Here is a 72,089-nt window from a genome sequence, read left to right on the forward strand (position 1 = left end):
AAATTTTAGATATTTGATATGATGTCTAAATTTTTTATTTTTAATTATTAAAAAATATTAAATAATTCATATTATATTTCAAATAAAAGTAAATTTAATAAAAATTTGACATTAATAAAAAAATGGGCCCAACTTTTAATGGAGCCCTTGGAAAAGAAAAATCTTAATATATTATATGTATAATAATAAATTTGAAATGAGTACACGTCATGTTGAAAGGATTGAGCTTAATTGTACATGTATAAAAGGGGAGTATTCATACTAGAATGGTCCATATCACAGGCACTCAATTTATCTATGATTCTATGTAGCTTCGCGCCTTCACCCTCTTTTACTTCTCCATAATATCCACTATACTCTCTCTTTCTCTCTCTTCTCATTCGTTTTCCGTTTTTCCCTTATCCGATCTCTTCTCCTTTTCAAAACCGTCACTTCTTTCAAACCATAATAAACCCAAGAAAGTCAAGAACCCTTACTCAACGACGTCGTTTCCACCTTCCTCCCCTAACCTAACTCCGTGATCTCCATCTCCATCTCGTGACCCTCTTTCCATTTCCCTTTTCATGCATCAAACGAATTAATCCAATTTCCGACCTCTCATCTTCCGTGGCAGTTCCATCTACATTCCACATTACAAAAATCGTAACCGATCGTTAATAACAACAACAATTTGTTATTATTATTCACCGAGAAAATGAACGATGTTGGAAAGAACAATAAGAAAGTGAAGGTGACCGTGGAAGAAGACGACGAGAAACGGAGGGGGAACAAGATGACGACGACGGATTCTTCTTCGTCGACGTCATCAACGGAGTCGTCTTCTTCCGACGAGAGGGAATACGAAGTACAGGACCTCCGTGACCGGCTGAAATCGTCGCGAGGAAGCAGGTTTGACCTCATAGAGAACGAGTTCGGACTCAACTCGGCTCGGAGGAAGTTCAGTCGTCAAGCTCTACTCGATGGAATCCGAGGCATCTCCAAGGGCGCTGTCATCCACCCAGAAAACAGGTTCACTTCTCTCCTTTTCTTTCTTTTCTTTTTTATTTTTTTAATTAATTTTTAAATAACAACTAATAATGGCATCACCTATCACTTACACCTCTAATATTTTATATAAAATATAGAATATCATTACAGAGATACTAACTAATAAAGAGTTCAGAAAGAAACTATATATTACAGTGGCATGTTCTTGGTAGATCTCTCTGTTATCACTTAATGCTATACATAACATTAAAAATGTAATCTGATGAGTAAGAACGTAAAGTAACGTATTCTATCATTCACAGTTAATAATAATATGGGTTTAGCTAAGTTTACAGACTAAGAAATTTTTATTGAAAATATAAAAATTTTAAATTATTTATTTATTTATTTTGTATTTATTAAATAAAAATATTTAAAATTTTTTTCTAATAATAAACTTATTATGTGTCTTAAATAATAATAATAATAATAATAATAATAATAATAATAATAATAATAATAATAATAATAATAATGTTGAGTTAAATTAAAAAAATTAAAGAATGGTTAGAATTTTCTGAAATTTCAAGTGTGTGTTTCAATTAAAGTTTATAAATAAGAGTTTGTATTAAATTGATTTTATAAATTTAATTTTGGTTAAAAATAAATTGATATTAAAATGATTTATGTTTAATAATTTTATATTAAAGTAAATTATAGAAACATGAATATTGTTTGGAGTCAAGTTTAGATAAAAATTATTTTAAAAAAGGACATAAATTTATATTACTCAAAACTATATTTTTTTTCAATACTCTTTTGGTTTTAATTTAAAAAAAAAACTTCAATTTATATGTTAAAATTTAGTAATTTTTAGTTATAATTTTTTAATATATATTTTTTAAATTATATAAAGACAAATAAAAATAATAATAATGAAAAGTTTCATAAAAAACTAAACCAATAACACCCTAGGTCATTTGTGCCCATTGGTTGGTTTGGTGGTGCATGAAATAAGGGCCGGAAGTTTGGAATGAAGCGAAGGGAAGTGAAGAAAGGAGTTTCACGTCACTCTCTCCCCCTTCTCTTTCTAACTTTGTACACGTGGCATGTAATTGTGGGTTCTAGTTGTCTTGTCTGGCCCAACCATTTCCATGTGATGTTGTCAATTATCAACCTCTCATGACTCCTCACTATCCTTGTTGCTAATCTATCTCTCAAATTCTAATCGTAATCATAACATGTTTAAATAATTATGTTGATACAAAAATCGGAATAATTTGACCTGGAAGATTTTGTCTCGGCGTTCAAGATCGTAAGGGCTGAAACATTTTTGATTTTACACTTGGACAACCTGTGCTATTTTTTTTATCAAGTAACTGTGTAACACTAGCTCTATCAAAAAATAAAATAAAATAAAAGAAAAAAGAAAACAGTAAGAGTGGCTGGGATCTGGATTGTGGTGACGGAGCAAGATTTCATCATCATCATCATCAAAGTATAATGCGTGTATCGTTATACATTAAACTATAATATAATTTTAAGAAAATGATGAATTGATGATATCATATAAGGCCAACTTGGTGATGATATTGATTGATAGATTTTTTTTCGTTCATACAAACACAGTCACACACATTAACCTAGCAACTACACTAGGACTCGAATCTGGTGTGGTTTTGCTAGAGACAAACAGCGCTGCCACTGCATCACATGTCTAAGCCACGATATTGATCGATAGAGATATGTTTGCGAAAAAATTCAATGGTTTTTGCCCAAGTTGCAAGGCCCAATCCCTTCAGTGGTGTTAGTCATGCAAATTGTAAAGTTCCATCACTACTAGCTCGCAGAATCACAGATATTATTACTGCATACAGCACATATATAAATTAAATAAATCCCATGACCAAAAAAGTATATACATATATATTATATTATACAAATTAATTGAAACAAGCACATAATATTATATGGGTTTTAATATGGGTTTTACATTAGCACATGCTCACCCCAAGAAATTAAATATAGAATATATTTGATTAAACATGTATAATATGTTATTTATCATACCATCTTAAAAGAGGGGAAATATATAAACTAATTGTTTTTTTTTAAGGATCTGAAAATTGGCGCAAACTCAGTTACTAGGTTTTAGTTTACTTGTGAGGATTGATTGGTTGGGATTTTGCTCAAAAGCATGAAATATGAAATATAGAAGTAATGCTGTTTTCGTGATAAATTATTACATAATAAATTAGTAATCCATATTCATTAATCATTATTCATTCAGCTAACAGCCTAGTATACTATATGCTAATAAGCTAGAAATCGAAATACAAATAACCGGTGAAGAAATTATGTGATTTGGGTGGCATAATAATAGTTCCCTAAATTATAATTTGAAAACCTCAATCATTAGCTCATTACTACGAGGAAGAATGTGACCAAAATTATTAATGCAGCAAAGTTAATAAGGGTTAAGCTAACATATTAAAGTTATCCTTAGAACACACGTTAGTTAATTCATGATTAGATGGTTAATAATTTCATTAACTATAGTGCAGGTGGTATCGATTATGGACAAAATTCATATTGGTATGGGCAGTGTACTCATCCTTTTTCACTCCAATGGAGTTTGGATTCTTTCGTGGCTTGCCTGAGAATCTGTTTATATTGGATATCATAGGGCAGCTAGCTTTTCTTGTGGACATAGTTTTGCAGTTCTTTCTTGCTTATAGAGATAGTCAGACCTATCGCATGGTCTACAAGCGTACCCCTATTGCTTTGCGGTAAATTTCTATTTTTGCTATGCTTAATTGTCTTATTATTATTATTGTGTATTTTAATTGTTTCTGTTGTTGCAGGTACCTAAAAACTGACTTCATCTTTGATTTTCTTGGATGTATGCCTTGGGATATCATATTCAAGGTTCTATTTCTTCCTTTTAAATATCAGTTTACTAAAATGCAACTCAATTATATTGAAGAAATGCTTTATTTTGTGAACAGGTTTGTGGAAACAGAGAAGAAGTTAGGTACCTCTTGTGGATCAGATTATATCGGGTGCGGAAAGTCACCGAATTTTTCCATAATTTGGAGAAGGATATACGTGTTAATTACATCATTACTCGGATTGTGAAACTTTTAGTAGTTGAACTCTACTGCACCCACACTGCAGCCTGCATTTTCTACTATTTGGCTACTACACTTCCTGAATCCCAAGAAGAGTACACATGGATTGGAAGTTTACAGCTTGGTGGTTATAGTTATCAACATTTCAGAGAAATTGATCTTTGGAAGCGCTACACAACATCCTTGTATTTTGCTATCGTTACTATGGCTACTGTTGGTAAGTTAGTTATTGTAGAGTTACGGTTGAGTTGTTTTCATATGACATTATTTGTGACTTTCTTTTCTTCCGCAGGCTATGGAGATATACATGCAGTAAACTTGAGGGAGATGATATTCATAATGATATATGTCTCATTTGACATGGTTCTTGGTGCTTATTTGATCGGTAACATGACAGCTTTGATAGTCAAGGGATCAAAAACTGAGAAATTTAGGGACAAGATGACAGATCTTATGAAATATATGAATAGAAATAGACTTGGACGGGATATCCGTGAGCAAATAAAAGGCCATCTGCGCTTACAGTTTGAGAGTAGCTATACCGAGGCTGCTGTCCTTCAGGAAATTCCCATTTCTATTCGCTCTAAGGTAATAACATAAAGAGGGTGCCTTTGAACTGATTCTGTCTTCAGAGAATATTTGTTAGTTTCCATCATTTTGGATTTTAATCTGATCATCTTTTGCAGATATCTCAAACATTATACTTGCCATGCATTCAAATGGTTCCTCTTTTTAAGGGCTGTTCTTCAGAATTCATCAATCAGATAGTAAGTAATCTATTTCTCATTGTCTTGATAGTTAAATAATTATGTTTCTAAATTTGCTAGCATGTGTAATTTTTGTTGCTTTAATCTTTCAGGTTACCAGGCTCCACGAGGAATTTTTTCTTCCAGGAGAGGTTATCATGGAACAAGGAAATGTCGTGGATCAACTATATTTTGTCTGTCATGGTGTGCTGGTATGCTTTTATATCTTCACAAGCACGTGTGTAATAATTCTACTTTTTTTCTTAGGTTCTATTGATGCTTTCAGTCACAATCCTGACTTTATGACTTGACTTTTATAGTTCGTTGCACCATATGACCATAATCAAATATCTGCATGAACACCATATCTTTATTGAGTGCTAACTGCTAAAGCTGTGAATATGCAGGAGTTAGTAGGCACTGCTGAGGATGGGACTGAAGAAACTGTTTCACTTCTGGAACCTAACAGTTCATTTGGAGAGATATCCATTCTTTGCAACATTCCTCAACCATATACTGTTCGTGTCTGCGAACTCTGTAGGCTCCTGCGGCTTGATAAACAATCGTTTACAAATATCCTTGATATATACTTTTATGATGGAAGGAAGATATTAAACAACCTTCTTGAGGTAATTATGTTATCCCTCTTATTTCTCACATATCATGCTCCCTTTGATCCTTACTCTAGCCTGAATTGAAATGCATCATGCTATTATGTTGTGGAAGATGTAGTTTATCATCATAAAGAGAGCTAAATATTTTCATTGTTTTATAGGGAAAAGAGACTTCTCGTGGTAAGCAATTAGAGTCAGACATCACATTTCATATTGGAAAGCAAGAAGCTGAACTTGCTTTGAAGGTCAACAGTGCAGCTTTCAATGGGGATCTGTATCAGCTAAAAGGTTTAGTTAGAGCTGGAGCTGATCCCAACAAGACAGATTACGATGGAAGATCACCTTTGGTGAGGACCTTGCAACATTTTAAATGTCTTGTAATTTATTAGTACAATGTTTTGGCAATGCTTGTCTGACACGTTTTTTCTTCCAACAGCATCTTGCTGCATCCAGAGGCTACGAAGACATCACACTTTTCCTTATTCAAGAAGGCGTAGACGTCAATGTTAGCGGTAACTTTAACCTACTAAATCTTCACTGCTATGTAACATACTTAAACTTTTAGCTGCCACTAACGTAGCTAATGTGTTAACTTTATAGATAATTTCGGGAACACACCCTTACTTGAAGCAGTTAAGAGTGGACATGATCGTGTTGCATCTTTACTTGTTAGAGAAGGAGCCGCCATGAAGATAGAAGATGGCGGTAGTTTTCTATGCACAGCAGTTGCAAGGGGAGATTCAGATTATCTTAAAAGGCTACTGTCTAATGGCATGGATCCCAACTTGAAAGATTATGATTACCGAAGCCCTTTGCACGTTGCTGCAGCTGAAGGTTTATACTTCATGGCAAAGTTGCTATTAGAAGCTGGAGCCAGTGTTTTTACCAAGGACAGGTACAAATTAATTGCATTACCATTTTTGCTTTTGGTTGTGATTAACATGAGTAATTTATGACAGAGGAAAGTATGTTTTTTTTTTTATCAAATATACTTTTAACGGCTAAATTTTTAAAAAACTTTGGACCAAATCAACAACAGTTTTACAAGAATAACCTTTAACATAAGCAAATCAGATATAATTGTGATATATTATAGCTGGACTAGTCCTAAATTTTTTAAACAAATTTTAAGGATAAAAAATATACATGATTCTTTACGACAATATGCAGTGTGCTAATGCTACTTGTTCCTTTTCATTTTATTAACAGATGGGGAAAAACCCCACTTGATGAAGCTCGAATGAGTGGAAATAAGAACCTAATCAAACTACTAGAAGATGCAAAATCTGCTCAGTTGTCAGACTTGCTATGTCCCACACAAGAACTTACAGGTAATCTCATCCTGTATTGCCTTTATATATTTCAATTGAGAAAGTTACTATCTTTTTAATCAAATAGTATGTTGTTTTCAGATGTTATAATACATATAAATTAAATATATATTAAAATGGAAAACAAATTTTACTTCTGTCTACAAAAAAAAAATATAAAAATATTTGAATTAATCCTCTTGAATAAAATATAATCACTATTGGTACTTGATAGAAGAATTACTTAAGGTTTGCTCATTGCCAACCTTTATTAAAACTTTTTTCTTTTTTTATTTTTTGTTTGTTTAAACATCTAGTAAATTGAAAAAAAAAAAAGCCTTCCTTTCAACTTGATGTGTACTTTTACTTTTGGTTATCTCAAGTTTGAAGTTTGTCTATACCATAGATAATCTATATCTGCAAAATAAGAGCTAAAATTTCACTTGTCATTTTCAGATAAAATGCATCCACAAAAATGTACTGTGTTCCCTTTCCACCCATGGGATCCAAAAGATCATACAAAACATGGCATTGTATTATGGATTCCACATACCATTGAAGAGCTAATCAAAATGGCAGCGGATCAATTTGAGTTTCCTAGTGATTCTTGTGTTTTTATTTTATCAGAAGATGCTGGTAAAATTACTGATGTAGACATGATTAAAGATGGTCAGAAGCTCTATTTAGTTCATCAAACACATTAGACTTTGATCCAATTCATACCACGACCACAATTCTTATATTAAAGTAACAGCGTGCCCTTTTTTGTAACGTGTTGTAGTTGTTCTCTACCAATAAGCACGTTCTATGATCTTATATTGGTTTATAACAACTAGCAGCACGCTTTCTATTATTTTCAAAATGTTTGCTCAAGTAACTAAAAAAAGGGGAAAAAATAAAACAAATATCTGTTCACATATCTAAAAATTTAATGTCGACAACTCTTTTTATTCCACTTGAAATTCATTTTTTTACTTAAAATGATCGAATCAATTAATTTAAAATAATTAAAGTAATACAATATAATAGTAATTAATTTAATGATTAATGTTTAGTATATACATTACATTTTTGAATTTCTAAAAATAAAAAAATATAAAAGAATAAATTTAAATTTATTAGATAGTCATTCAATTAAAGAATTCAATTCAAATCTATTAATATACTAAAGTTATTACAAACTATAATATTGAATTTAAAATAAAATAAATTATTTTTCAAGAGAATAAACGGATTACATACCTTTTGTCCATGCCACTCTCCCCAAAGTCGTTCCCTCAAGAATAGGTGGAAATTCCAGTTCATATATCTTGAACACGCTCTTTATGTGATACGCTGGATGAACAAACTTGATCTAATCGAGTCTTGCAAAAGCATAGACTGCTAGGATATGACGGCATGAATAATGAAAAGTTTGAAATAGGTCGCAGTAACAACTATGAGTGTCCAAATAAATCCTACATGTGCGTGGGTAAAATCATCAACCGACTCCATTTCCTCGACCACAAAAATGGAAGCAAAACGATTGCTCTCGTACACAACCATCTTGGGGATAGAATCCATGTTTTTTTGAACATTTTTTGTCAGGTATGTGAAAACATATTACCCCGACTAAGTTGAGCAAATGCTTCTCAGCCTTTCCTAACAAACAACTTCTACAGACGCATATAAGTGGACCGAACAATGGCTGCGATGGGAAGGTTATGCGTCCCCTTAGCACAACATTGATGCACTCAGATAAGTTTGTAGTCATGTAGCCAAACCTTTGGCCAGAATCACAGTGTTGCAGCCAGACCTTTTTACAAATCGTATTTGCAAACATCGCAATTCGCAAATTCTGGTTTGAGATCTTTTAGCACTCTCATGTACGCCAAGTATTGCTCCTCATTTGGAGAATATTCTACATTGATTAAGGCTTGTTTTCCTTCTTTACACTTGAACTAACTCATGAAATTAGTAACCATATGACGGATACAATAAGCATGGTACGCTCTTGGAGGATGCCATCCACTACCCTCCTCTTCCATTGCAACAAGTATGGCTCCGGCTCTATCAGATATGGCAAGAATACGTTGCTAAGGAGTCACATGCTGTTGCGGATTCCTTATAAAAAACGACCAAAACTCTATTGACTCATACTTAACCAATGCAAAAGCAATGGGAAGAATGTTTGAGTTGCTGTCTTGTGAAATGGCCATTACAAAATCCTTCCGTATCGCTCATACAAATATGTACCATCAATAGATACCCGAAGTTTGCAATTCTTGAAGACTTCAAATGCAGGGAGAAAATATCCAAAATATCTTATCAAATTGCATGGGACCAAAGTCTAGAAGTATACCTTCATAATGTGGCACTAGCTTGATATAATGAATCATACCAGAAAAAACATTGCTCAATAGCATTTAGTAACCTCAAAAGCTGATTGAACGACTCTTTCCAATCCTCATAAATTTGAGCAATTGCTTTTTGCTTTACCATCCAAACCTTCATGTACAACGGTTTAAATTTGTACCATTGCTCCTTGTGGTACTCTAATTGGATTGGATGTATTACCTAAATTGATCAATATGTCCACTGTTTTTAGGAATTTTACAATACTATCATAATAAACATGTAACCATTTTTCCAAAAACAGATGCAAGAATTTAAAAAAATTGCCTTCTATCATGGAAAAGATAACTCTGCAGATCAGGTTTGCTATCAATATTTGAATGATCTTAAGACATTGTTGGTACCAAGCACATGTGCATAGCCTCATATTCACGAATCTCCCAATAACTAAGATTATGTTGATATGCAACCCAAAATATCTACCAACAACCTATATCATAATGTTTGCATCGACAATGGTGCTTCAGATAATCAGATTCAACCACCTAATACTCTACACTCCGACAAATGCTTTAGTTCTTGATGGAAAGGTGAATGGAATCTTTGTTGTAGAAGCTATGACTAACCCTTAGCTCCACGCTCCCTTTTGTGTTATAGTCATCAACGCCCCCTGACCAAAAGGCGTCGATTCCACTTGCATATCATCTAGGTCCAATGTCGAATAATGGTTTAGAACTTGGACTCGATAGGACATTTCCCATTTTAATAGGAACTTCTATACCAGAAACGATGGTATCTCCAAATATAGCCCCTCTGGAGTGTAAAATATATCTTTTCTCACCGTCCCCATAGTGTATGAGACAGATGTATGCATTTCGATTAGGATCATATCATATGTTTACGATTCTACGATATATATCTTTTTCATTCTGGTGAAAATCGATTTTACAGTATAGACGCTTATGACCTGCCCCCTCTAAGTCATGTGGTAATGATTCCTCTGGCATTACAACCTTTACCACAACGATGTTGTCCATATATCAAATTATCTTGTGGATTGGATTTGACTTGACTATCTACGACTCCATTGCGTGTGCTTGGTAGAAGTTTTGTATACATATATCGCCATGCTAGGAAGTGGTAGCAGGGATGGCAATATATGCCGTGAGGAAGTAAAAGACGATAGTTGAGTTATTGAGACAAACTCTATATCGTCATCGCTATCACTATCAGAACCATCTTGGACCCACTCCTCGTCTGACTCGAACTCTTCAGAAACCAAATTAGCACCGGGTTCGGCCATTCGGAGAAGACCAAATTCTTGTGGGGGATTTGGTTCTCCCCACCTGACTAGGTCCTATTGAACAACCTTTCGGGACTGTACATGAGGAAGAAGAACTACCGCCAACGTCCACTAACTCAATGCAAAGCTCCATCACTTGCTCAGTCACAATCTTTCCATAGCAATCAAGCATAGCTCGCACATGATCATCATCTTTTAGCCAGAATACCTTATACTAAATATTCCGCATGGCATCCAATGAAATGTATCGATACCCAATTTTTGAACACAATTAATTCCAAGCATTCTCATATTGACCAAAATCAAACTTTTAAGCTCTATCAATGAATGCAATTCCCAAATATGCATAACAACAGAATCACTGCATATAAAATATGCACCATAATTTTTACGAGATATTGTTGTATTTGGATAAACAACAACAACTATACGCTCACTAGTCATTTGGTGATTTTGTGTTTGTGAGAAAGAAGAAATAATAGATGAAAGATGATAGTTATAGCTTTTGTGTTTGTGAGGATTTGATATACATATATATAGCAATTGTTTGCGACAATTTCACATACAATTTCACATGCAGTAAATGCATTATAGCTTTCTTTCACGATTTTATTGGCATCAACTACGCAATTGTGAACATCCACTGTTATTGTGTAGGCAACATGTGTGCAATAGCATTTTTAGTCTATTTCACAATCTTTGCCTATGCTATAGGTTGCCTGTGAAATTGTCAATAAATGTTTAAAGTGGTAAAAAATGTATATAACGTTAAAAAAAATAAATATCAATTTTTTATTTATTTAAAAAGCCCTCATTTTGTTCATAACCATTTTATATTTCAGTCATGTGATTATTCATAAAGTATTTAGGGTTAATTACCTTGTACACTGGGAACCCAAAGAACAATCCTTTCGGATTTTCATTTGTGATTTCACACTTGCCTAACCCTAGGTTATTAGCACTCTCGTGGGAGAATCTCCTTCGATGACAAATTGATGTAGTTAAGCTTTTCTAATAATGGTCATTGAAAGATGGGCAATTTTAGAGGATGAACAAGGTAAGGTTCTTGGCATAACACGAAAAAGAAATACTGAAATAAAGAGAGCTTTATAAAACGTAACATTTTGTGATATCACCCCAAACATTGTCATTTTTGAAATTGCCACATAAACTTATCTGTTTAGATTGCCAAACGTGTGTGAGTTAATAACTTAATATTCTAATCCAACATTTGACGTTATTCATTAATGGATCGGAGAGTACTTATTGAAAAAATATATTGACTAACGAAGATAAATGTTAAGGATAAAATTGTCTGAGACTAAATTACTAAAGTACCTGGTGTAAAAATAGTTGGAGACTCATATTAGTCATTATATGTATAGTTAGTTAGTCACTCAAGGGTAACTTAACTTGCTACATTAGTTAGTCATTATATGTATAGATAACTGCATCTACAACTTGTATATATAATGTACAATCAATGTAATCAAATACATTAGTCAATTCCTATCCATCATTTTGGGTTTGTCTAACATGGTATCAGAAGGTATTTTTCTCTCTTGAACCTTCCACAAGCTTCCGTCACTTCTCATTCGATTCTTCTTTTTCTTCTTCACTCTTGTTCTTCTCTAATCTCACACCATAGAGTTTGATGAGAACGTATTTGTTTCAATTTTTCTCGAATTGAAACATGTGATTCCAATTAACGAGATCTGAGAAGATAATTATGTATCTTTTCTTGTTCAAGATCCATAGACAATTCTGTTCCCTCGACTGGTTCATTTGCGTCTTCTGATCCCTTCCTTCTTCCTTCTACAGATCAACTTGGATTAATCCTTGTCACGCAGCAGCTAGTTGACGACAATTACCATTCATGGAGCTGAGCGATGCACAAAGCTCTTAATGCCAAGTGCAAGCATGGATTCATCATTGGTTCAATCCCGCAACCTGATCTAACTACTAAGACAAAACAATTTGAGAATTTGTAATGTGTTAATGATGTGGTAAGCACATGGATTTTGAACTCTGTTTCCAAAGAGATTGCTATATCTCTTGTGTGCACAGATTCTGCTCAAGAACTGTGGAATAACCTAAAAGAATGCTTTCAACATGGTAATGGACCGCGAGTGTTCGAGTTGAAGCATGATTTGGTCAAACTTCGCCAAGGAGCCATGACAATTTTTCAATACTTCACCAAGATCAAGGTCCTTTGGGAAGAATTGAACTCCTATAGACCGATTCAATGCAATTGTGGCGATGCTCGTGCAATGCAAAAATATCTCCAAGCTGAATACGTGCATTGTTTCTTAATGGGATTGGATGATTCATATGCTCAAATTCGTGGCCAGATTCTTCTTATCCATCCTCTACTAGCAACTAACAAAGTTCTATTCCTTGTGACACAGGAAGAGAAGCACAGGGCAATTGGAAACACATAAGCTCAGACTCAAGTTGCATTCTTTGCAAGGAATCAGCAAGTTCCACAAGCACAGGAAAGAGGCAGAGGATCAATGAGAAAAGATAAACTTCTTTGTTCTCATCGTGGACTTCTCGGTTATTCAATTGACAAGTGCTATAAAGATCTATGATTTTTCGCCAAATTATGGAAAAGGAAAAGGCATTAAGCCCTTTGGTCACCACGTTGCTACTTCACAGGTGAATCAAGAACAAAATTCAAGCCCAACCATGCAACTGTCGCCTACTGATGCATGACCATCTTTTCTATCTTTTCCTAGTGAATTTGCATTCAAATTGTTAAGTTTAATCAAGATTTAAATATCTTTTAGCCACTATGAATGCTACTTTGAGTTGTGTGCAATTCTGTTTATTTCAGGTAGCATTTGGATGGATTTGATGGAGTTTCTGTAGAAGAAGAAGAAGAAAGTAGATGATGTTGTCAACCCTGACCTCCTCGCACTCAAATAGAAATAACTTGAGCTACAAATATCCAATTGACGTGATTTTAGTGGCATTGGAAAGCCAACTTTTAGAGCTTTCCAACGATATATAATAGTCTACACCTTTCATATGGAATTACTGCCCTGGTGGCGCCAAACTTGGGAAATCCCAAGCTTGGCGCCATAATCATCACAACGCCTTCCTTGCTTGCTGCCTTGGTGGCGTCAAACTTGAGAAACTCCAAGTTTGGTGCCATGATCATCACAACACCTTCCTTGCTTGCTGCCTTGGTGGCGCCAAACTTGAGACAGTTCAATGAATCAAAGTGGTCCCAACGCGTGATCAAGGCCTACACGAAGATCCTCATTGATTTTGATTAAACTTTTATTTTATTTATAAATAGGAAAATATATTATTTAGTTTTAGGAAATATAATTTACATTAATTAGGATTAGATATAAAAGGAAAAAGAATTAGCCCTTCGAGCTCATCATCTCTTCTCTTCTACTTCATTCTGCACTTTACAGTTTTTCTGAATCCTAGTTTTCTCTCTGGACCATGAGTAACTAAACCTCCACTGTTAAGGTTAGAAGCTCTGTCTATTGTATAGATTGATAATATTATTCTTCTATTTAATTCATGTACTGATTTCTATTTCAAGAATTATTTTCGTTCTTTATCTTATGAATTTGGGTGGAATGGAAGTATGACCCTTGTTCTAATTGAGTTCTTGTATAACTTGGAAAAGCTCTTTACTTGAACAACAGCTTGAAAACAATTTCTCCTAAACTTCTAATTATCTGGACTTAACGGGATATGTAACATATAATCCTCTTATATTTGGATAATTAGGATTTCTGTGGCTTATAAACTAGAATTGAACTTCACACTCTAATTGGAATCAAGTGACCAAGGAATTGGCAGTTGATGAAAGTTAGAGGAGACTAAAAAGGTCTAAAGAATTAGGGTTTAGTCAGATATAGTTTGCCATGAATTGAATCTTGCATGATTAAAATAGTTAATAAGAAAAGTCAATCCGGAAGATAGATATCTCTGAAACCTTAACTGTTTTCTCCATATATATTTCATCTCAATTTACTGCTCGCTTTCTGATCTTCTGAATTTACTGTTTAATGCAATTGAATTCTCAACACCCTTTTCTGCTTGTCTGACTAAGCCAATCACTCAATCATTGTTGTTTAATCCATCAATCCTCGTGGGATCGACCCTCACTCACCTGAGGTATTACTTGGTACGACCCGGTGCGCTTACCAGTTAGTTTATGGGTTATAAATTCCGAACCAAATTTTTGGCGCCACTGCCAGAGATTAACTGTGATTGACAACTATTAGTTGTTTGATTGCTTAGATTAGATAATTTTTGTTTTAATTAATTTTTTTTATTATTAATTTTTATTTATTTTTTTATGTCCTTTTTTTTCTCCTTTATTTTTCTTTCCGTTAGCACGTTCCCTACCCTGTCCCCTTTTTCTTTGTTTCTCTAACGTCAATTATATATATATATATATTACTTTCTTTTGTTCCGTCCTTTTTTATATATATTTTATTCATTTCATTTTATTTTATTTTCATTTTTCTTATTTATTTTTTTCTTTATTTTTATTTTTCTGGTTCACTAACATTATATATAAAAAAATTAGCTTTAATTCTTGAATTGTTGCTCAATTACTTTTTTTTTTAATTTCTAAAATTAAGTTTGGTGTCCTAGTTATTTTTATTTTATTTTTTTGTTCATTTTTTTATATAAATTTTGAAGTTTTTACTTATTTATTTAGTTGTGTTATTTTATTTCTTTTATACAGGTCACCTCATTGGAAATTCTCTGCACTCTGATGTAGAGATTGTAAGACCCGGTTAATTAACGGCTAATTAACCCATATATGAGAATTTATTCTAGAAAGCCAAAAATGATATTTTTATGGCTTAATATGATAGAGGAAATTGAGACGAGAATTTCGGTACCAATTTTATAGAATTCGGACCAAGATTGGACCGAACGGGCCAAACCGGGCCAACCGGACCCAAAGTGGGCCCTTGACCCAACATAACTAAACCAAAACCCTAGTTTTCAGCACTCTCTCTCCTCACAACACACTCAAACACGCTGAAATTGAAGAGAGGGGAGGAAGAACACTCTCTCAAGTTCTTTCTCTCACTTGATCTTCAAACCACCATAACTTTTGATCTAGAGCTCCGATTGCCGCTCCGTTTGCGGCCACGCGTTCACCGCGGAGAGCTCTACAAAACCCATACAACTAATCTTGAGGTAAGCCACGTGTTTCTGTTCGAAATTCCAGCCCTTGATTTCGAGTTTCATGAGTAAAAATGTTGAGATTTTGGGTTCTTTGATGTTATAGGACCCAACTCTCTTGAAGGAGAAGGTTAATGTTGTCTCCTTGGACCTTGGGTGTGGTAAGATTCTCAACCCTAGTGTGATTTTGTTGTTCTATGATGTTTGGGTTTTGAGATGTTGTGTATGGGTATGATGATTGTGGCTTAGGTTGTGTATATGTGAATATTGGAGCTTGATTGGTGATTTTGGAAAGCTTGGAAGAGGGTTTTGTGTGATAAAATCTGTTCTTGGAGGTGTTGATACCTTGAGAGCTTGTGGACAAGTGGTTTGGAAGTGCTCCGGTTGAGCTTGGGGAATCGGCTAAGGTATGGTTTTAGTTTCCCGTATCTAATATGTAATGTGGTAGGAAATACTTAGGCTAGAGGCCCTAAGATAGGCATTGAATTGTTGGTGTTGTTGAATGGTTGAAATATATGATGTGTTCATATATGTGATTATGAATATTGATGCCTTGATTGTGTGAAATATGAGAAATGCATGTTGTGATATATGCTTGATGGATGATTGAGGTTGAATTGATGGGTGGTACCATGTTGATGGTGAGTATGATGTTGATTATGTATAATGATGGTTAATTGGAAATGGTATTATTGGAAATTGGGATGGGGAAGGATGTATGACATGATATTGTGTTTGTCCTTTAGCCATTTGATTGAGAAGTGTTAAAATGGTTGGATGTGGTTTTGGAAACCTTGGTAAAGTGTCAATGTGTGAGTTGAGGATGGCTTGTTGTTGATTTTGGTACATTTTGAATGATTTCAAAGAGAAAGATTGAAATTGGCATGTTTGATTGATTTTGAAAAGAGTTGAAAGTGGCTTGTTTTGAAAATGGCACCTTGTGGTTTTGTATGAAAACATGGTTTTTGGGCATACTTTGACGAGACGTAACTTGGACTACGGATCTCTGATTTGTGCCAAATCTGTTTAGAAATGAAATTGGATCCGGGATGTCCATGCCGTTCGAAGAACGGGTGAAAAACGATTTAAAATGAGGAAGTTATGTCCGTCGGAAGATTGGGGTTTGAATCTGTAAATTCTGCAGCTTTTAACTTAGAAAATTTTTAGCAGAATGACCCCTCGCGCATAGGCGCACTTGGTGCGTACGCGCCGTTCTTCGAGAAAGCGCCATCCACGCGTGCGCGTGGAGTGCGCGTACGCGTGGACCTGTTTTCATCCCAAAGTTGATTTTTGAGTTTTAAAAGCCAAATTTCATACTTCTAAGCCTCCGATCTCACCACTTATGTCTTAAATCATTATGATATGCCTAGCATGAGAAAAAGGGCTAGTGACTGTGGTAACTTGCGAGTGAAGCAAGGGGAAAAATGAATGATCATTGAGGGTCAAAGATGATTATGTGAGATGCGGAGAATGGCGGTGGAAGTGCTTGTTATGCCATGGGCCGAAGGGCCATAATTGTTAATGAATTGGCTGGTTATGGATTTAACCGTGAGCCGGATGGCTAGATTATTGCCGTGTTACGGCGGAGCCATGTTTATGGCCAAGTATAAATGCATATATGCTGTTGATTGAATTGTGTATGTTTGCACTTCCACCATTGGAGATGAGGGTTTCCCTGGGTAGTAGCAATGGCTAGCCACCATGTGCTCCAGGTTGAGACTCGAAGCTCTTTTGACCCTATGTCGTAAGTGTGGCCGGGCACTGTGAAAGGCCCGGATGAGCTCGCCCCCATAAATATTCACCAGTGATGGTGATGGATAAATATTCACCAGTGAGGGTGATGGATATGGATCATGATTATGATCAAGTTTATGATGAGTATAACTCGAGTTGGGGATGCACGACAGAGGGACAGTCCAATGGTTAGCTACCAGGACTTGTCGGGTTGGCTCTATAACCGACAGATGATATCATCAGCCACTAGGGACAGGCATTCATCATATGCATACTATGTGAATTGTTTGAGATTGCCTATTTGACTGCATATTACTTGCTAATTGTCTAAATGTCTTAACTGCTCCTATTTGTATATTCTTTGTCTGATATAACTGTGTTTGCTATAATATACTCCTGCTGGTGGTTGGGAGGTTTGAAGGAATTGGAAAGGGAAGTATTAGTTAGACTGAAGAATCTTTAGTCAGATACCCTTATATGGTTTAGCTTGTTTATAAGCTTTGATATTATCTGGAGGAAGTTCTAGGATTTGCCTTTGGCTTTCCTCTATTATTATGTATTATATATGTGGAAGCTGTTACCGTGCTGGGGACCTCTGGTTCTCACCCATGCGGATTTTGTGGTTTTCAGATGCAGGACGCGAGGCTTCTCGTTGAGACATGTTGGGGACTTCTGGATTAGCGAAGATCCTTTGTTCTTGGGACTCTGTTTGGTTTATATATCTTGTTTAGATACTTTTATCTCCATTAAATAATACAAACTGTGATGACTCCTTCTAGAGGGGATTTTTGGAGAATAGGTTTTCTGTATTTGTGTCCCTTTGGGTTTCCTTTGGGGTTTCCTTATTTTATCATATGTATATATTGCTATGCTCGGACCGGTTCTCTTCGCAGCCGGGTTTTGAGTCTTGATATTCTTGTTTTTGACACTCTTTATATATATGATCTTGCGTTAGCTTATCCTTTGCTCGTTACGTTATCGATCGGAGTGTTGCGCGTTCGAGTTACGGTTTTTTGTTTACCCCTTTTTCTACAAAGGCTCCTAGTTATAATCAATTATTCATACTACTATACGTACTAAATTTTTGTTTTAGAGGTCGTAATACCTTGCCATCTCTGAATTATGACTTAAGCATAAGACTCTGTATGGTAGGGTGTTACATTATGGTATCAGAGCAGTTCGTTCCTATAGAGCCTGAGGGATGGACTGACTATGCTTCTGTGCATTCTCTGTGTGTGTGTTATGTGCTGTTAGTATATCTACTTGATATAATTGGCATAAACGTTCATGAGCATACATTTGGGACTTTGAAACACTAGACTTCCGATATTGAGACTGATCAACTTAATATCGATTGTTTGGTGTGTAGAGGAACCAGATGGCGTCTCGTGGACGCGGTAGAGGCCGTGGGAGAGGTCGTACTAATGCTCGTGAGCCGGAGACTAACCCTAATGACCCGTTGAACTTTATGACTGCGTTGGAGAATATGGCTGCTGCTATGCAAGCCACTGCTGAGGCTCTTGGTCAACAGATGAACAACCATGGTAATGACGGAGGTGGAGTTCAGGGCCCGATGACACTGGCGAACTTTTTGAAGGTTAATCCACCTAAGTTCAAGGGAACTACTAGCCCGACTGAGGCTGATACATGGTTTCAGGCTATAGAGCGAGCACTGCAAGCACAAGTGGTACCTGAAGGACAGCGTGTCGAGTTCGCTACCTATATGCTCACAGGTGAAGCGTCGCATTGGTGGCAAGGTATCCGTCGTCTTCTGCAGCAGGGTGATGATTATATCACCTGGGATGTCTTCCAAGAGGAGTTCTATAAGAAGTACTTTCCGACTTCTGCTAGGACGGCCAAGGAGCTTGAATTGTTGCAGCTGAAGCAGGGTACTATGTCCGTATCTGAGTATACTGATAAGTTTGAGGAGCTGTTCAGATTCTCTCGTATGTGTCAAGGGACTCCGGTGGAATATGAGGAATGGAAGTGTGTTAAGTACGAGGGAGGACTCCGGAGTGATATTTTCGGTTCGGTGGGGCCAATGGAGATTAGGACTTTTTCCGAATTGGTGAACAAGTGTAGGGTTGCTGAAGAGTGTGTGAAGAGGGCAGCCGCTGAGAAAGGAAGTCACAAAGGATCATTTCCACAGAACCGAGGGAAGAGCTTTGCACCTAGAGGTCCGTTTTTCAAAAGGGGAGGTTCTTTTAGGAGGCCCAACAACAACTACTCCCAAGGAAAAAGGTTTGGGAAGCAGCCTCAGAATGATCAAGCTTGTACTAGGTGTGGGAGTCACCATCTGGGAGTACCATGCAAGGCCGGATGGGGTTTGTGCTACAATTGTGGAAAGGCGGGGCATAAAGCCGCAAGTTGTCCAGAGAAGCAAAAGCAAGGTGCTGGGAAAGCACAACAGACTGGTCGGGTGTTCACCACCTCAGCTGTGGGTGCAGAGGGATCCGAGACACTCATTCGAGGTAACTGTGAAATGGCTGGTCAAACTTTAAATGCTTTATTTGATTCGGGAGCATCGCATTCATTTATTGCATTTGAGAAAGCCCATGAGTTAGGATTGAAGATCGTAACCTTAGGTTATGACCTAAAGGTACATAATGCTACCCATGAAGCCATGGTAACTAGGCTAGGATGCCCGAAAGTTTCGTTCAGGTTCAAGCAGCGTGATTTTGTCCATAATTTAATCTGCTTACCGATGATCGGTCTTGATCTTATCTTGGGATTGGACTGGTTATCTGAGAACCATGTCCTGCTTGATTGTTCTACAAAGTCGGTGTACTTTATGCCGGAAGATACAGAAGGGCCGGTCGTGGTGAATAATTATTACTTGAATTCAATGATGGTGAACTGTTCTGGAACCGAATGTCAGGGTATCCTGTTGTTAACCGCGGGTGTTTCGGGTGATGATCAAAAGTTGGATCAGATTCCGGTAGTGTGTGAGTTTCCGGAAGTGTTTCCCGATGATATTGAGGAATTTCCACCTAACCGAGAGGTCGAGTTTGCTATTGAGTTGGTGCCTGGGGCGGGACCAATCTCAAGTGCTCCTTATAGGATGTCACCGTTAGAGATGGCCGAGCTAAAGTCTCAGTTAGAGGAATTGTTGGGTAAGAACTTTATCCGACCAAGTGTTTCCCCGTGGGGTGCTCCAGTATTACTGGTAAAGAAGAAAGATGGAAGTATGTGGCTCTGTGTGGATTACAGGCAGCTGAACAAGGTTACCATAAAGAATAAATACCCATTGCCGAGGATTGATGATCTCATGGATCAATTACAAGGAGCTGGGGTTTTCTCCAAGATCGATTTGCGATCCGGTTATCACCAGATAAGGGTGAGGGGTGAGGATATCCCTAAGACTGCTTTCAGGACTCGTTATGGTCATTACGAGTATACTGTAATGTCTTTTGGGTTGACGAACGCTCCTGCAGTGTTTATGGATTACATGAATAGAGTGTTCCGTCCGTTTCTGGATAAATTTGTTGTTGTCTTCATTGACGACATACTGATTTACTCCAAGACTGAAGAAGAGCATGCGGAACACCTGAGGACCGTGTTGCAGATTCTAAAGGAGAAGAAACTCTATGCGAAACTGTCTAAGTGTGAGTTTTGGAAGGATAAGGTGAAGTTTTTGGGTCACGTGGTGAGTAAGAAGGGAATAGCCGTAGATCCAACCAAGGTAGAAGCTGTGATGGATTGGAAGCAACCAACCACAGTAACTGAGATAAGGAGTTTTCTGGGTTTAGCTGGCTATTACCGAAGGTTCATCAAAGGCTTTTCGCAATTAGCTTTGCCGTTGACAAAGTTAACTCGCAAAGACACTCTGTTTGTTTGGACTCCTGAGTGCGAGGAGAGCTTTCAGGCATTGAAGAAAAAGTTGACCACTGCACCTGTGTTAGTGTTACCTGAGCCGAACGAGCCTTTTGAGGTGTACTGTGATGCATCGTTAAAGGGTCTAGGGTGCGTGCTGATGCAGCATCATAATGTGGTGGCGTATGCCTCACGACAGTTAAGACCTCATGAAGTTAGTTACCCTACGCACGATCTGGAACTCGCTGCGGTCGTGTTTGCCTTGAAGGTGTGGAGGCATTATCTCTATGGAGTTAAGTTCCAAGTCTTCTCTGATCACAAGAGCTTGAAATATCTCTTTGATCAGAAAGAGCTTAATATGAGGCAAAGGAGGTGGATGGAATTGTTGAAGGACTACGACTTTGAGTTAAATTACCATCCTGGAAAGGCGAATATAGTGGCGGATGCGTTAAGTCGGAAGTCGTTATATGCGGCTTGGATGATGCTTCAAGAGGAGAAGTTGCTCAAGGGATTCGAGAGTCTAAAAATTGGTGCTCGAGAAGTATCTGGAACCTTGTGTTTGAGCCGATTAGAAATCTCGAGTGACTTTAAGTCCGAACTCCTAAAGGCTCATGAAAATGATGAAGCGTTATGGAAGGTGTTACCGGCTATCGAGCAAGGAAAACAGTGGAGAGTGTCGGAAGAAAAAGATGGGTTATGGAGATTCAAGGGTAGGATCATTGTGCCGGATATTGGCACTTTGAGGCAAGATATCTTAAAGGAGGCACACAAAAGCGGATTCTCCATTCACCCGGGAAGTACTAAGATGTACCATGATTTAAGGGCGATGTTTTGGTGGCCGGGTATGAAGAATGATGTGGCGGAATATGTTTCAAAGTGCTTAACTTGTCAAAAGGTAAAGATTGAACATCAAAGACCTTCCGGGATGTTGCAACCTTTAGAGATTCCGCAATGGAAGTGGGAAAGTATTGCAATGGACTTTGTGTCGGGATTGCCAAGGACTAGGACTGGTTTTGATGCTATCTGGGTGATTGTGGACCGACTGACGAAGTCAGCTCACTTTTTGCCCATTCGGATGACTTACACCCTTGAGGAGCTAGCACGGTTATACATAAAGGAGATTGTGAGACTCCATGGTGTACCTGCTACTATAATCTCTGATAGAGATCCTCGTTTCACTTCGAGGTTCTGGGGTGCATTTCAGAAAGCTTTTGGAACCCGATTAAGCTTGAGTACAGCTTACCATCCTCAAACAGATGGTCAATCCAAGAGGACGATCCAAACACTAGAGGATATGTTGAGAGCTTGTGTTTTGGACCAACCAGCGAGTTGGGATCGGTATATGCCGTTAGTAGAGTTTGCATACAATAATAGTTACCATGCGAGCATCGGAATGGCTCCGTATGAGGCTTTGTATGGGAGAAAATGTCAATCTCCACTATGTTGGTATGAAGCTGGAGAGAAAGGCTTGTTGGGGCCAGAAATGATAGCTGAAACCACTGAACAAGTCAAGAAAATCTGAGACAGGATGCTTACGGCGCAAAGTCGCCAAAAGAGTTACGCCGATCAGAGGCGGAAGCCCTTGGAATTTGAGGAAGGAGATCATGTTTTCCTGAAAGTTACTCCAACCACAGGAGTAGGTAGAGCGATTAAAGAAAAGAAGTTGAATCCTCGATACATTGGTCCATTTCAGACCTTGGAGAGGATTGGGCCAGTGGCGTATCGGGTGGCTTTACCACCCCATCTTTCAAACCTGCACGACGTATTTCACGTGTCGCAGCTTCGAAAGTACACTCCTGATGCTAGCCATGTGTTAGAACCCGAATCGGTTCAGTTAAGAGAAGATTTGACGCTTCCAGTGGCTCCAGTCAGAATTGATGATACTAGTATCAAACGGTTGCGTGGAAAAGAGGTTTCATTAGTCAAAGTGGCTTGGAGTCGAGGCGGTGTTGAGGAACACACTTGGGAACTTGAGTCGGAGATGCGAACGGATTATCCGCACTTATTCTCAGGTAATTGAATTTGAATTTGAATTTTGTGGGCAAAATTCCCAATTAGGTGGGTAGAATGTAAGACCCGGTTAATTAACGGCTAATTAACCCATATATGAGAATTTATTCTAGAAAGCCAAAAATGATATTTTTATGGCTTAATATGATAGAGGAAATTGAGACGAGAATTTCGGTACCAATTTTATAGAATTCGGACCAAGATTGGACCGAACGGGCCAAACCGGGCCAACCGGACCCAAAGTGGGCCCTTGGCCCAACATAACTAAACCAAAACCCTAGTTTTCAGCACTCTCTCTCCTCACAACACACTCAAACACGCTGAAATTGAAGAGAGGGGAGGAAGAACACTCTCTCAAGTTCTTTCTCTCACTTGATCTTCAAACCACCATAACTTTTGATCTAGAGCTCCGATTGCCGCTCCGTTTGCGGCCACGCGTTCACCGCGGAGAGCTCTACAAAACCCATACAACTAATCTTGAGGTAAGCCACGTGTTTCTGTTCGAAATTCCAGCCCTTGATTTCGAGTTTCATGAGCAAAAATGTTGAGATTTTGGGTTCTTTGATGTTATAGGACCCAACTCTCTTGAAGGAGAAGGTTAATGTTGTCTCCTTGGACCTTGGGTGTGGTAAGATTCTCAACCCTAGTGTGATTTTGTTGTTCTATGATGTTTGGGTTTTGAGATGTTGTGTATGGGTATGATGATTGTGGCTTAGGTTGTGTATATGTGAATATTGGAGCTTGATTGGTGATTTTGGAAAGCTTGGAAGAGGGTTTTGTGTGATAAAATCTGTTCTTGGAGGTGTTGATACCTTGAGAGCTTGTGGACAAGTGGTTTGGAAGTGCTCCGGTTGAGCTTGGGGAATCGGCTAAGGTATGGTTTTAGTTTCCCGTATCTAATATGTAATGTGGTAGGAAATACTTAGGCTAGAGGCCCTAAGATAGGCATTGAATTGTTGGTGTTGTTGAATGGTTGAAATATATGATGTGTTCATATATGTGATTATGAATATTGATGCCTTGATTGTGTGAAATATGAGAAATGCATGTTGTGATATATGCTTGATGGATGATTGAGGTTGAATTGATGGGTGGTACCATGTTGATGGTGAGTATGATGTTGATTATGTATAATGATGGTTAATTGGAAATGGTATTATTGGAAATTGGGATGGGGAAGGATGTATGACATGATATTGTGTTTGTCCTTTAGCCATTTGATTGAGAAGTGTTAAAATGGTTGGATGTGGTTTTGGAAACCTTGGTAAAGTGTCAATGTGTGAGTTGAGGATGGCTTGTTGTTGATTTTGGTACATTTTGAATGATTTCAAAGAGAAGGATTGAAATTGGCATGTTTGATTGATTTTGAAAAGAGTTGAAAGTGGCTTGTTTTGAAAATGGCACCTTGTGGTTTTGTATGAAAACATGGTTTTTGGGCATACTTTGACGAGACGTAACTTGGACTACGGATCTCTGATTTGTGCCAAATCTGTTTAGAAATGAAATTGGATCCGGGATGTCCATGCCGTTCGAAGAACGGGTGAAAAACGATTTAAAATGAGGAAGTTATGTCCGTCGGAAGATTGGGGTTTGAATCTGTAAATTCTGCAGCTTTTAACTTAGAAAATTTTTAGCAGAATGACCCCTCGCGCATAGGCGCACTTGGTGCGTACGCGCCGTTCTTCGAGAAAGCGCCATCCACGCGTGCGCGTGGAGTGCGCGTACGCGTGGACCTGTTTTCATCCCAAAGTTGATTTTTGAGTTTTAAAAGCCAAATTTCATACTTCTAAGCCTCCGATCTCACCACTTATGTCTTAAATCATTATGATATGCCTAGCATGAGAAAAAGGGCTAGTGACTGTGGTAACTTGCGAGTGAAGCAAGGGGAAAAATGAATGATCATTGAGGGTCAAAGATGATTATGTGAGATGCGGAGAATGGCGGTGGAAGTGCTTGTTATGCCATGGGCCGAAGGGCCATAATTGTTAATGAATTGGCTGGTTATGGATTTAACCGTGAGCCGGATGGCTAGATTATTGCCGTGTTACGGCGGAGCCATGTTTATGGCCAAGTATAAATGCATATATGCTGTTGATTGAATTGTGTATGTTTGCACTTCCACCATTGGAGATGAGGGTTTCCCTGGGTAGTAGCAATGGCTAGCCACCATGTGCTCCAGGTTGAGACTCGAAGCTCTTTTGACCCTATGTCGTAAGTGTGGCCGGGCACTGTGAAAGGCCCGGATGAGCTCGCCCCCATAAATATTCACCAGTGATGGTGATGGATAAATATTCACCAGTGAGGGTGATGGATATGGATCATGATTATGATCAAGTTTATGATGAGTATAACTCGAGTTGGGGATGCACGACAGAGGGACAGTCCAATGGTTAGCTACCAGGACTTGTCGGGTTGGCTCTATAACCGACAGATGATATCATCAGCCACTAGGGACAGGCATTCATCATATGCATACTATGTGAATTGTTTGAGATTGCCTATTTGACTGCATATTACTTGCTAATTGTCTAAATGTCTTAACTGCTCCTATTTGTATATTCTTTGTCTGATATAACTGTGTTTGCTATAATATACTCCTGCTGGTGGTTGGGAGGTTTGAAGGAATTGGAAAGGGAAGTATTAGTTAGACTGAAGAATCTTTAGTCAGATACCCTTATATGGTTTAGCTTGTTTATAAGCTTTGATATTATCTGGAGGAAGTTCTAGGATTTGCCTTTGGCTTTCCTCTATTATTATGTATTATATATGTGGAAGCTGTTACCGTGCTGGGGACCTCTGGTTCTCACCCATGCGGATTTTGTGGTTTTCAGATGCAGGACGCGAGGCTTCTCGTTGAGACATGTTGGGGACTTCTGGATTAGCGAAGATCCTTTGTTCTTGGGACTCTGTTTGGTTTATATATCTTGTTTAGATACTTTTATCTCCATTAAATAATACAAACTGTGATGACTCCTTCTAGAGGAGATTTTTGGAGAATAGGTTTTCTGTATTTGTGTCCCTTTGGGTTTCCTTTGGGGTTTCCTTATTTTATCATATGTATATATTGCTATGCTCGGACCGGTTCTCTTCGCAGCCGGGTTTTGAGTCTTGATATTCTTGTTTTTGACACTCTTTATATATATGATCTTGCGTTAGCTTATCCTTTGCTCGTTACGTTATCGATCGGAGTGTTGCGCGTTCGAGTTACGGTTTTTTGTTTACCCCTTTTTCTACAAAGGCTCCTAGTTATAATCAATTATTCATACTACTATACGTACTAAATTTTTGTTTTAGAGGTCGTAATACCTTGCCATCTCTGAATTATGACTTAAGCATAAGACTCTGTATGGTAGGGTGTTACAGAGATTCTCACTTTCTTTTGTTTCCTTTTTGTTTATGAGCAGGAACAGGGATAAAGAGCCCCTTCTTGATTTTGATCCTGAACCTGAAAGGACTTTGAGGCGGCGTTTGCAACAAGCTAGACTTTACAAGGCTAGTGAAAATCTGACCGAGACTTTTGAAAAGGAAGCTGTAGGGTCCACTATGGATCATAATCGTGCTGTTAATGCCAATGTGGCAATTCCGAATGAGAATGAACAACCTAGAAGAGTGCTTGTCTCATACACTACCCCCAATGCAGATCTTTATGGGAAAAGTATTGTGGTGCCTCCCACAGCTTCAAACAACTTTGAACTGAAGCCACAGCTAGTCACTCTTGTGCAACAAAATTGCCAGTATCATGGACTTTCTCATGAAGACCCAAATTAATTTATTTCTAATTTTCTGCAGATTTGTGATACTGTGAAGACTAACAGAGTGAATCCTGAGGTATACAAACTCATGCTCTTCCCATTTGCTGTGAGGGATAGAGCAAAGCTGTGGTTAGATTCTCAACCCAAGGAGAGTCTGGATACTTGGGATAAGGTGGTCACTGGATTTCTGACTAAATTTTTTCCATCACAAAAGCTGACTAAGCTAAGGGTGGAGGTCCAGACCTTCAGACAGTAAGATGGTGAGACCCTCTATGAAGCCTGGGAGAGATTCAAACTACTGACTAGGCAATGCCCTTCGGACATGTTTTCTAAATGGACTCAGCTGGATATCTTTTATGAGGGCTTATGTGAAATGTCCAAGATGTGTTTAGATAATTCTGCAGGTGGTTCATTGCACATGAAGAAGACACCAGAGGAGACTACTGAGCTTATTGAGTTGGTTGCTAACAACCAATACTTATACTCATCTAACAGGAATCCTGTGAACTCTGAGACTCCTCAGAAGAAAAGCGTTATGGAAGCAGAAGCTTTTGATGCTCTTCTTGCTCAGAACAAAATTTTGTCTCAGCAGATAAATTTGCTTACTCACCAATTAAGTGGGATGCAGGTTTCAACTGTCAACACTCAGAATGCTCCTCAAGAGACCCCTTATGACATGACTGGTAGCTTTATACAAGGTGAGAATTATGATTATACTCAATTTCCTTCTGAACAGGTCAACTACATAGGGAATGCTCCTAGAAATCCCAATAATGATCCATATGCCACGACCTATAATCAAGGGTAGAGAAATCACCCAAATTTGAGGTGGAGAGAGCAACCTCAGAGGCCACAGAATTTTAACAATAAGTCTCAGGGCAGTTTTCAGCAGAATAATCATAATAACCGCCAGTTTCAGTCTCATCAACAACAACAACCTCAGCAGGCAAATTCTCAACCCCAGAAGAACACTGATTGGGAAGCACTACTGAATAGTTTTATGCAGGAAACTAGAGCTTCCATCAGAAACTTGGAGGTGCAAGTAGGCCAGTTGAGCAAGCAAATACCTGAGAGGCCTCCAAGTGCATTTTCTGGTGATACAATGGTGAACCCAAAAGTGGAATGCAAGGCTATCACCTTGATAAGTGGACAAGGGGCAAGTACGAAAGCACATGTTATTGAGGAACCAGTTGAAAAAGAAGCTCCAGAGCAGACTGAAGATATAGTAGTACATGCCCCTCCTAGGCGTGCAGACAATCCCTTCCCAGTCTCTCTTGACACTCATCCAACATTGCTTAAAGCTCCTGAGTACAAGCCCAAGATGCTATATCCTCAGAGACTTCAAAAGGAGACCAAGGATAAGCAGTTTTTAAAGTTCTTGGAAGTTTTCAGAAAGTTACAAATCAATATTCCTTTTGCTGAGGTTTTAGAGAAAATGCCTCTCTATGTTAAATTCATGAAGGAGTTGTTGTCAAAGAAGAAGCCTTTGAAGGGAGATGAGACAGTGGTCCTGACTAAGGAATGTAGTGCCATCATTCAGAATAACTTGCCAAGGAAGATGCCAGATCCAGGGAGCTTTCAAATTTCATGCACCATTGGGAGCACAACCTTTGAGAAAGCGTTATGTGATCTGGGAGTAAGCATCAATTTAATGCCCTTGTCTGTGATGAAGAAGTTGCAAATCCAAGAGGCACAACCCAGAAGGATAGCATTACAGATGGCAGAAAAATCTATAAAGCCTGCATATAGATTAGTGGAGAATATCTTGGTCAAAGTGGGTAAGTTCTTCTTCCCAACAGATTTTGTGATTCTTGACACAGGGGAGGATGAGAATGCCTCTATAATTCTAGGAAGGTCATTCCTAGCTACTGGGAGAGCTCTGATTGATGTAGAAGTGGGTGAATTAGTGCTTAGAGTACATAATGAGCAAATGGTCTTTCATATCTTCAAAGATATGCATTCAGCAGGTGAAGAGGAGAGGTGCATGCAGACTGAGCCTATTAATCCAACCTTTCAAGAACCCCCTGATGATGCACAACAGAATCTGCAACTCAAACCTCCTTTGGTAACAATCAATAAAATTTTTCCTGACATCAAACCTAAGTTTGGTGTCAGGAATACATCATCCACCAAGGAGGTGATTCCCAAAAAGAAGAAAGTACCCAGGAGATGGAGAAACAAAAAGATTTTCACTGAAGACTTCTCCCCAAGAATGAAGGTGGTATTCACTGCATGTCCAATCCTGCCTCATACAGTGAATAGAATCTTGTCCCTTGAACATATAGAGTTGATCAATGGGAGCACAGGAAAGAAGTTCACAGTGAGGGGTGAAGAGCTGAGCCCCTATGATCCTCCTCCTTAGAGGAGCTGACCGTCAAGCTAGTGACGGTAAAGAAGCGCTTGTTGGGAGGCAACCCAGCTAGTAGTATCCTTGGTTTTGCAGTTACTTTGGTTTTAATTTTATAGTTATTTTGATTTTAGCATTATAGTTATTTTAGTTCTGGTTTTAAATTACTTTATCTCAATTTTTTTTAGAATTTTTCATGTTTTACATGTGTTTTGGTCATACAGAGTGATTAGAACAGGAACAGGAGAAATTAAAAGAAATTTTTGATACCCTAGAATTTTTCTTTGCTTGGGACAAGAAAACTTTTAAGTTTGGTGTTGTAGCGTGCTCTCTGTTTACCTTATCATTAGTGGCACCATAGGGAGATGAATGTTCTTCATGGAGGAGCACAGCCGGAGGAATGAGATGGCCACCATCATAACTGAGGTGGTTGAGTTCCTTTCATTTTATTTCCCCTTCCGTTCTTATTTTGTTGTCTTCTGTTTTTTGTTGCTTTGATTACCTGCATGATCTTTAGTACTTTCAGTGCTTAGATTTAGTTTCACTCTATCATTTGCTTTTAGTTAAAAAAGTCTCATGTACCGCTCACTGAGCTTGAATCTAAAAAGAAAAGAACAGAAGTGATGTATTGCATGAGAAATTGAGTTTATATTTAAGAGTAGTCTTATTTACTTAAATGTGGTGGTGTTATCTGTGATTTTGAATGCATGATATGAACAGTGCATATTTGAATTTGAATCAAAAGATGTTGATGTATGAGGAACAAGAATGTAGAGAACTATTATGAATTCTTTGAAGTAAATAAAAGCTTAATCCTTGAAGCAAAAGAAACAGGAAAAGAAAAATAAAAGCAAGGTCTAATGCTCTGAGCATCAATGACCAGGGAGGTCAGACATGATTAAAAGCTCAAAGAGTTGTTTCCCTAGTCATATGCTTGTGGTGTAATTGTGTCAAGTAATTCTTGAGACAGAGCACTAAGAGTCGAGATCAAATGCATTTAACAGAGTATACCAAAGGCTTTGAGTACCGCTGTCTGGGAGCAACTGAAGGAAAAATCAGAACTAAAAGAGAGTTCCCCAGTCAAGTGCTTGTGGTGTTTTTGTGTCAAGTGCAACTTGAGACAAAGCATTTAAAGTCACGGCTAGGCTCAAGGTGCAAAGCACCAAAGAAAAGAGAATGAAACAAATTTTGATGTGTTCAAGGATTAAACCAAAGTATAAAGGCAATAGAATTCATAATATTATCCGGATTCCAATTCCAAATGATAGTGACACTCCTTGGATTCAAAGGATAGTGAAGTGCCAAAACTACTCAGAATTGTAGTATATAAACTCCACTCTAAGAAGAGACAGGAGCTTAATTGAACACTCACTTCTCATGCAAATTCACATCCAAGGCCTATATTAGTTTTGGTTGCTTGAGGACAAGCAACAATTCAAGTTTGGTGTTGTGATGCATGAGCATCTTTTCTATCTTTTCCTAGTGAATTTGCATTCAAATTGTTAAGTTTAATCAAGATTTAAATATCTTTTAGCCACTATGAATGCTACTTTGAGTTGTGTACAATTCTGTTTATTTCAGGTAGCATTCGGATGGATTTGACGGAGTTTTTGTAGAAGAAGAGGAAGAAAGTAAATGATGCTGTCAACCCTGACCTCCTTGCACTCAAACAGAAATAACTTGAGTTACAGAGGTCCAATTGATGTAATTCCAGTGGTATTGGAAAGCCAACTTTCAGAACTTTCCAATGATATATAATAGTCTACACCTTTCATATGGAATTACTGCCCTGGTGGCGCCAAACTTGGGAAATCCCAAGTGTGACGCCATGATCATCACAATGCCTTCCTTGCTTGTTGCCTTGGTGGCGCCAAACTTGAGAAACTCCAAGTTTGGCGCCAGTTCAATGAATCAAAGTGGTCCCAACGCGTGATCAAGGCCTACACGAAGATCCTCATTGATTTTGATTAAACTTTTATTTTATTTATAAATAGGAAAAGATATTATTTAGTTTTAGGAAATATAATTTACATTAATTATGATTAGATATAAAAGGGAAAAGAATCAGCCATTCGGGCTCATCATCTCTTCTCTTCTACCTCATTCCGCACTTTACAGTTTTTCTAAATCCTAGTTTTCTCTCTGGACTATGAGTAACTAAACATCCACTGTTAAGGTTAGGAGCTCTGTCTATTGTATGGATTGATAATATTATTCTTCTATTTTAATTCACGTACTGATTTCTATTTCAAGAATTATTTTTCGTTCTTTATCTTATGAATTTGGGTGGAACAGAAGTATGACCCTTGTTCTAATTGAGTTCTTGTATAACTTGGAAAAGCTCTTTACTTGAACAACAGCTTGAAAATAATTTCTCCTAAACTTCTAATTATCTGGACTTAACAAGATACGTGACATATAATCCTCTTATATTTGGGTAATTAGGGTTTCCGTGACATATAAACTAGAATTGAACTTCACCCTCTAATTGGAATCAAGCGACCAAGGAATTTGCGGTTGATGAAAGTTAGAGGAGACTAAAAAGGTCTAAGGAATTAGGGTTTAGTTACATATAGTTTGCCATGAATTGAATCTTGCATGATTAAAATAGTTAATAAGAAAAGTCCATCCAAAAGATAGATATATCTGAAACCTTAACTGTTTTCTCCATATATATTTCACCTCAATTTACTGCTCGCTTTCTGATATTCTGAATTTACTGTTTGATGCAATTGAATTCTCAACACCCTTTTCTGCTTGTCTGACTAAGCCAGTCACTCAATCATTGTTGTTTAATCCATCAATCCTCGTGGGATCGACCCTCACTCACCTGAGGTATTATTTGGTATGACCCAGTACACTTGCCAGTTAATTTGTGAGTTATAAATTCCGCACCAGCTACTCAGATTCAACAGCTCCTTAGTCTATTGAACAATCAGCATGTATCGTTCTCAACACCTCAGTTTCAAGGTCAAAATTCTCTAAGAATTCTTGGATCCTAGACAGTGGAGCTACAATCCACATTGCTTGTGATCTTTCTCTTTTTTCTTCGATTCACACCCCAAGAAATTTTTCAGTTTCATTACAAAATGGAGAAACCTTTCTTGATAATTTCATTGGTACTGTTGTCATAATGATCACATTTTTCTACAAAATATTTTATTTGTTCCTTCTTTGTGTCAATCTTCTTTCAGTTTCTTCTTTTCTATCCAATATTGCTCTCACTATAACCATTGGATCCAATTAGTTCACTATCCAGGACAACACCTCATTGAAGAGGACTGGGAAGGGTAATTTGCAACAAAGACTTTACATCCTAAAGGTATCATCCCTAACTAATGACTCATTACTGCTAAGTTCACAGATCCCTTTAATTCATGCTAGTTCTGATATTGTATCAATAAACTTGTGTCAATCACAATTATAGCATACACGGTTAGGTCATGCATCATCTAAGATTTTATAACACTTAGATAATATTTTACATTTACAAAATAAACCAGATTGCAGTAGTTGTGAAGTTTGTCCACTTGCAAAATTTAGAAAATTACCCTTTGAGTCACACAATAATATGTCCCCTAATTCCGTTGACCTTGTTCACTGTGATGTTTGGGGACCTTACCCCCCCCCATTGGTTCATATAATGGAAAACGCTTTTTTTTTTTTTACAATTGTTGATGATGCAACCATATTTTGTTGGATCTATATGCTTACTAACAAATCCAAGGCAACAAAATTGCTTAAAGAATTTTTATTCTTTAATTGAAACTCAATTTGGTGTCAAGATTAAGTGTTTCAGGTCTGATAATGCCAAGAAGCTAGCCCTTACTGAATTTTTACAATAAAAAGGAGCATTACATCAGTTTTCATGTCCCTATAGACCATAGCAAAATGCTGTTGTGTAAAAGAAACATCAACACCTTTTGAATGTTGCCAAAGCCCTTTACTTCCAATCCAACTTGCCTATTGCTTTTTGGGAAGAGTGTGTGACCACAGTTGTGTTTTTCATTAATAGAACTCCAAGCCCTTTGCTGAAGTTAAAGTCTTCATCTGAATTACTATTTGGCAAAAATCCCAATTATGAGTCTCTAAGGAATTTTGGTTGCTTAGCATGTACTACTACATGTTTGAATTTAATTACTAAGATCTGTCCAAGAGCGGATCCATCAGTTCTTCTTGGCTACCATATTGGGTATAAAGGTTACAAACTCTATAATCTCGAGACAAAGCAAATTTTTATCTCAAGGGATGTAATTTTTCATGAGAATGTGATGCCATTCAGGAACTCTCCACATCTATAAACTAATGCTGACTTATTCAAAAATTTTGTCCTACCAACACCAGCTCAAGACCATTCACCCATACCCCCAACTACCACTTCAATCACCCATTCACCTTCTCATACTTAAGAATCTACCACTACAAATAGTAATCATATTACTACACCAGTATAACAACACCTTAGAAGATCTTTTAGGAATCACCACCCACCAAATTACCTTACAGATTAAATATGCAATGCCAAAACTTCCTACCCGATTTCAAACTACTCTAGCAACCACAGACTCAACCTATCCTATCACCACTATCTTGCTCAAGAAAATGCCATACCTGAACCCCAATTTTACCATCAAACTGTGCATTTTCAAGAGTGGAGACAAGCAATGCAAGAGGAACTAGATGCATTTGAAACAAACAATACTTGGAAGCTGGTCACTTCACCAAAAGACAAGCACACCATTGATTGTCGTTGGGTGTACAAAGCCAAATTGAAGGCAAATGGGACTCTTGAGCGGTATAAGGCGTGTTTAGTGGCAAAAGGATACACTCAACAAGTTGGAGTTGACTTCAAATATACCTTTAGTCTTGTCACAAAGATTACTACTGTTCGAATTTTGCTCTCAATTGCAGCTGTGAAGGGTTGGAGTTTAATGTAATTAGACATTAACAATGCTTTTTTGAATAGTGAATTGAATAAAGAGGTATACATGGACTTGTCTCTTGGTCATCCACGAAGAAAACAAGGGCTGGTATGCAAATTAACAAGGTCACTCTATGGCTTAAGACAAGCCTCGAGGCAATGGTTCTCAAAGTTTGTATCACTCTAACAAACCATGTTTTCAAACAGTGCAAACAAGACTGATTTTTTATTTTCTATTGGTGATGCGGACTATCATCATTGCTGGACCAAGACAAGAACTTGTAGATAGTGTTAAAGATAGGGGTGTTCACGGGTATCGGGTACTCAATTATCTGTCCGAACCCGAACCGAACCAATTAAATTGGTTCTAAAAATCAATGGGTAATCAGATACAACTCGAACCAAACCAATGCTGCTCTATGTTAATTGGTCCGAGTGATGGTTCTGGGGGTGCAGAACCTGAACCAACCCGTAGACACGAACATTTATTAATTAAATTAAAAATGTATAAAGTTAATATATATATATATATATATATATATATATATATATATATAACTTTTACTGATTATTATTATAACCTAACCCTATTTAATATATAGATATATATATAACCTTTATTAATTAAATTAAATTAAATTATTAACTTGTTTATTGATTTTACATGTTTATTATATTTATAGAATTTTTAAAATAATTTTTTTATGAATTTTTGTTTTATCGGATACCCAATTATTTGAACTGGACCAATCCGTTCTTAATCGGTTTGGTTTGGTTTCGGATACATGATGCGTGAGCATTTTTTTTCTATATTTTCTTATTATTTTAGATATGAATTTATTAAGTTTTATTTAGATTTTAATGTTTGAAACCTATTTGGATACTACTTTGAGGCGCATTGTGGCTTTATTAATTTCAGGAAAGATTCAGACGAGTTTGACAGAGTTTGTGTAGAAGAAAAAGGAAGAAAGTGGATGCTGTCAACCTTGACCTTCTCACACTCCAACAAGCATAAATTGAGCTACGAAGATTCAATTGACGTAGTTCTAGTGGAATTAAAAAGCCAACTTTTAGAGCTTTCTAACGATATATAATAGTATATACTTCTCTTCTAGTATCACGGCGCTGAACGCCACGACTCGGCATTTAGCACCAGGTGCCTCGTAACCAGCGCCCAACCTACTGCTTCGTGGGGCGCTAAACGCAGGCCCTGACATTTAGCACCAGGAAGACAGAAACAAAAGGGGAGCTTACTGCCTCGTGGGGTGCTAAAGGCTGGCGTTTAGCGCCAGTAGCGCGAATCCAACTTCAACAAAGGAGCTTCATTAGTTAGATTTGGATTATAATTAGTGTATTTATTTTGTTTTGGTTATTTTTATTCCCAAACATAATCTTTTGAGCTTTAGTAGTTATTATTTTATTTTATTTTAAAATCAAATTAGGTTAGATATAAAAGAAAAAAGATTTAGCCCTTTGGGGATCTCTTCTTTTGCTTCTACCTAATTCCTCACTTTACACACTTTTGAACTCTAATTTTCTCTCTAAGTTATGAGCAACTAAACCTTCTTGGTTAAGGTTAAGAGCTCTATTTATTCTATGGATTAATACTATTGTCATTCTATTTTAATTAATGTATTGATTTAAATTCAAGGATTGCTTCCGTTTTTCACCTTATTTGAGTGTATTGGAAAATAACTCTTGTTCTACATAAATTCTTGTTGATTCTTGGAAAAGTTATCTCACTTGAATACTAGCTTGAAAGTAAACTCATCCTAAATCACTAATCACCTGGACTTAACGAGATATATGACATATAATCCTCTTATATTCGGATAATTAGGATTTTTGTGGCTAATAAACTAGAATTGAATCTAACCTCTAATCTATATTAAGTGACCAAGGAATTGGCGGTTGATTAGGTTAGAGGAGACTAAATCACTAAGAAATTAGGGTTTAGTCAATTACAGTTTGCCATGAAATGAATTTTGCATGATTAAAATAATTAGTAAGAAATATAAATCTGGAAAAATAAACATCTCTGAAACCTTAACTGTTTTCTCACATACTTTTCACACCAATTTCACTGTCTGCTTACTTAATCGCTAAATTACTGTTTAATACTTTTGAACCTTAAAACACCATTTTCTGCTTGCCTGACTAAGTGAGTCATTCGATTATTGTTGTTTGGTTCATCAATTCTGGTAGGATCGACCCTCACTCACCTGAAGTATTACTTGGTACGACCCGGTGCACTTGCCAGTTAATTTGTGGACTTTGAATTCCGCATCAATACACACACAAAAAAATGTAATCCGAACCAATTACAATTTAATCGGTTCGGTTCTAATTTCATCCTGAACTCGAACCAACCCAACCCTTGAACACCCTTAGTTAAAGACAGACTTCAAGCAATCTTGAAGTTAAAAATTTTAGATGACCTCAATTTTTTCCTAGGATTGGAGTTGGCTAGATCAAAGTGAGGCATCTCTTTATCCCAAAGAAAGTACACAATGTCTTTGTTAGAAGATACTGGTTTTTTGGGTTGCAAACCTGCCATCACTCCAATGGAAGCTAACCTGAAACTAAGAGCTGTTGAGGGTGACCCAGTTTCGGATGTCCCAGTTATTGTAGGCTCATTGGAATGTTGATGAACCTTACCATTTCGAGACCTGACATCACATTTACTGTAGTAAAGCTTGTACAATACATGGCTGATCCATGAATCCCTCATCTTAATGCTATATATCATGTTCTCAGATATTTCCTGGTCAAGGACTCCTTTTTTCGACAGCATCTAAGTTTCACTTTTTCATGTATGCTGATGCTGATTGGGGGAGTTGTCTGGACTCTCATAGATCAACCACAAGTTATTGTACTTTTTTGGGAAATTCTTTAATCTCTTAAAAGAACAAAAAGCAAGATGTGCTGTTAAGAAGTTCTACAGAGGCAGAGTATAAGGTGCTTGCTAATGCCTCTTGTGAAATTATCTCGGTCATGACGCTTCTCAAGTTTATGAATGTAGAAGTCAAGTGTGCAATGTTGTTTTGTGATAATGTCTCTGCCATCCAAATAGCCTCTGACCTAGTTCTACATGAAAGGTTAAAATATATTAAAATTGACTGCCACTTCATTCGAAAGAAGGTTACATCTGAATTTGTCAAACTCGTACATGTTCCCAGCAAGCATCAATTGGCTGACACACTAACTAACACTCTTCTAACACCTCAATTTGTGTTCTTTATGTCCAAATTAAGAACATACCATTTGTATAATTAGTGAGTTAGTTAGTCACTCAAAAGGTAACTTAACTTGCTACATTAATTGGTCATTATATGTATAAATATCTGCATCTACAGTATATATATATATATATATATATATATATATATATATATATATATATATATATATATATATATATATACTATATAGTATACAATCAGTGTAATTAAATACATTCTTCAATTTCTATTAGTCAATGAGTTATAACTCAAATAGCATGGTCTTTCCATACTCAATTAAGAAGTTGCGGCGGGTTTGAGTCTCTTGTGTTTGATAAAAAAAAAACAACTCATTTGGTACTCTATTTAAAATTTGTAGCAATCCCGTAAGATGCAGTGATGCACAGACTGAGGCTACATCCAGTGTGCATTAGAATCTGAGTCTGCGTTGCTGTCTTCGTTAAACCCTCTAAATGAAATGACGCCTAAACCCTTCAATTTTCCCGCCAAACGCCGAACCGGCCTTCTCCTACTAACAGCAGCCGTTGCCGCCACCGCCGCCGCCGCCCAAGCTTCGAACACTCACGAGCTCTCCTCTCTCTCTGCAGGAAAACTTGGAGCAGAAGTGCACGGCCTCGTCCGCACTGCACGTGCCGTCTCTGCGGTCCGATCCCTTCAATTTTCCTTTCTTTTTCTTTGGCTTGAAGTGTTTCAGTTTTCATCGCGGCTCTTCATATTTTTATTCCGATTTTTTTCGCCAGGTAGCTTCTACTGTTGTTGATTACGAGTTCTCGTTGCGCGGCCTCCGAAAGGACTCCGATCAGTACCGTCACTCGATTTCCGAGGTTCTCCTGCCATCTTTCATATTTGAGAATGAATTTAGTTAAGCTTTGTAATTGAATGCTTTTGACTATTATTTCGGTGATTTTCAACTCGTGGCTTCATGTAATGCTATGCGCACAAACTGCTTCTTAGAAGTTAGAATTATGTTAGGAGCTATTCGAATTTTTTTGTTAATATTTTCAGCTCGCTGTTTATTGTTTTGAGGATTGGTATTGGAAATGATTAAAACAAAAGCATTTCACTTGTTCCTTCAACCTATCTTAAAAGCTGTAGACATATGAACTAAAAATGGACAGAAAATAAACAAAAGTTTTCAGATTCAGAATTTGAGATGCTGAATTTTTTTTTTGGCATAGGTTCATCTACGGTCTGCCAAGAGGTTTTTGAAGTTATGCGAAGTGAACAAAGGGTTTTATGTGAAGGCTGGGCAGTTTGTTGCTGCTCAGAGAGTGCTTCCGAAAGAGTACTCGTCAACTTTGTCCGCACTGCAGGACCAGGTTTGGCTCAAGACATTCTGTTTGATTTTGAATTTTTATCTTTTGGTTGGTTGTCTTGCTAAGTTTGTATGGTATCTAAATGACTTAGGTTGCTCCTCTTCCTTTTAAAGTTATCAAGGGAGTGTTGAAGGATAATTTGGGACCAGATTTCACTGAGATGTAAGTTGCCCTTACCAACTGAATTTGGTTTTACAAACTATGCACACCTAACCAAGATTAAGGTGTTTAATGTCTTGCGATGTGCTAGAGCCCTTTGCTAAAGCATTGACAGTGCACAAGTAAGATTCATTCCTTGAATTGGCCCTGCCATCAAGATAGTATAATCAAATCCCCATGCTTGCTTTATTCTTTTGCCATTAATTTAAAAGACTTAAAACACTAGTTGGCTCTTTTTTTTAGGTTCATTGTTTTATTTTTTCATTAGGAAAAAATTTTCAATATTTATGTGAAATTTTCAGGTTTGAGTCATTGGATGAAGAACCTATAGCTGCCGCATCTATTGCACAAGTTCACCATGCGGTGCTGAAAAGTGATCAGGAAGTAGCAATCAAGGTGGTTTCTTAATAAAACTTTAAGATAATTTGGACATATTGTTTGCTAATTTACTTACAACTACTCACATGGTATCTTTTGTCAACTTAATTACTAAATTACCTTTTCTGTAAGAAGTAAACTATTTGAACTGAGCATCTTGTTTCTCATCTGAAAAATATGCCTATAGGTTGAAAATAACATTATCATTTCAATATCTCGTTGGATAGGTTTAATTTGTTTACACTGTGTATTGATTATTCATCTTCACTTGAATAGCGTGTTATAACCTGGCTTTGAGATTTAACTATTTGAGTCCAAACCTAGCAATAAGCAATGGCTGAGCTTGATAAATTTTGAGGGGGCAAAAAATTTTAACATAAAAAATACATAACAACATTATATAAAAACAAAATTTATAAATATCACAATTTTTCAATATTTTGTCATTACATAATACTTTAGCCAAATGAGCTTGTTATGTTATCTGTAGTACTACTACTAAATATTTACAAAATGTTTGTGTGGGGGGGGAGGGCATGGCCCCTCATTGTCCACAAAAAGCTCCGCCAGTGACAATAAGGACACCTATAAATTAAGAGGCTGGAGGTTATTTGGGGATTTAGGTACCAAATTTTCATTGATTGTACCTGACTAATGATGGTAGTCTGTTATAGTAGCCATTTCTTCCTCTCTTTTCTCCCTGTAAGAATGAATTCTTTTTTATTAAAAGAAGGCTATATAGAAGATATTGTTATTTCACTAAATCACTCATCATATGGGATTATAATATTACATGGAATGGAAAATGCTAAAAGATTTATACTTTCACAATAAGTAATAAAAAATTCTGTCATTTTCTTATATGTGAATATGTGATGTTACTTTATTTATGGTCGCCCTAGATTGAAGTGAGACTTAGAGAAGCACTTCTTGTGTTGAAAATTCATGTTCTTCACTGTTAAATAGGTGCAATATCCTTGGGTACAGCAGCAGATGACTTTTGACACAAGAACAATGTATTTCCTATCTAAAACTATTGCATGGGTATGTCTGACTTTTGGAAGCTCTTATTTACTGAAAAATATTAATGCATTTATGCAATTATGCTGCACTTAATTTTTACTTAGATTTTTCTATTTGTCTCGAATGATAATTATTATGCAACGTCAATTGTTGAAAGGAAAACAAGAAGTAGAAAAAAACAGTTTCAAAGCGAAAGGAAAATGATTAATATTATGATAAGAGATCTGAATTATCTCAACATGGTGATCCAATGATTCAATTATTGATCAATCAAGAACACTATCACCAGTATTTAAGGGCATTAATATTTTTGCATTAATATTTTATGTGATGAATTAAGGACTAGCTTGAATTTTTTTTCTTTGGTTTCGTGACACCATAGCTAAGAAGTGATTTAGTCAAATAATATCTTCTTACCTGCTAGAGTACTTATTACATTATAGGAAATAATGTCTTCTAATATTTATTGCTGGTATTCTCTGGAAAAGTTTGAGCTAATACATAAGATAGTGGTTTACATCATTTGTTGATAAGTCTGTTACCTCAGAAGAAGTATTAAACAGCAGTAAACATGTTGTAGTAATTACTAATAATCATAAAATTGGAAATAGAATGTAAGATCAATGAATGCACAAAATAATGTTTGGAAAAACTCAATCCTTTTTTTTTTTTTTGAGAAGTTGTTCTAAGTCTAACAGAAAATGGGTTACAGGTTTTTGTTTAATACCTACCAAATACTCCCGACATCCACAAATATATGTCACTTTTGTCATAAAACACATTTTAAGAAATCACTAACGTCAACAATTTTTAAAGTGTTAAGTCAAAATTAACCTTGCCTTTTCTCTGTTCAAATTAAGTGCTTATTGTTCATTGGGTGTATTAGTATCAATGAATACGGGTATAAGTGGAGAGAAGATATTAAAACATCTTTAAACTAATCAACGACTTATATTGCTGGACAGAGGGAGTATGAATTTTGACTGAAAACTTGCTGAAAAGATTGATTATATATGAGTTCGCCTATGCATTCGGCAGCAATACATTCCTTGTTTAAATTACTAAATAACAAGAGTTTGCTTGTTTTCTCGATTTAGTGGCAATTATTTTCTTCCATGCCAAATAGTATGAGTGCTTAATATTGCATAAATTCACATATTCAGGACTTTATTTTCAAGTGTTAGGACTTTTCAGTTTTGTCAGAAAGATCCTAGGTAATGCTGGAGGGGGATATATTTGGCTGCAGAAAAATTCCATAATCTTTGCCCTTTAGCAAAGGTACTGGGTTGCTCTTCTGAGCTGATGTACTATCTCTTCTTTTTTAATATCCTACATAGATTTAGGGAGGTTTCCATTCCTTTTGTTTTAAAATATGTTCTTAGATTTTTTATAAAAAGTAAAATAAGAAAAGATAAAAATTTACCAAGTAATTTATAATTTCCTTGAATTTCATAATTTCATTATCTAATTGCTGGATGAAGTTGAACTTTGTGCAGTCTCTGTTCTCTCTTCTTTTAGATTTTCAAACAAGTAGTATCATCAACTCAGGGACTTCTGTTGTTATTTTACTTTATGATTGCATTTCTTGGATGTAGTTATACCCACAGTACAGGTTTGAGTGGCTACCATTGGCATTTGCGGACTCCATGGCTGCAGAACTTGGTCAGTAATAATTTGTAGAAAACATACCTGCGTATTAGTATTATATCAGCGTTCTTGTCGCATTTTCCCTTTATGTGTGACACTGACATTTTGTATTAGAAATAGAGTTATAGAAAATATGATTTTCTATAGACGGATGTGAATTATATTCTTGTTATAATTATATGATAGATTAACAAAGCTAAATATATAGGTCATGTTTGTTTTTAGGGCACTACTTGTAGACAGTAAAACTAAAACATGTGATATGAGTAGTTTGATCTTGTTTTGATTAAAAAACTACTGTAGGATTTTGCTCATTGCTTTAATTTTTGTGTTATTTTGAATAGTTATTCCTTTTTTCTTTCTAAATTTAGATTTAGATTTTCATATGCTACAGTTTACCTCATCTGGATATGGGTTGCTTTACTTTTCTTTTTCTTTAATTTTGGTCTTTGGTCTTTGTCATTATATCAACGGGATCTACTTCTCATTGATTTAGGGTTTTTTCTTCTTTATTTGTTATAGGTTCTATTTATATTTTGGTCCATACTTTTGTTTGGAACTGCTTTTTAAAGTTTCAAATTATTAAGGATAGACACCTCTAAATCGGTAAAACCATAGAGAATAGTAGTTTATTTCAATGCAATTTTTTGGTTTTTGGAGTAGTTTTTATTCTTTCTTCCCAAACTCAAAATAATCAAGAATAGGCACAAATCCAAATTGTGTGAAGCTATAGGAACTAGTAATTAAATTCATTGCAATATTTTTTTTTTAATTTTTGGAGTACTGTTCTTATTCTTTCTTTCTTCTGATTCTTTTCAATTTATAGCATTAAGTAGGCATTTTTATTTATCTGCTTTTCATGTTCATGTTGCAGCCATTGGTTTTTATCAGGGCTCAGTCAAGAAATTATTCCATTGAACTCAACATATTTAGTTCTTTGTTTGTATGTTTTACATTTACTTCTAGCAGCTGGTAAGTTATCCTTCTTAGTTACTGAATGAACAATACAAGGCTGGATTAATTTCACGCAGATTTTATTCATGAGGCAAGGAATTCTGAGAGAGCAGCCAAAAACTTGAGAAACAACAAACTGATCAGGGTTCCTCATGTATTCTGGGTATGATAGTCTTCATTATTTTCCTTTCAATGGAATACTTAGTGTTTACTATAATACTTTTACCAACATAGTATGATATTAATGCATGCAGGATTTGACTAGCAGGCAAGTCCTAACAATGCAGTTTTATACAGGGCGAAAGGTATGTTTTGAATAATATCTTTGTTACACCAAATTGCTGGGGACATTTTTGCTTTGCTGATGTATAACTGCATGAATCATAATTGTTTTTTTATGGGATTCGGCTCAGTTAACACCACCTTATGCATTTCTTAATGAAATATTCTAGTATTTAAAAAATGAGCCAAGCAAAATCAGTTCTGGTCAATTTGTACTGTTTTCCAGTTTGTAGAAATTCTATTCTAGCTGTTGTAAGCTTTGTATTTCTATCTATTGCATTCTATTAATAGGGGTCTTATTACAATTCAGATTGATGATTTAGACTTTCTGAACCAGCTTGGAGTAGAACCAGAAAAGGTTGATTTATCACAATTCACAACTATGGTGAACTCATGTAAATTGTATTTTCCTGTTCTTTACAGTGGATGTAATAAGCTCATTGTGGTTACAATTTTTGCAGATGGTTCATTATTGTGATACTCAATCTGATAAACATTGACTATGAGAATTTCATTTTGTCCTACTTTTGTAGTGCTATACTGCTATTGTTATGTACTTTCTTTAACTGATGCATTCTAAACCTGATACTGAAGGTAGCAAAATCATTGATTGAACTATTTGCTGAAATGATATTTGTGCATGGTTATATACATGGTGATCCACACCCTGGTAATATATTAGTTTCTCCTGAAGGTTCCAATGGCTTCTCTTTGGGTATGTACCTGTGTATGGTCTGATTGAAATATGGAAGATTGTAAGAATTGAACTTGAATTTTGATCATTTCCCCCTTTGGAAACTTCGTGCAGTTCTTTTAGATCATGCAGTCTACAGGGAATTGGATGAGGAATTTAGAAAAGACTTTTGTCAGTTATGGGAAGCTTTGATTCTTAAAGACTTGAATAAAACATTGAGGCTTGGTGAACGATTTGGTGCTGGGAAGTATTCTAGATATCTGCCCATCATTTTCACTGGAACGCCTGTTGAAAGGTGATCTCTCTTAACATTCTATTTGATGATGCACATAAATAATTTTAGTGTACTTGTTGAAGAGAGTTTATTTTGGGTTATAATTGTTTCAGATTCTCAAAATGTGAATTTAAAACTAAATTTTTTCATTCAACTGAAAATGGTAAAAAAATAAAAATAAAAGAGGATAAGGTATATTATATTATCAAAGATAGGTTTATATGATAAGCTACTCTTTTCAGCTTTTAAGGAAAAACGTAAGCTGGAAAGCTGATTTTTTTATATTTTGGTCATTTTTTTTATAAATTAAATATGTAAAAGGTGATTATTATTTTTTTTTGTAGTTGTGCCTCAAATATTACTGTTATCTTGCAATACAAATTACAAAACATATGATGGAACTTTTGCTTGAGTTGCAGCAAACATGCTTTTGGAATATCAACTGCAGAAAAAGAGACCATGATAAACGAGTTGAAGTCTCTCTTATTTGATGACTTATCTTCATTCATGGAGACCCTGCCTCCAGATTTTATTGCGATAATGCGCATAGAGTAAGAAACAAATTCATCCTAGCTTCTTTGGGTGCAGAATTTGTAGTGCTGAATAATTAATATATTTCTTCTTTTCTTCTAGCGGAATGATAAGATCTATCATTAGAAAGATGGGTGTATCTCGGGTCACCAGGTTGCTAACTTACACCAAATATGCAGTATATGGTCTTCTCTGTTCAAAGTTGGATGTAGAATCATCTAGAAGTCCCATGAAATCTTGTAAGTTCGCTTATCATATCTTAAAAGTTACTCGAGAACTTTTCTTAATCGTCATCTACACAATGAACTTCTGTCAAAATATATAGTACAGAGAAAAGAAAGCAGGAGCTTTCAGAATGAGTGTTCCCTCTTATTTTTCTTTTTAATGCTTTCAGACTTTGCTGTGGAAGCTGCTTTTCTCAGTTTCATAGCAACCTTAAAATATGTTCTCATCCTAATAAAGGTTCTTATCGGTGAGAATGCTCTTTCACTTTTAACTTGTTTTTATAAATATTACCTCATTTTTTTATAAGGAAAAATTAAAACCTAACCATCTATTGTTTTCTCTGTTTTTTAGGGAGCATTGACAGTACCCCATGGCGCCAGAAGGTGAATAATGTTTTGAATTACATGCATAGCAAGATTAGTAGTGAGTTTTGGGGCATTGTGGTGCATCCTGTTTTTCTTCTATTATGGATCCGTCCTAATGTATTATTTTAAGCATCGAGTTCTTATATATATAAAAAAAAGTGGTGGTTGTGATGGTATGCTATACAAATGTTAAAGTGTATTCATTCAGTTTTAAATTTTAATAAAAACCTTGTAAAAAAATGTTTTCAGATGATACTCATCGGTTCTTTTCCCCCTCCAAAACCTTACAAAAATATTGAGTAAAATGAGATGAGTATTCTCTGTGAAAAAGTAATTTCTTTAGTGAAGTTTTTGAAAAAAAAAAGGGAAGAAATAAACACGCACTAAATTACCACTAGTTGCATGGATATAAACATTTTTTTTTCCAAAGTACATTGCTCATTTTGAAGGGTGGTTTTAAAGTATATTGTTATTTGTTCATGTATATACGAAACTTCATACTTATGAATCCAATACTACCAAAGAATTTTCTGTTTATACTATACTCATAGAAACTAGGTACATATGGAAACTAGAAATGGAGTTGGTTTAGAGCTATATGAATTACCTGACTTTTTTTTTTTGGGCAAAGCATCTTGGAGTTATATAGTTGATCTTCAAATCAATAGAGCTAAACAGATACGTGAGATTGTAAATCCAAGGTTAGTCTTGAAAGTTTCAGTTATGCATATATGAGAATGTATATCACTTCCAAGTTCCAACAGCTTCAGAAGACAATGATAAGCATCCTCCGTTGTCCATGATATTGATCATTAACATCTTTTCTTCTTTTTCTTCTCATTTAAAAGAATTTTCTAGAATTAAAAACACAAGAAATTTTCTAGAAATCTGTCGAAAACTCTACTTTGAATCTCATAAATCATCTTCATGTGTAAGCTTTGCACGAAACAAAATTATGTATCGACCATTGAATGCCGGTAGAGTGGGTTAATTCTCCACGAAGTAGAAATTATTTTTTGTCATTATTTTTAGTTATCAACTCAATTTTTTTAGTCTAATAATTTAATAACATACTTAGTTCATATTTTTAAATATTGATGGCTAACTGCCGATAAAAAATAAATTACTAATCGTCTAGCATTTCTCTATTTTCCACCATAGACTTATGGTTAACTCTTAAGCAAATAACTTCGTTATTTTTATTATTTTACTCTAATAAATATCCGAATGCAAATTAAGTGCTATTGTTGGACAAACAAAATGGTTGGATTCTTTTTGTGGTTGATTTTTGAAAATAAGGTATGATATGCTCTTCAGAGCACTTCATCTTCATGGGATGCTTCTAAGAACTAAACTTTTCTCTTATGGTGAAGACGCTGCTTCCAGTGGGATTCATGAGATGCTTTTTATATTTGATTTATGCTTTCAAAATCTTAAATGAATATTATAAATTAAAACTCGATGAAAGAATTAATTTAGTTTATTAATTTATCATTTAAAGATAAAAAAATGCTGCGTAAAGAATATATATATATATATATATATATATTGGCCTTCTAAAATATCCACCGTCTCGGACCTCCAGTTATTTCAATTGACGTTAACCACGTTATCATTATTATGATTTTTTTTTTTTTTGAAAAAAAAAAAGGGAGAATTCAGCAACTTAAAAAGAAGTCGACAACATTATAAAACCAAGGAATAAAATACTGCCCGCACTTTGGAACCTTGTAAATAGAAAACCGAAGGTGATGATGACTATAAATTAGTAGCTTCAAACAGGAATGATAACACGCTTTTCCAAGTTATTGTTAGGGTACCCTTATTGTTATCTACTATATTTGGTATATAACATCTCACTATTTTTATTTTATTTTAGATTGTTTAATACAAAAACAATATGCTGAGAATAATTTAGTAATAACGCATCAAAAGAAAGACCAGTTAAGTAGACAAAATAGATTTTTATTTCTTTTTATTAATGGGATTCAAATATATATTTTTTTGTAAAAGGAAGTTGATATTCTATACACTATCTGTAAGTCACGGTACAAGTTTCATTTAATAAAAGTGTTCACATAATCACATTTAGTATTTAGTTGTATTTCTCGTTTAAGAACATTCTAGCAATTTGAATAATAAAAGTATTTTTAAATATAATTATTGCAAGAATATTTTTAAGAACTTTTGTCTGGTTCACATAGACATAGGGCGTGAATATATCATTGACTACTTTTCTTGTTGACCAAGCCAGCTGTGGGGTAATTTATAAATGGACATAGAAGTTAGTTAGAACATAATACATATATATAGTCGCTATAATTCGCCTACTGATCTTCTCGGTTGTTCACCTATTCAGACTTGAGGTTCTCCACAATATTCATTTTCCTTTGCTACATGAATAACATTTTTTTAGATAATTATTTCAACTTAGTCTTACTTTAATAATTACATCAATTTATAGATAATCATTTTATAATTTACTAAAGGATATCTTTGTCAAAAGAATAAAATTCTTTTTTATATACTTATATGACATTATTCATTTGCATGCTAAAATCTAAAGACATATGGTAATTATCATTAACTTAACCAAAAGGTCAATTGACTAACTACTAATATATAACTCAAGTTATTAACAAATTTGCCCAATGGGGATATATCCCTCCGAAATTATAATAATGCATTATTTATCCATGAGGAATATTTGTATCCACCAGATTATATATATTATTGTTGCCGTCTTTTTATAGAATTAAATAATTTTAATATATTATTAGTATAAAATAATTTTACTAATGTATCTATTATGTAATATCATATTCGTAAAAATAATTACATGTTATGTTTACTGTAGGAATAGTTATTTATAAAAAAACGAACATGATTTGATGATTTTGTAAAAAATTAAAAAAAAATTGTTATTAAACTTTTTGAAAGGTATCAGACTTGGAGGTAAGAAGATGAGATGAGACGAGAGAGTAGAGAGAAACAGAGAGAAAAAGAGAAAAAATATATTTCAGTTATTGCAAAAATGAAAAGTTGGTTGCAGCAATTGAGTATCTATAATATATATAGTTGAGTATATTGTCAGGTAGCACTTCTAAAATCATATATCATCTAACAAACTAATTGTCATTTTGTTAGACTACTATCACAACTAATACACTGTTATGATCTCTACTTTCATTTCTTCTTAGGTGCTTTCGATTTTTTGGATTTTCTATAAACCTGACTGCAACTCAAGACACTGTCATGGTCCCTACTTGCCTTTTTCTTCATCAATCTCCCTACTCTACCCCTTGACTTCCTCATCTGATCCCTAACCTCTAAACCTGCTATATCTTCGTAGATCATCAACTATCAATTTCTCTCTAAAGTGCAGAAAAGCAGTACTAGGTAGAACCTTGGTTAAAATGTCCACTACTTGAACTGTCCCTAGTATATGACTTACATCAATGATCCTTTTAGTCACAAAATTGCGCACGAAATGAAAATCAATCTCAACGTGTTTGGATTTTGAGTACAAAATGGGATTGACTGCTAGAAGTATAGCACTAAAATTGTCATAATATATAGAGGGAGGAGTTGGAAGTTCAGATTTCATCTCAATCATCAGTTTTTTTTATCCAAATTAACTCAACCACCAAATCTGCTATAGCACGATACTCAACCTCGATACTTGATCTAGCAACAGTCCCTTGCTTCTTGGAGCTCCATGACACTAAGTTCTTCCTAAGAAACACACAAAAACCTCCTGTAGACTTCCTATCATCCGGGTTCCCCCAGTCAGAATCACTATATGCTGCCACAATGGTGATACCAGTTGGTTGCAATAGCAAACCAAAGGTAGAGTACCACTAACATATCTCAAAATATGTTTCACGAGTCTCCAGTATTCATCGAGAGGGTGCTGCATAAATTGTGAGATTTTTACTCACATAATATGCCAACTCAGGCCTGATCAATGTAAGGTATTGCAAACTACCTACAACTGATCAATAGAGCTTAGGATTGTTGAAGGTAGATCCTCCAAAGGTAGATAATTTAACTGATAATGGTAGGGGAGTAATGCATGGCCTACAATCTTACATCTCAGCTTTCTTCAATAAGTCTCTGATATATATCTCTTGTGACAAAAAGAAGACCACTACTATCTATTTTGGTTACCTGAATACCAAGAAAGTAGTGTAAGTACCCATGTCTTTTAGTGTAAACTTGATGTTGAGTTGTTGAATGATTTCATCAATGACTTTATCAGAGCTGCCTGTGATGATAATGTCATCGACATACACTAGTTCCACTGTGGTTAAGTCTTTTCTGAACCGGGTAAAAACTGACACATCAAACTTAGTAGCAATGAATCCAAGATGCTGGAGAGCTATAGATAATTTGTAATACCACACTCTTAATGCCTGTTTGAGGCCATACAAGGCCTTGGTAAGCTTGCATACTAAACTGTCATCTCTAATTTCATAATTCCGAAGTTGCTTCATGTACACATCTTCAGCTAAATCACCATTAAGGAAAGCATTATTAACATCCAATTGCTTCATGCTCCGTGCCTTTGATAATACAATAGTGAGCACAATTCTGATTGAAGTAGCCTTTATTACAGGGCTGTAGGTCTCAGTAAAATCAAACCTTGGTCTCTGTGAGAAGCCTTGAGCCACTAACCATGCTTTATACTTCTGTAAGGTGCCATCTAAATTATATTTAACCCAATAAATCCACTTGCTTCCAACAACCTCTCATCCTTGAGGCAGGGAAACCAATATCTAGGTCTGATTTCGTATAAGAGCATGGTATTATACATCCATAGCTTATTTCTATTTTGAACTTAGCAGTGCTTCCCTTACTAACCTTGGCTCAATTGCTGCCAAAAGTGCTTGTTGTTTTACAATGCCAACTTTGCTTCGTGTAACCATGGGATGTGTGTTTACAGTAAGTGGCTGGATTTGTGGCAAGTCAGGTAAAATAATTTCTAAATCAGATATGGGAATGGGGATAGGTGTGTTTGAGGGTGCTGATGGAGAAAAGGATGGTCTGTATTATGGATAAGATGACTGCTATAAGGAATTGGGGAGAAGAGAATGTGACGGTGTGGGTACATAAGAGAGAGCTTGGGAATTTGATGATTGAGGTAATTGTGAGTAATTTGATTGGGAAGGCAACAAGGATGTGGGGAGAGATCTTCTAAGGGTACGTATGATTGGAGTACTAGTTTGAAGTATTCGTGTCAAATCAGATTGTTTGTCAAGGGAGTTTGCAAAATTACTGTCTTTAAACGGAAATAGTTGCTCATTAAACACAACATTCCTAGAGATTATCTGTTTTCCTTGCTCAATAACCCACTTGCTTCCTTTCTCGGAGACTGGTGTAATCAGCCTTCTTGCCAAACAGTTTTTTATATGGTGACTGGCTATCAAGCACAGGCGTGGACAACATGTTTATGAGATGCACTGCAGTGCTAAAAGCTTCCCCCCAATACTTGATTGGCATACTAGCTCCTACTAACATGGTCAGACCTTTTTCCACATGTCGATGCTTCCGCTCAACAGTGCCATTTTGTTGGTGCTTGTGTGGACACGAGAAGCAATGAATAATCCCCTGCATCTGTAAATCCTTTGACAAACTCACATATTCAGCAGCATTATCAGATTGCACCATTTTTATCTTTGCATTTAATTGCAACTCAATCATTTGTTGAAAGTATTTAAAAACTGATTTGAGTAGTGAACGTGTTCTAACAAGTAAAGTCATGTAAATTTGCTATAGGCATCAATAAAATTTATGAAATAAAAATTTCCATAAGAATCAACTACTGAGGTAGGTCCCCATATGTTTGTGTAAACCAAGGCTAAGGGTGTATTGTAAATTGTAGTAGAGATTAAAAATAGTAATTGATGAGATTTTTCTATATAGTAGGTTGTACAAATGGATTTATTGAAGTCAACTGCAATGTCACAGGTCTTCAAAACATTAGCTATTATATTATGAGAAGCATGACCTAGTCTATTATGTCACAAGAGAAAGCTATCAGCAGTAGACATAGTTGAGACATAGGTTGTTGCATTATTTGAGGATTTAAAATTGACAAATTTATACATTTCCTGCTCAACTTCTCCATGGATCACAATTTCTTTAATTTTATGGGGTTTCACACAACAACCATCAAGATGGAACAAAAAAAAACTTTATTGTCACAGCAAAACTTGTAGACACTAAGCTAAGTTTTAGTGATGTCAAGGACATGAAGCTGTTTTTATAACAATAACTCTTTGGTATTTAAATCAATTTTAAAATAAGACTTTCCAACAAGATTGATATGCAAACCTGATCCATCTCCCACAATGACTAGGGTCAGTTCCTTCATAATTCTCCTTCTCCATCAGATTCTGTCGATTGGAAGTCATGTGATGTGTCGCGCTTGAATCGGGGTACCATGTCTAATCTTGAACTGTTGCTGGGGTAGCAAGAACATGACTCAGATGAGATTGAGAGCCTTGTGCATCCTGTGAATTTGAGTAGTCATACTGAGAATTGGAGCTTAAGCTGCCTCCTCTATCATACCTATACTAGCATGTCTTGGCAGTATGTCTAATTTTGTCACAAACTTGACAAATTAGTCTTTTATTATTGAATTGCCGCATACTATTATTGTTGAACGATCTTGAACTAGATGCACCATTATACTCTTGCTGCCTCTCATTATTTATAAATCTTGGATTATTTTTGGAATCAAAATCATCACCATTATACTCTTGCTGCCTCTCATTTCCACTATCAAATATGTTATCACCAAATCTATTGTCACTATAGGAATTGCTTCCTACTCTTTCCAATTTGTCACCACCACAAAAATCTCCTTTGGTACCTCCTTTAAAACCACCTCTCGTATTGTAATTTTGCGAATGTTGAGCCATATTCGCTTGTATGAATGATTCTGGTTTTCTAAACCTTTCCAGCATGCTTTCATGGGCTAACAATAGAGCTTCTAATTCACCTACTCAGATACTTACAGGTCGTGCAACTACTGAGGTAAGCACGGGAGCATATTCCTCAGTTAAACCATTTAAAATTATATTCACATGATCACTTTCACGCATCGGTTCTCCTATCGAAACCACGGCATCAATTATTCTTTTCAATGCTAAAACATATTCATTTACAGAGGCTCCAATCCGGATGCTACTTAATTTGTGCTTTAACTGCATAGTTTTGGCTCTAATTTGAGATGAGAAATAATTTTATAATCTTTTCCATACTTCAAATGTAAAAACGCAAACTCCCATCCGAGTTGTGAAGGGATTTGTCATCGACGCAAGTAACCAAGACTAGAGTAGCGCATCTTGTCTCTTCCAAATTGTAAAATCTGAATTCAATTCTCCTGTAGCAGCAACTCGTACTGGAATGTATTCTCCTGTAAAATGATGAAGTAGATCATGACCTTTAACTGTGGAGTTTTGTTACACTGGTATTTATTTTAATGAAAATACAGAAATATAATAGAAACGTAAAAGATAACAGAGGAATTTCGAGAGTCCTCTTCTCTCCTAGCCTAGGCCTTTCCAAATCTTTTCCTACCTCTTACCTAATCAGCTCCTCATTTTATTGCCTTCCCTCAAATTAATTATCATAATTAACATTCATCTCCTACGATTACGCCTCCCTGATTCTCTCATCTGACTAATCCAATCATCAATTATTGTCACTTATGATTACACATTTCTCCTGCCCTATTATTCCTCCTTTTTCTTTATTGCTTCTTCTAGAATAATGATAAGGTAAAGGGATTATTTTCTTTCCTTTTTTGGCTGCCTTTGCTGCTGACTCAGCATTCTCTCTCTCTCCAGGGTATGTAACAATACCTTCCCCTTGAAGCATCACCTTGTCCTCAAGGTGGACGGAAGGAAAGGCTTCTTGAATTGCAGCTGTATGATGACAGTTGCAGCTCTTCCCGTTCAGGTTCCCCTGCATGGGCCTCTTGGTTCATCCCTACGTCTCCTTCTGCCTCCTCTTTTGCATCTTCTCCTAGGAGTATGATTTGATAGTGCTTCATGGAGCACCTATGATCAGGTCCCCACTTCTCTCCACATCTGAAGCACAACCCTTTCCTATGTCTCTTTGCCCACTCTTCGTTCGAGAGTGGCCGTGTGCCGCTGTTACGAGTCGTCTGCAAATGAGAAGCGTTGCTGCCTCCGTTTGAACTGGTGGTAAGGCCTGTACGAGTAGGGGTGCCTCTGTTTGTGTTGGATCCAATCTCGCCCCTCGATTCGCTGCCGTCGTGGGTGTTGTACTTCGCTGAACTAGAATTTTTGAAAAATCCAAATCTAGCTCCCACCGAACCAGATCCGCCTGATCCGCTCCCTTCCGGCAACCACTCCACCCTCTTGCCATTAGGGTCAACTCCGGTCTCCTTCCATGCTTGATTTCTCCATTCAATAGCCATGGCTCTATCTATTAAAGCTGGTAAATTATCGAACTGAGCCACCTCCAATTCTGCCTGAATTTCCTTTTTGAGTCCATTGACAAAGATGCACATGAGAGCCTCTATTCCCAGGTTTCTCTGCATTCGTGCTGCAGCCTCAAACTCTCGCCTATACTGAGCGACGTCCTCCACTTGTTTCGCCTCTAGTAACGGAGCCATGGGGTTGAGAGCAGCTCCAGGTTGAAAACGTTTCAATAAGTCCTCCTTGAATCGTCTCCATGTCTGAAATGGTGTGTATTCTTCCCACCATTCGAACCAGGTGAGGGCCTCCCCTTCCAAAGTCATTGTTGCAAAATCCAGTCTCTGCGCCGGAACTACTCCGATTACCCTGAAGTAGCGTTCCATTCTCACCAACCAGCCATTCGGATCCTCCCCCGAGAATACCGGTAAGTCAAGCTTTCGAATTGGTTCGAATCTCCTCTGCCCTTCGTCTCCTGCACCGTTCCCTTCTACCCTCTCGTTATCTTGCTCGTTCCTCCCACCATCATTTCCTCCTCCGGTGTCGTTAGCACCAGCGCCTCCACCTTGGTGCTGTTGAGGTAGCAACTCCCCCATTTGTCTCAACATATTTGCTGAGAATGCCTCCAAGGATCGTTGTTGAGCTTCCTGTAACTCCTCAATCCGTTTCTCCACCGCCTCCAACCTTGACTCCATGGCAGCTCGCGTGGACACCATGCACAGAACACCCAAAACCGGGCTCTGATACCAGTTGTTACACTGGTATTTATTTTAATGGAAATACAGAAATATAATAGAAACGTAAAAGATAACAGAGAAATTTCGAGAGTCCTCTTCTCTCCTAGCCTAGGCCTTTCCAAATCTTTTCCTACCTCTTACCTAATCAGCTCCTCATTTTATTGCCTTCCCTCAAATTAATTATCATAATTAACATTCAATTCCTACGATTACGCCTCCCTGATTCTCTCATCTGACTAATCCAATCATCAATTATTGTCACTTATGATTACACATTTCTCCTGCCCTATTATTCCTCCTTTTTCTTTATTGCTTCTTCTAGAATAATGATAAGGTAAAGGGATTATTTTCTTTCCTTTTTTGGCTGCCTTTGCTGCTGACTCAGCATTCTCTCTCTCTCCAGGGTATGTAACAAGTTTGTTTGATTTTTTTACTAAGAAAAATTGTTATCATCAAATTTCATCGAGATAGAAAAAGAAATAAAATTTGGCATCATTGATGAATTTGGTGTCATTTAATCCAGTTCTATAGTCATAGAAACAAGGAAAATTCTAATACCATAAAAAGTATCAGACTTAAAGGTAAAAAGATGAAACGAAAAAAAAAAAAAAGAAAATATATTTCAATTATTGTAAAAATAAAATATTGATTACAACAGTTATATATATATATAAAATTGAGCACATTATTACTGACATTTCTAAAACCATACATCTAACAAATTAATTGTCACTCTATAGACTCCTATCACAACTAATACACGGTCACTTTTGATAGCCAACATGTAGTTAGACTTATTGAAATTTTATGTCCTACATACAAACACAATTATATTAGGAGTAAATTATCATTCGAAAGCAATGCATTACATATATGGCTTAAATAGTGCCAAATAAACAAGACCTCCGACCTTACCTAATGTCCTAGATTAATGAATACAAGAGGATTGAGAAATAATCCTCTAATATTGAAAGTTTTTACTTTTCTCTTCGACGTGATCTGGTTAGGAAACAAAAATATTCAGCAAGAATTCCAAATAAATAAAAAACAACAAAAATAAGATGTCTCCAGTCTCCTTCTCCTCCTATGATTGGCTGAAACTTGAAAGCACATACGTGGTTTATGCGCAGCATGTAAATTTTGGGTGGGGCCCATAGTTTACAACATTAATGTCATAACTCTGACTAATGAATTACAATTTAAAAGGTTTTTGCATCGATGTATGTTAGAACAAGGGCAAAGAAATAGAAAGAACAAATTGATTCATCAGGAACAGTATTTTATTGTGGGGCAATTTAGAATTTAATAGAATTAAATTTGTCTTTATTTTTTTATTGAAATTTTTTAGAATTGAATATTACGTTTTTTATTAGATAATAATTTATCATAAAAAATATTTATCTTTTTTGTTAAATATAAATTTTATATTTTTTTATAATTTATAAGTACCATTTCACTATTCATAATTTTTTTTAAAAAAAAAAAAAAAAACCCTGTATTCCTTCTCATAAAATACAAGTTCATTCGTATTTAATTTGCTAATAACTATAATGGGAATGGAATTTATGCTTTTTCTCGCAAATCTTTTTCTGGAATCGTATGCAATAGTTTTAATTTGGATGTAAAAAATTATGCTTTGCCGATCGACTTTGCACTTAAAACTAAGATATGATAGTTGTTGTTGACTTTGACATTTTCTCTTGGGTACTTATGCTTGTTTTCTTTTTTTTTTTTTTCATGTAATTACTTGTTTATTCTTTTAATGTAAGGCACATACACCTAACACTTGTTTATGTAAAATCTAAAATCAATTTCTTAATAACTACCGTATAATGTAGTAGTTAGATGAATCATTTATTCATTTTAAAATAGTAATAGTAATAGACAACCAAAAAAAAAATTAGTAATAGTAATAATAGTCATATGAATAAAAGAATCTCTCAATATAAAATTAAAAGGTTTACGTGCCTTTTGCAGCATCTTTGCTCATCAAAGAGTTTATTGGTCATAAGAATATATATACACGTCATTTGACATATTTCATATTTTAATATATAATTTATGTATAATTTAATTAGTAACGGTATTTTGTATATGCATAATATAATTGATTTGTCATATATTATTGATAATATACAATTTTTTATATTTAATTATATATTTATATTTGTATAATTTATAAATTATTAATCAGTAATTAAATTGAGTGTTTTTTAATATATAACTATGTGCAGTCACAAAAAAAATATATATAACTATGTGAAGTTATTTTTATTAGTAGTTGATCCTATATCTCTGATATAATTTTATAACATCAATGATTGATCTTCATTTTTATATAGAATAATTATTTAAATCAGTTTTTAGTAATTTTAAAAGTAGATATTTTAGTTTTAAAAAAAAATTAATACACAGATTAATATTTAAGATTTTACTTTAGTAGATAAATTAGTCTTTAGTTTATTTTTTGATAAAGTAATTACTTAAATTAGTCTTCAAAATTTTTAAAAATAGATATTTTAGTTTTTAAACAAAATTAATATACAGATAAATCCCTAATATTTTTTTACATAACAGTTTCTCGTCTATTTTATTTTTACTATTTGTCAACCTTTATTATTATTAACTTAGCTCTGTGTATGTGAACGATGTCATCACTAGTATATTAATACACTCTTTTCGTTAGAAACGAGTAAGGTGAGTAATAATGTTTTGAAATCCAAATTAAAATATTTTTTTAATACAAATATGTTTTTCAAAATAGAACATCTTTTGATTATATTAAATACAAAAATATCAAATAGTTTAAACCTTACATTTCTTGTAGAATAATCTCTAATAATTTTATTAAACATTATTATTATTATTATTATTATTATTATTATTATTATTATTATTAAATACTTTTTATATTATAAATACATACATACAAATCTAATAAATTAATTTATTATTACTTTTATCTAAAAAATATAAAAAATTATGATATAGCATCATTGTGTAATTAATAATAATAAATAATAATTTTATTTACTTTTTTTTTATAGAAGACTGTTATATCTGACGAAGAAAAATATTAAAAATTGATGTTTACTAATTTTTTTTGGTGACTAACATATTTGTTTTTAAAATTTTTGAAAATTGACCTGGTTAATTATTCTGTCAAAAAATAAACTGAAAATTGATTTATCTGTTCGAGTAAAACTTTGAAAATATTTTTGTGTATTAATTCTTTTTAAAAATTTAAAATATTCATTTTTAAAATTTTTTAGGACTGATTTAAATAATTATTTTTTTATATATCTACAGTAATATATAATTAGGTGGATGTAATTTGATGACACATTTATTAAACCACTCTTCCACCTTAGCCCATGACAACAATAAAGACGTCTCACAGCCCACAAATTCAGCCCAACAGAATACACAAATTAAATTATAATTTAGTCTTTATCTTGTCTTATAGTTATCTTTATCTTTATCTATATCTTATCTTTATCTAATTTTATCTTTCATAGGCTAATACTCTATATATACTTAGTTTTACCTTCATAGTTTACAATTCATTCAATAAACAATCAATAAAATTTCTTCATCTTTTTCTTTCACAATTCTTTTATTTTCCTATTCTTTCACAATTTTATTATGGTATCAGAGCTCCTCTTGAGCTCTGCTGACATCCATGAATCAAGGAGAAAGGGCACACCAGCAACTTCATTCGGAGTCTCTTTTGAACCTTTCGTCAGCCCAACACTTTTCTTTCATGGCACTTCCTTTCAATGAAGAAGCTCGTCCTTCAAACCAACTTGAACTTCTGCCAAGTCCAACTACTCATTATCTTTGTTCTTTCAATACCTTTTCTACTGTTAACAATTCTTCAAATCGAGATTCATTCTTGAATACTTAGATCATTGATTCTGGTGCCACAGATCACATTACATCAAATTTGTCTTGGTTTATTTCTAACACACAAATTTCTCCTATTATTGTTCATTTACCAAATGGTTCTCGAACTACTGTTTCTTATAAAGGCATCGTTCAATTTTCACCATCCTTGGTTCTTCATGATGTTCTTTATTTACCTCATTTCAACTTTAATATTATTTCTGTTTCAAAAATTACTTCAGCACTCATATGTGAACTCACTTTTTTATCTTCTTCTTGCACTCTACAGAGTAACAATTTGGGGACAATTGATTTGGCCAGAATGAGAGAGGGATTATATGTCTTTGAACCCAATTTCGGTAAAAATTCATCCACTACACACTCCATAAATTCCATCCAATCTCCACCCATTACACCTTCCAATATATGGCATTTTCGTTTAGGACACCTTTCTGGGCAAAGACTTAATCATTTACATAAACAATTTCCTTTTATCTTTATGCATCATGACGAGGCTTGTGACATTTGTCATCTTTCTAAACAAAAGAAACTTTCTTTTTCTCAAAGTTTTAACAAAGCCAATGCAAGTTTTGATTTATTACACTTTGATATTTGGGGTCCGTTTCGACAAAATTCTATTCATAATCATAAATATTTTTTTACTATTGTTGATGATTTTAGCCGCTTTACATGGGTTACTTTATTAAAATCAAAAGGAGAAGCACAGAATCAAATAAAAAATTTTATTACTTTAATTGAAACACAATTCAACTCCAAAGTCAAAACTATTCGTTCTGATAATGGACCAGAATTTATTTTACTTGATTTTTATGCTTCAAAGGGCATTATTCATCAACGTAGTTGTGTTGAAACTCCTCAACAAAATAGAAAGGTAGAACGCAAGCATCAACATATTTTGAATATAGCTCGTGCTCTTATGTTTCAATCTAATTTACCATCATCTTTTTGGTCTTATGCTGTTAGACATGCTGTTTATTTACTTAATAGAGTTCCATCATCCGTAATTAATTTTAAAACACCATTTGAGATTTTATTCAATCTTCCACCAAATTATCATGACATTAAAGTTTTTGGATGCTTATGTTTTGTTTCTACCCAAATGGCAAATAGATCAAAATTTGATCCAAGAGCCAAAAAGGCTGTATTTATTGGCTTTCAATCTGGTTTTAAAGGGTATATTGTTTATGTTTTAGAAGATAAAAGAATTGAGATTTCTAGAAACGTAATTTTTTATGAAAAGATCTTGCCCTTAGTCACAAAAAATGTCCAATTCCAGACACTTAGCCCAACATTGCCAAACACACCTTCTCAAAAACAAGATTCAGTTAGTCTTCCAGTTGAACCCTCACCTATACCCATTGACCCAACTCCACCTAGTTCTTTATTTTCTCCAACAACCTCTCCTTCTTCCTCACTATCGTTTCCTAACCAAGTTGAACCCATGACCACCGAATCCCTTTCAACACTAGACACCAGCCCACCATCACCTTCTCATCCACCGTCACCTTCTTCACCACCTGAGCAACCCCATCCTCGTCATTCCGACCGGCCTCACCGACCTCCAGCATATCTCTCTGATTACTTGTGTAATTCCTCTCTCATCTCTACAAATCAATCTCTCTCAAAGTGCAAGTATCCTTTATCTTCAGTCATGTCTTTTTCTTCTCTTTCATCTTCACATAAAAAGTTTCTTTTATCTCTACATTCTGACGTTGAGCCAAAGTCTTTTAAGGACGCCAATCAACACTCTAGTTGGCGTAGTGCTATGAAAGATGAGTTGGATGCTCTTGAGCTGAACAAAACTTGGCGTCTTGTTGATTGCCCTGCAGGGGTTAAGCCGGTTGGCTGTAAATGGGTCTATCGCATCAAACGCAAGCCTGATGGTTCAGTTGATCGATATAAAGCACGCCTTGTGGCTAAAAGGTTCACTCAAACTGAAGGTGTTGATTTCTTGAAAACTTTCTCCCCTGTTGTCAAGCCTGCCACTATCAGATTAGTTTTGGCATTGGCCTCTATGAAGCATTGGCCTATACATCAGTTGGATGTCAATAATGCTTTCTTACATGGGGATCTTTCTGAAGATGTTTATATGACTCTGCCACCCAGATTTATATCTCCTCAACCGAATCAATGCTGTAAGCTACTAAAGTCACTGTATGGTTTACGACAATCTAGTCGTATGTGGTATGACAAACTTTCTCATCTTTTGCTATCTCATGGATATCAGCAGACCTCATCTGATTATAGTTTATTTGTCAAATTCATTGGTGATCAAATTTCTATCCTTTTAGTCTATGTTGACAACATTGTTCTCACTGGTAATTCTATTTCTGAACTTGCTGCCGTTAAGTCTATTTTACATCAACACTTCCGAATTAAAGACTTGGACCCATTAAAATATTTTTTGGGTATTGAAGTTGCTCAATCAGAGAATGGAATTTGCTTATCTCAGAGAAAATATTGCCTTGATCTTTTGGAGGATTCTGGTTTATTAGGTGCTAAACCTGCCTCTGTTCCAATGGATAGTACCACAAGACTATATCAAGACCAAAGTCCCTTGCTATCCGACCCTTTTGTATATCGTCGTTTGGTTGGCCGTCTTATCTATCTCACCACTACTCGACCGGACATCATGTATGCCACTCAACAATTAAGTCAATTCATGGCATCTCCTACTGAATCTCATCTTCAAGCTGCCAAGCATGTGTTACGATATCTGAAAACTAGTCCCGGCAAAGGACTTTTCTTTCCAAGGGAATCAGAAATTCAGCTTCTCGGCTTCAGTGACTCTGATTGGGCCGGATGTCCTGACACTCGGCGATCTTTAACAGGTTATTGTTTCTTCTTAGACAGTTCTTTAGTCTCTTGGAAGACCAAAAAACAAACCACCGTTGCCCGCTCTTCCACGGAAGCAGAATATCGTGCACTTGCCAACACAACTTGTGAACTTCAATGGATACTAAATGTGTTACAATTTTTACGCATCTCTCCTATTCGCCCACCAGTTTTATATTGTGATAATCAGAGTGCTCTTCATATTGCTGCTAACCCGGTTTTTCATGAACGGACCAAACATTTAGAGGTTGATTGTCACTTGGTTCGACAAAAAGCTCAAGCTGGAGTGATGAAACTTCTCCCAATTCCCTCTTCTGGGCAACTAGCTGACATCTTCACCAAGCCTTTGTCTCCTCAACCCTTCCATCTTAATCTGAATAAGCTTAGTGTTCTTGACATCTTTCATCCTCCAGCTTTCGGGGGCGTATTAAACCACTCTTCCACCTTAGCCCATGACAACAATAAAGACGTCTCACAGCCCACAAATTCAGCCCAACAGAATACACAAATTAAATTATAATTTAGTCTTTATCTTATCTTATAGTTATCTTTATCTTTATCTATATCTTATATTTATCTAATTTTATCTTTCATAGGCCAATACTCTATATATACTTAGTTTTACCTTCATAGTTACAATTCATTCAATAAACAATCAATAAAATTTCTTCATCTTTTTCTTTCACAATTCTTTTATTTTCCTATTCTTTCACAATTTTATTAACATTAATTAATTTTTTTTACTAAGAGGTTTAAAGTTGAATCTTACTACTTTTTAAACATGTAAAACATCCCATGACAAGCGGTGTTCCAAGGTAAATACTAAATACCATGAAAAAAAATTAATAATTAATATACGGCATGTGAAAACAAAACAGTAACATATTTTATTTGAGATATGTTAGAAAGTTGAAACCTCAATCAACGGCAACCATAGAAAAGTGAAATGTCAGTTTTTAATTTTCTTTTAGAAGAAGTGAAAACTCAAAACCGTGTTTGGTTTCTGGAATAATGAGAACGCGTAGTAGCATTTTAATTTTCTTTGGCTATCGGAGCATGAATTCTTATTGCAATGAATCCCATTAAATTCCTTCCATACACATGGCTTCACTACCATGCATCCATCACCACTCCTATTTAAACTCTTCTCTCTCATCTCATTCCCAAATTCATCACATTTCTCTCTTCACTTAATCAAATCAAATTCAAGACAAACACGCCCTTAGATCTCTCTCTCTTTATCTCTCTCTATCATGGTTCTTTCGGAAACCGCTACCGGCACCGATGTCTCAGTCCACTCTACCTTCGCCTCGCGCTACGTCCGCGCCTCCCTTCCCAGGTAGGTCGCTTTAGAATATAAAATACATATTAAAAATATATAAAATAATACATATATTAAATATGCACAAATATATACAGGTTTAGGATGCCGGAAAATTCCATACCAAAGGAAGCAGCGTATCAGATAATAAACGACGAGCTGATGCTGGACGGAAACCCAAGACTAAATCTGGCGTCGTTTGTAACGACATGGATGGAGCCTGAATGCGACAAACTCATCATGGCTGCCATTAACAAGAACTATGTTGATATGGACGAATACCCTGTCACCACTGAGCTCCAGGTACCACTTCTATTATTATTTCATGAAAATCTCATATGGTATTAGGTAAATGCATGTGTCACGGGTGAATATAATTCTCCATAGTTTAATTATTACAGTGTCACCGTCCTTCACTCCTTTACTAATATTCAAATGTGCTAACGTCGGGATTGTTGTATTACTGGGTTCTTTCTGGTTTTTTTTGTCAAAATGCCCAAAGTCTATAAACCTAACACTAGGAATTATTTTGCTTGCACATTAGACACTTGATATTTAAATAAATGACGTAAAGTATAAGTTGAACAATAAAATAAAATATTTTACAAACAAAGACTACAATTTGTTTATTCTTTCAAAAATCATACATCCACTGACTCTTAATTTTAGTTATTTAAAGCTATATATATTACTCTAAAGTTTTTCGCTTTAGTAATATTATCCAAAATAGTTGTAAATAGTTTTAATTTCTATCCTTTCTTATTTTGTTAAACCTTTTTTTTTTTAATTTGTCATTTCTCCCTCTCTCCATATCTCCCTTTCTCTTGGTAACTCTCCATCCTCTCCCCACTATCTTCTTTACGGAAAAAAAAAATACGGTATGGGGAGATACGTTGAAAAACGAGACTGTAGTCTAAACTTTTGTGAGCAGTCACCGATAATTCGATATCAACTCTCAAGAACTACAGCTGTAGAGCACATGTAATTTATCAATCCAAGTACATGATAGTTATCACGTCCAAAAAAAAAAAAAAACACGTACATGATAGTTAACAAAACAGGAGTATTTTCATTTGTTTTTTTTTTTTTTGAATTTTGCTAAGTATAATATTAAAATTACAAAAAAATTTATATATTTTTTATTCATTATGCTAGGTGTACATCAAAATACATACTAAAAATTAGTTAAATTACACAGTTATTTATACATAAATATATAATAGTTAATTTTGATGTGCAAATAACCCCAAACACTTATTTAGACCGACTAATAAACTAACCAGACCAACCAAACTTGGTTACATTTAATATCTTAAAAAGTTTCCACTTGCATTGTTAGCTTTATTGTTTTTTAATCATTGAAAATGAAAACATATACTTTTCGTAAATTGTGTTTTTTTGTGTGATATTGAGGCCTTTTATAATATTTATTCCTTTTTTCTTTCTTGGGTCCCGGTCTAAATTATTTGTTGGACTTGTTTAAATTTCTGGACATTTAATTGTGGGCCCATTAGCAAAGATGGGGTGACTTAGTTAGTCATATCAACAAAATCATGTTGGTCAATTTAAGTGATATTGGACACATAGAAATAACAAAAATCCCAATTTAATCCCTAAATGGTTTACCAAAAAAAATCCCTAAACAATATATCGAATAAATTAGTTCATAATAAAAGTATTTGACAAATTATCCTCTGATTTTTAGAATATACACAAATTAGCCCTTAATAAAATAAATAGATGAATTAGTCCATTATCTTTTAGAAAGCTTGGACAATTTAATACCCGAACCATACTATTTTTTAGAAAAATTAGGAACTAATTTTACTACTTTTCAAATATATTAGGGACTATTTTGTCCGTTTATTTTATCAAGGACTAATTTTTCTAATATTTTAAAAATTATGAACTAATTTATCAAATTTTTTATTAAAAACTACTTTGTCCGATACAAAAATTATTAGAATCAAAATTTTGGATATTATTCCAAAAAACATTTTCAAAAGAAAAAAAAAACAAACACTTTCTATTAAAAAAAATTGAAAAATTCTAGAAGTCAGCACTTTTATTAAAATCTAGACAGCATTTAAAATTATTTCATTAGATATAATCTTAAACCATTAAAAATATTAATAATGATTAATTAGTCGCTACAAATCACAAAATCTGCCGCTACTAGCACTCCTAAAAAAAAAGCGCAGTGATAAATCCCTTTCTTGACTTTGTTCCTTGTTCCTACCCTCTCCTCTAAGTCTATAGTGAGTTTCCTAAAGTCTAGTGATTCATTGGGGGGCATTTTTCCATGTTGATGATGAGGCTCTGGATTCATAAACAGAATTGTGTCATCAATTGATTGGAGAAACTTTCTCTTTATATAGTGAAGGTCATCTTCTTTCTCTTTCAATACAAACATATATGGGTTGTTGGTGAGAATAGGATTGATAATAATATATGTGGGACAGTTTCCCTTTTATCTTTTCTTCATCAATATCAGTGCTTTTTAATTCCTTTGTTTGTATGTTTTCTGTGGACAACATTTCTATCAGTTGGTCAAATCAAATGCATCATGCATGTACAAAATTATGTAGTATTTTGGATAAATCTACAGTAGTTTGGAATATTGCCCATTAGCATCACTAGTATAATTTAGATGATTCGATAGAAGGACTATTATCTTCTAAATTACTCTTAATGTTATAACAATGTTTGATATGTAACATTCAGCTCAAAAAATTTAAGTTACCAACGTGTTATAAGTTATAACCAAACATCTTAATAGTCAAGTAATTAACGTTGTTTGAAGGCCAACGAGCTATAGCTCAAATTACAGTCTCTCCATATCTCACCTAGAGGTCACGTTATTTGAATACTCATATGTAGATATCTTTATGAGAATCGTTAGATGATTTGATATATTTAACTAAACCGGTTAAGATAATACATGCAACGTTTTAGTTATGATCTTAACATGAATACATGTTATTGCAGAACCGATGTGTGAACATGATAGCACATCTATTCAATGCGCCACTCGAAGACGGAGAGCCGGCAGTTGGCGTCGGCACAGTTGGGTCGTCGGAGGCCATAATGTTGGCCGGGTTGGCCTTCAAACGGAAGTGGCAGAACAGAAGGAAGGAACAGGGATTGCCTTTTGACAAGCCCAACATTGTGACTGGTGCCAATGTGCAGGTTTGTTGGGAGAAATTCGCCAGGTACTTCGAGGTGGAACTCAAAGAGGTGAAGCTTCGCGATGATTACTATGTAATGGACCCTGAGTTGGCCGTGGAAATGGTTGATGAGAACACCATTTGTGTGGCTGCAATCCTTGGTTCCACTCTCAATGGAGAGTTTGAAGATGTCAAGCGCCTTAACGACCTCCTTGAGCAAAAGAATAAGGAAACAGGGTACGTACATATAAACATCCTTGTGCTAATAATCAATTAGTTTGTCGGAAATATTTGGTAACCAAAGAAAATCAGCAAAAAAACAGTCAGAACTTGCCTTATTTAGCATTCATTAATTGTCGCGTTATAAATGTGTGTTAGATGGGAAACTCCAATTCACGTGGATGCAGCAAGTGGAGGATTCATAGCGCCATTTCTATATCCAGATCTTGTGTGGGACTTTAGGTTACCATTAGTGAAGAGCATTAATGTTAGTGGCCACAAGTATGGTCTTGTCTATGCTGGCATTGGTTGGTCCATTTGGAGAAGCAAAGAAGACCTTCCTGAGGAACTCATCTTCCATATTAACTATCTTGGTGCTGATCAACCCACTTTTACTCTCAACTTCTCCAAGGGTATATCTAACAACTTCATTCCAACACCATACTCTAATTCTACTATTTATTACTTTCCCTATTATTCATTAAATGTGGTATTTATTGATCCAGGTTCTAGCCAAGTTATTGCTCAGTATTACCAACTAATTCGTTTGGGTTATGAGGTATTCCACTAATCCTTCAAATTCAACTTGATTTTAAACTAAGAAAATAAGGGTGTATTCACCTCTCAATTGTCCATTACCCTTCTTTCTTCAGAAACAAGTTACACTTTGGTTTTACTATATAAAGGACTACTAATTAATAATGATTTAAATGTTTTATCACATAACATTAGCTAGATACCATTTAATTTTACATCTCTTTTCATTTTGTGAATGTTAATAAGACAACTAATAGTGTATAATAGAATCTTTCACAAGACTATTGAAATATTTAATTATTGATAGATGCAATAGTTGTCTATAATTTCATGAGATTGATTTGCTAAAGAGAATTCTTATACATCCAACAACATTTCCATACATGATTCTCCAAAAAATTTTGTCCAAATAAAGTTACTAAATGCTTTGTCTTGATTGTATTTTCAGGGATATAAGAATGTCATGGAAAATTGTAGAGATAACATGCTAGTACTTAAAGAGGGACTCGAGAAAACAGACCGTTTTAAAATTGTATCAAAAGATAACGGCGTGCCGTTGGTGGCCTTCACACTCAAGGACAGTAGCCACTTCAACGAGTTCCAAGTCTCGGACTTCTTGCGTCGCTTTGGTTGGATAGTGCCGGCATACACCATGCCTCCAGACGCGCAGCATGTTACCGTGCTGCGTGTTGTCATAAGGGAGGACTTCTCGCGCACCCTCGCGGAGCGCCTTGTCCTCGATGTCCAGAAAGTGTTGCATGAGCTGGAATTGCTTCCTGCAAGGGTAGTGTCCAACACCACCGTGACACCCAATGGAGAAGTTGTGGACAATAATGTGAAAGTCAAGAAGAGTGAATTGGAAACACAAAGGGAAATCACTATGGTTTGGAAGAAATTTGTGATGGAGAGGAAGATGAATGAGAAGATGAATGGTGTTTGTTAGAGCTAGCTAGCTTTATTTAGATAATTGTGATTTATGATGGAAGATTGATTAAGTCTATGCAATATTTTTGTTAAACTCGTACAAATTAGAGAGATGTATGTTTTAAGCGAGAAAAGAAGTTCTTTTACTGTTGAAGGAAACTTCTCCTCCATGTGTGTTTAAAATGTATCAACCATTATTTTAGATCATACAAAAATTTCTCCAAGATTACATAGATGATAATATCTTATCTGTTAACAATATAAAATATCAAAATTAATCTCATGTTTTAAACACTTCAAAAGTTAGTTGGAGGCAGGATTTATGTTATTTTATGAGGTGTAAGTTGTTGCTATTGTCTTCCCAAATCTGGTTAGTTTATGAGTCCTTGTTTCCATGTTCTCATTAGTTATTCTATTTGATGTCCATCTCATTCAATTGAGAATCTAGATTATAGATTTTCTTATCTTCCCTCTGCTTCTTAGTTCTTGCTATTGATCAGATAATGTTGTAGTACACTAGTACAATAATGAAATACTGTGCTGAGCGCTTCCATAATCCATACATCAAGAAAATTATAGAACTGAAAAGTAAAAACATACATATGATTAGGACCAACATTCATTTAATGTCCTTATCACAAAATTCCAAAACAAATTATGAGAATGTGGTGACAAGAGATGAGTATTGGTGTCCTTTTTCTCCAATTTAATATAGAATTTGCCAGCAAGGAAGATACTATATTTCTGGTGAAGAAACCAGTTTCAATAAATGAAATCCACATGAGAAGCTCAGGCATTATTAGCTCAATTAATTCATAAATAATTGAAGAAAGAAGGAAATGGAATGGAACCTATATATGGAGATATTTGAATTAATAGTGAAACGAATACATACATGTATATACACAACAATAGTGAAAAGAAACATTATCTACCAATGTTTTTCATTGGTGCAGATACAAAACTTGGAGGTCAAAGGTGAATGCTTTAGATAAATATTTATCTTTTATTAGTACCATGGTACCTTTAAATCAAGTTTCCCCAAAGAAAACCTTGCTTATCATCCATCAATTACATAACTAATGTAGAGTTTCCATAACCTTCCATAGATCATTAACTTGTAGCAGCATTTCGACACCAACATTCTTGCATTGCCCTTTAGAATGAAATGAATCACTCCAATTAATTTGTGCCCAAAAAAGTTGTACACACACCAGCACTCTGCCATGAACTATGAGTACTAGAGGCACAAATTGCATTACCTTTAACCCACCCCCCCAAAATTCCTTTCCTCAAGGCCTCTTAATTGCATGTTATTAAATCATTTACATACATGAACAAATGAAGAATCTTTCTATTTACACTATTGAGTCAATAATTATAAGATTTTCCAACTCAGACTATATCTATACCACTGAAGCTGTTCTCTGAAGTTGAGGTAGAAATGGTGATTATTCCGTCAATGTCAGATACACTATCTTGCAAGCTCAATAAGAGTTGAGAGTGCGAGGTACTTAAACCTGTATTTGGTTTTGTTGTTGGGACAATAGGAACTTCAGCATCACCAACCAGCATCTGAACCACACTCCTCATCGAAGGCCGAGCCAACGGGTCCGAGTTTGAGCAAGCTAGCCCAACCATCAGCACCCTCCTCATCTCTGCTTCGTCGAATTCGTTCTCGAGTCTCGGATCAGCCGCCATTAGCAACCTCCCTTCCCTATGCAAAGTCCAAACCCATTCTACCAAATTGCTACTAACACCGCCTTTTCCAGCCCCAGTAGCATCTTTCTCTATTGGTCTTCTCCCACTAGCAACCTCAAGGACCACCGCCCCGTAACTAAACACATCAGTCTTCTCAGTAGCTTTGCCAGTAAGGAGATACTCGGGCGCCAGGTACCCCATTGTTCCGGCTGCCACTGTGGCATCCGGAGACTTATCATGCTCAGTTTGCCTTGCCAAACCAAAATCCCCCAACCTGGCATTAAACCCTTCATCCAACATTATGTTACTAGTCTTAATATCCCTATGAATAACCTGATTCTCACACTCTTGATGCAAGTATGCCAATGCGGATGCCACCCCCAACAAAATCTTTCTCCGGTGAGACCAAGGCAGAGGCATCCGGGCCTCGAACAAAGCCTTATCCAAACTCCCATTAGGCATCAAGTCATACACCAACAAAATCTCGCCTTTCTCGTGACACCAACCCTGAAGCCTAACAAGATTCCGGTGCCGAAGGGTTCCAATTATGGACAACTCAGACAAGAACTCATTCTTACCTTGACTACTGTGGCTACACCTCTTCACCGCAACAATTTCTCCATTCTCAGGCATAACACCTTTATACACAGTACCAAAAGCACCATGACCAATGATCCTATTAGCATTGAAACACTTAGTAGCAGCCTTCAACTCCTTATAACTAAACTGCTTAGGCATCTTAATAATCTCAGAACCAAGTGTATCCAATTTCTTAACACGCTTGAATTTCTTAGAATAAACCCAAATCAAAGCACCAGCAAATAAAGCAAGAACAAAAGCACCAGCAGTAACAACACCGGCAACCGCACCCAAATTTTCTTTACACAAACCATTGTGGCAAGAAGACGACTTACTCTCCTTTTGTGCCACTGAAGGCGCAATTGATGGCGGTGGCGACAACGACGACGAAGAACCAGCTGAATTAGCCCCCGGGTTCATCAGAGTAACCGCCGGCGGTGGCGGCGCCGCCGCCCCCGCCGAAGACGACGGAAAGAAAGAGCTAAAGCTCCACCATTCAACACTGTGAATCTCGGTGCTTCCTTGTGTAGAACCAGAAAACCCTACATACATAAAATCGTTGAAGTATCTATCGGCGTCAAGATTCATTGTCAAAATGGGGTCTTTCGGTTTCAGATTCGAGTACGAGACCCACACCGTTAAAACCGTTGTTGATCCATCGAACTCGATCCACGCGTTCACCGTGTCACCGCTTTTGAGATCGACATTGATGAATCCCAAGTCGAAAACCTTCGCCGAAACCATGCTATTTAAGTCCACGCCGACGTGGTTACCGTTAATGTCCTTGAACTCAGCGTCCATTAACGTGTCGAATTCAACGGCGACGAACTTCGTGGCGGCGGCGGCAAGGCCGAGACTTCCGCCGGCGTCGCCGAGGGAGTCGTCGTCCGGCGTGAGGACAAATGCGAGGCCGCCGCCAATTGATGAAGGGTTGAGATTGGTTACAGAAAATGAGAAGAAGGTTCGGAAGCTGGCCGGAGAATGGTTTCCCGGTTGGCGGAATCTGACCGGACGAGAATATAAGGCTCTGCCGGAGCCGGAGTTGGGGACGGGAAGGTCGCGCGTGAGGCTGACGGTTCCGTTGTTCAAGTGAGCGTCGCCGAGGAGCTTGAGAGAACTGAGCGTTAAGGTTCCAAAGTCAAACTCGGTGGAAGCAAGAGTGGGTGTGAAGAACAAAAAGATGAAGAATGTGAAGAAGGAAAGAAGCGACATTGAAGTGTGTTTTGGGGGAAAATGGAAGGGTTTCTGATTTTGATTGAATTCCAATTGGCGAGTGTGTGTGTAGTATGTAGTGTTAGAGTCGAGAGTGTGATTTTTGTTTTGTTGTTTACTGAACGTGAAAGTGTTAGCTTCTTCACGGGTTGAGAGAGAGAGAGAGAGAGAGAGAGAGTAGTTTGGAGAAGGAAACTAAACTAAACTAAACTAAACGGAGGAAGAGAACAAGCGATGGCATGAAGTGGCAGAGAATCCGAAGAGGGACTGAAGATGACAGGTAGGTCGACATGTCGCCACGTGTTCCCTCTCTCTCTCTCTCCCCTCAGCAAAATACTCTCTTTATACGTATGTGTGTTGGTATCATAGTGTGTATGTATATACTAGCATATAGCATATGTAGGAGAGTGATATCACTTCTATAATTCAATGTTTAATTAATATCAGTTAATTTTTTAAAAAATATTTATTTATTTTAAATTTAGAGATTAAATTATAAATTTTTTTATTTTTAGTTTTAAATTATAAATCTAAATTTTCACAAATAATTACTGTTAGCTAGTTAATTAAAAATTAATTCTTTATATTTCTATGTAATTTTTTTTAACAGTTAATTTTGATACATTAATAATATATTAAAATATTTTATATAATTAGTTTTTTGTTACCTATGGTATCTTTCAGCCCGACAAGTCAAGGACTAATCCGTCGCAGATCTAAGCTCAATTTAAGATCTGTCACTGGCCAATAAGTTGTTCCATGCACAAGGCAAGATTTGAATCCTCCCACACTTGTTTAACCGGACAAGTGAACTGTCCATTCGACTAACCCAAGTTGATTTTATATAATTATTTTATTATATCTATTTTTATGATTATTTACGTAATTCATATAAAAGATAATTACTTTTACTGACATAATAATACATAATTTATATATACATATAAAATTGTTTATATTGATATAGATTAAAATTAAATTTTATTTTTAAATTATCTTTCATTTTTACAGTTTTACTTTTTTATAGTGAACAAAAAATTATTGTAAGAGAAGTTTAAAAATAATATATAATAGAAGAGTGACATTATTAATTAAAGACGAACAATATTTCATTATTTTCGTCTTTATAAATTTTAATAAATTAAATTATTTTGATACTAAATGTTTGTCAAATTACTATTTTAATCAATGAAAAGTTTGCATAACCAAAATAACCATGTATGCATGTATCTATATTTATATTTATATAGAGTATATG

The 72,089-nt window shown here is 35.7% G+C and overlaps 4 protein-coding genes across 6 annotated transcripts; 3 read left to right on the forward strand and 1 right to left on the reverse strand.

Moving 5' to 3' along the window:
• Positions 1-263: 263 nt before the first annotated feature.
• On the forward strand, positions 264-7,514 carry LOC112765891 (potassium channel SKOR). 2 transcript variants are annotated; one of them, XM_072222496.1, is made up of 14 exons: positions 274-1,008; positions 3,531-3,561; positions 3,653-3,755; positions 3,831-3,894; positions 3,975-4,314; positions 4,390-4,685; positions 4,784-4,864; positions 4,957-5,055; positions 5,251-5,472; positions 5,619-5,804; positions 5,894-5,969; positions 6,058-6,352; positions 6,667-6,788; positions 7,224-7,514. In XM_072222496.1, exons 2-14 carry the CDS (start codon positions 3,543-3,545, stop codon positions 7,469-7,471), a joined length of 2,151 nt encoding a protein of 716 aa, XP_072078597.1. In that variant the 5' UTR covers positions 274-1,008; positions 3,531-3,542; the 3' UTR covers positions 7,472-7,514. The 2 variants fall into 2 exon arrangements, with proteins under 2 accessions (XP_025667540.1, XP_072078597.1); XM_025811755.3 differs by having other exon boundaries at positions 264-1,008; positions 3,531-3,755.
• A 30,187-nt stretch (positions 7,515-37,701) lies between these two features.
• LOC112765424 (uncharacterized) lies at positions 37,702-45,498 on the forward strand. 2 transcript variants are annotated; one of them, XM_072222495.1, is made up of 16 exons: positions 37,702-38,038; positions 38,136-38,219; positions 38,574-38,714; positions 38,803-38,873; positions 39,173-39,266; positions 40,215-40,292; positions 41,867-41,933; positions 42,950-43,035; positions 43,127-43,177; positions 43,465-43,539; positions 43,749-43,869; positions 43,963-44,143; positions 44,542-44,673; positions 44,756-44,892; positions 45,048-45,125; positions 45,230-45,498. In XM_072222495.1, the coding sequence occupies exons 1-16, from the start codon at positions 37,853-37,855 to the stop codon at positions 45,370-45,372; spliced, it is 1,725 nt and encodes a 574-aa protein (XP_072078596.1). In that variant the 5' UTR covers positions 37,702-37,852; the 3' UTR covers positions 45,373-45,498. The 2 variants fall into 2 exon arrangements, with proteins under 2 accessions (XP_072078596.1, XP_025667108.1); XM_025811323.3 differs by having other exon boundaries at positions 43,465-43,512.
• A 16,596-nt stretch (positions 45,499-62,094) lies between these two features.
• Positions 62,095-67,574, forward strand: LOC112767335 (glutamate decarboxylase 4). The gene is made up of 6 exons (XM_025813202.3): positions 62,095-62,510; positions 62,591-62,795; positions 65,481-65,896; positions 66,038-66,291; positions 66,385-66,437; positions 66,864-67,574. The coding sequence occupies exons 1-6, from the start codon at positions 62,425-62,427 to the stop codon at positions 67,356-67,358; spliced, it is 1,509 nt and encodes a 502-aa protein (XP_025668987.1). The 5' UTR covers positions 62,095-62,424; the 3' UTR covers positions 67,359-67,574.
• A 605-nt stretch (positions 67,575-68,179) lies between these two features.
• LOC112767334 (L-type lectin-domain containing receptor kinase VIII.1) lies at positions 68,180-71,064 on the reverse strand. The gene has a single exon (XM_025813201.3). It carries the CDS (start codon positions 70,829-70,831, stop codon positions 68,735-68,737), a length of 2,097 nt encoding a protein of 698 aa, XP_025668986.1. The 5' UTR covers positions 70,832-71,064; the 3' UTR covers positions 68,180-68,734.
• Between the last annotated feature and the right edge of the window lie 1,025 nt (positions 71,065-72,089).

Source organism: Arachis hypogaea, chromosome 17 (assembly GCF_003086295.3).
Source record: "Arachis hypogaea cultivar Tifrunner chromosome 17, arahy.Tifrunner.gnm2.J5K5, whole genome shotgun sequence".
In the NCBI taxonomy this organism is placed as follows: Eukaryota; Viridiplantae; Streptophyta; class Magnoliopsida; order Fabales; family Fabaceae; genus Arachis; species Arachis hypogaea.

Bases quoted from the DNA above. Each gene is read 5' to 3' on its own strand.
- LOC112765891 (XM_025811755.3), top strand. From the start codon at position 695: ATGAACGATGTTGGAAAGAACAATAAGAAAGTGAAGGTGACCGTGGAA. The intron at 3,895-3,974 runs GTTCTATTTCTT...TTTTGTGAACAG, and splicing joins CTTGGGATATCATATTCAAG to GTTTGTGGAAACAGAGAAGA. The intron at 4,315-4,389 runs GTAAGTTAGTTA...TTTCTTCCGCAG, and splicing joins CGTTACTATGGCTACTGTTG to GCTATGGAGATATACATGCA.
- LOC112765424 (XM_072222495.1), top strand. From the start codon at position 37,853: ATGACGCCTAAACCCTTCAATTTTCCCGCCAAACGCCGAACCGGCCTT. The intron at 38,039-38,135 runs GTCCGATCCCTT...TTTTTTCGCCAG, and splicing joins CTGCACGTGCCGTCTCTGCG to GTAGCTTCTACTGTTGTTGA. The intron at 44,674-44,755 runs GTAAGAAACAAA...CTTTTCTTCTAG, and splicing joins ATTGCGATAATGCGCATAGA to CGGAATGATAAGATCTATCA.
- LOC112767335 (XM_025813202.3), top strand. From the start codon at position 62,425: ATGGTTCTTTCGGAAACCGCTACCGGCACCGATGTCTCAGTCCACTCT. The intron at 65,897-66,037 runs GTACGTACATAT...AATGTGTGTTAG, and splicing joins CAAAAGAATAAGGAAACAGG to ATGGGAAACTCCAATTCACG. The intron at 66,292-66,384 runs GTATATCTAACA...TTATTGATCCAG, and splicing joins TACTCTCAACTTCTCCAAGG to GTTCTAGCCAAGTTATTGCT.
- LOC112767334 (XM_025813201.3), bottom strand. From the start codon at position 70,831: ATGTCGCTTCTTTCCTTCTTCACATTCTTCATCTTTTTGTTCTTCACA.